We start from the raw sequence: 54064 nt of genomic DNA, 5'->3' as shown, positions 1-54064 counted from the left end.
TATGTGTGTGTGTGTGTGTATGTGTGTGTAGGTGTGGGGTGTATGTGTGTGAGGTGTGTAGTGTGTGTGTGTGTATGGTGGTGTGTGTATGCTGTGTGTGTGTGTGTGTGGGTGCGTGTGAGTGTGTGTGTATGTGTCAGTGTGTGTGTGTGTGTGTGGTAGTGTTGTTGTGTGTGTTGTTTGTATGTGTGTGTGTTGTGTGTGTGTGTGTGTGTGTGTGTGTGTGTGTGTGTGTGTGTGTGTGTGTGTGTGTGTGTGTGTGTGTGTGTGTGTAGGGGTGACTTTGAGTCTGGAGCTCAGTGCCAACACACACACACACACACACACACACACACACACACACACACACGTGTTCATACCACACTATTAATACTGTGCATACTGTACATATCAACTGCTTGATGTTTATATGCATTCATCCTAAATGTTACTCTGAACGTAACGGCTCTTCGTGTTTCTGATTAGATGCTACATTTAAATGCAATGACAATAAAGTTCAATCTTTATTGCCATCAAATACAAAGAGTTGAACTTCAGGTGAGGATAAGTATATCTGTCCCGTCAGACTACTACCATGAAGCTATACCATGTATAAGTAGAGCAGCAGTATAGCTCTGTGTACTTGTACTGTAACGTGTGTGTATTTGTACTGTAACATGTGTGTACTTGTACTGTAACGTGTGTGTACTTGTACTGTAACATGTGCGTATGTGTACTGTAACATGTGTGTACTTGTACTGTAACGTGTGTGTACTTGTACTGTAACATGTGCGTATGTGTACTGTAACATGTGTGTACTTGTACTGTAACGCGTGTGTATTTGTACTGTAACATGTGCGTATGTGTACTGTAACATGTGTGTACTTGTACTGTAACGTGTGTGTACTTGTACTGTAACATGTGCATATGTGTACTGTAACATGTGTGTACTTGTACTGTAACATGTGTGTACTTGTACTGTAATGTGTGTACTTGTACTGTAATGTGTGTGTACTTGTACTGTAACATGTGTGTATTTGTAATGTAACATGTGTGTACTTGTACTGTAACATGTGTGTACTTGTACTGTAACATGTGCGTATGTGTACTGTAACGTGTGTGTATTTGTACTGTAACATGTGTGTACTTGTACTGTAACATGTGTGTACTTGTACTGTAACGTGTGTGTACTTGTACTGTAACATGTGTGTACTTGTACTGTAACATGTGTGTACTTGTACTGTAACGTGTGTGTACTTGTACTGTAACGTGTGTGTACTTGTACTGTAACGTGTGTTTACTTGTACTGTAACATGTGTGTATTTGTAATGTAACATGTGTGTACTTGTACTGTAACATGTGTGTACTTGTACTGTAACATGTGCGTATGTGTACTGTAACATGTGTGTACTTGTACTGTAACATGTGTGTACTTGTACTGTAATGTGTGTGTACTTGTACTGTAACGTGTGTGTATTTGTACTGTGACATGTGTGTACTTGTACTGTAACGTGTGTGTACTTGTACTGTAACATGTGTGTACTTGTACTGTAACATGTGTGTATGTGTACTGTAACATGTGTGTACTTGTACTGTAACATGTGTGTACTTGTACTGTAACATGTGTGTACTTGTACTGTAACATGTGTGTATGTGTACTGTAACATGTGCGTACTTGTACTGTAACATGTGTGTACTTGTACTGTAACATGTGTGTACTTGTACTGTAACATGTGTGTACTGTAGCATGTATGTACTTGTACTGTAACATGTGTGTACTTGTACTGTAACGCGTGTGTATTTGTACTGTAACATGTGCGTATGTGTACTGTAACATGTGTGTACTTGTACTGTAACGTGTGTGTACTTGTACTGTAACATGTGCATATGTGTACTGTAACATGTGTGTACTTGTACTGTAACATGTGTGTACTTGTACTGTAATGTGTGTACTTGTACTGTAATGTGTGTGTACTTGTACTGTAACATGTGTGTATTTGTAATGTAACATGTGTGTACTTGTACTGTAACATGTGTGTACTTGTACTGTAACATGTGTGTACTTGTACTGTAACGTGTGTGTACTTGTACTGTAACGTGTGTGTACTTGTACTGTAACGTGTGTTTACTTGTACTGTAACATGTGTGTATTTGTAATGTAACATGTGTGTACTTGTACTGTAACATGTGTGTATTTGTACTGTAACATGTGCGTATGTGTACTGTAACATGTGTGTACTTGTACTGTAACATGTGTGTACTTGTACTGTAATGTGTGTGTACTTGTACTGTAACGTGTGTGTATTTGTACTGTGACATGTGTGTACTTGTACTGTAACGTGTGTGTACTTGTACTGTAACATGTGTGTACTTGTACTGTAACATGTGTGTATGTGTACTGTAACATGTGTGTACTTGTACTGTAACATGTGTGTACTTGTACTGTAACATGTGTGTACTTGTACTGTAACATGTGTGTACTGTAGCATGTATGTACTTGTACTGTAACGTGTGTGTACTTGTACTGTAACGTGTGTGTACTTGTACTGTAACGTGTGTGTACTTGTACTGTAACGTGTGTGTATTTGTACTGTAACGTGTGTGTACTTGTACTGTAACATGTGTGTACTTGTACTGTAACGTGTGTGTACTTGTACTGTAACATGTGTGTATTCACCCCTAGGGCAAAATGAAAGTGTCATGTTAATCCTGGATGTGTGTTTTCTGCTTTTGTCATTTATCCACATGTTACGTTCAGCCCAATGTCCGCTACTGCAATACAAACATAGTGTATGTGTTCCTTTGAGAAGCTGTTGTCCTATTGCATGAAACACTTTGCATATCCACTAAGCCATGCGGCGCAGTGGAAACACCTGCACAGTACACACACATGCTGCACAGTACACACACAGGCTGCACAGTACACACACAGGCTAACAATTAACTCTGTATGTGCACAGTAACACTTTTAAAAACAGACGTGCAGAAGCTGTGGAAACAATGACTAGCTGTCTTTTAAATACATGTATATAAAAAGCAGGGCAGGTAAAGAATCACGAATATGGAACTTGAAAAATGTAGAATTAAGAATATAAAAAGCACTTTAAATGTGCATTTGGAAAGTTGTGCATGATGTGAAGTAGTTCTTCATTCATTTTAAGAACCTACTTTGATGACATGTCACTCCACAATCAATACGTTTACTTTTAGTACATGTTATTGTACAATCAATATGTATTTACTTAAAGTACTTTTACTACATGTATCTATGGTAGGCTGCTGATAGTGTACAGTACAGCTAAAGATTATTCATTAGTGAATTAAGAGAGAAATAAATCCCAAACTGAGATCAATGAAGTAGATCTGGCTGTTTCCTGCTAATACACATGGAGTTAAAAGCTGCTTCCTCTTTGATTCAAACCCTTCTCTTTTATACAGTGAGTGAACATAAAAGCACGAGTAGATCTCTTACCTGTGTGTGTGTCTCTACAGGCGTGTTTCTCTCTGTTATCCTCACTGCACCTCAGTCATCCTCAGAGTTTCCTGCTGAGCCGCGTCTCTCCTGCTTTTATACCCCTCCGCGCTGCCCGTGCCATGACGTCACAGAGGACGCGCAGGTGGGCGGGGAGATTTCCACCCGGCAGCCAATCAGAGAGCGCGCTGCAGAGAGAATAGTCGCTCGATGACGCACTACGGGATTCCGTTGACGCGCGAGCAGCGAAGAACCGCAGCATTGTCCTCCACACACACACACACACACACACACACACACACACACACACACACACACACACACACACACACACACACACACACACACACACACACACACACACACACACACACACACACACACACACACACACACACACACACACACACACACAGTAAAGTGGCCTTCTAACTGTAACTTCTGCTGATTAACAATGTATTTATATCTCTGAACACAGGGAGACACGGACTCTTTAAAAGGAGGAAACATTATTTTGAATGCTGGTTGTTTAAAAAGGTCAAATCTATGAGAAATGAGGCTAAACATTGCATTTAAACTGAATAAATTATATGTGCAACACAGAAACATACTTGCACAAAGATCTATAAGGTCCCAACGCTTATACTTTAATATATCTCACTTAAATATCCTATAACATACCGAAATATATCTTAATATTTAATTTATTTTAATTAAATATATTTAAATCATTCATACAAATATTAAAATACTCTCTAGATTTTTATATGAAAAAATTGAATAAATTCAGTTTTAACGTTTTTTCTAATATTATTTGGAAAATGTCTGAAAAAATATCCCCAAAAAAACCCAAACAATACTTGCAAAAAGAGCAACTCAAATGTTGTAGATTTAACAATGCATTAAATAGCAACAGCGTGCATCTCCTATGATATGGGAGGCTGTGGCTCAGTGGATAGTGTGCTGGACTTCGAATCAGGGGATAGCAGCAGGTTCGACTCCCACTGCAGTCAGCATGTCGTTGAGACACTTCACCCCAAATGGCTCCTGTGGGGATTGTCCACAGCACTGAATGTGTGTAAGTCGCTTTGGATAAAAGCGTCTAACAAATGTAATTGCTTTTTATTCTAATATTAAAACATGTTTTATGAGAGCAGGAGCTTTATGGAAACACCTGGCTGTAAATATATATAACTTCAAACACGTCAAGAACATATCTCTAAGATGTTACAGGTGTTCACTTAAGAAGCCCCCTCTGAGGGAACTGTTGACAGAAGTGAGAGATGGTCCGGAGGATTTCTCTGCCGAAAGTATTTCTGTCGTGAGTTCACGGTTGAGGCTGGAAAGGAACCACTCTGCTTTGAAATGAAGTTAATCTGTGAGTTGAAGACGGCCTGCAACGTTTATCTGATCTGTGACTTCAACAACATCCTGCAGACGCTCAACCGCTGCACGCTGGAAAATGCATCGTCACAGAAAAAAGGCTGTTTTTCTGAAGAATAACTTGTGTGAAGTTGACTTTTTAGAGATAAGTTGTTCTCACGGGGAAATCTACAAACATAACGTGATGAGTACGATCTGCAGATTACACTGACATCGAGGAGGTCAAAGGAGCTCGATCTTAGACGGCAGTAAAATGCTTTTGAAGTCTGGAAAAAACATTTCTGGAAAGATATCTCAAAATGTATGAAAATAAATAAAATATAAATAGTGAAATATATCTGAAAAAATATCCCTAAAATATATTTAAAAATTCCCAAATTATTAGAAAAATGGCAGAAAGAATAATCCAAACAATTGTGAAATATGTCCCAAATAATATGTTAAAAACATTTATCTGATTTATGACTTCATAGTATTTTATTTATTTATTTGTATTTATTGTAATGGTTTATTTGGTAGAGACATTGCACTTTAATGAACACTTAAAACAATACATGTACCAAGCGTAAATATGCCGGACTTTCCATCCGCAGTCCCTCACATCAAACATTAAGAACATGACCTTTACAAACATAGCAGATACAAATACATGAAATACAAGAAAAGTGCAAAAGAGCAAGAGCAGAATACACAAGTATTTATGACAATGTAGCAGCAACGACATATAAAGTGCACAAGTATACCCCTGTGTGAAAGTGCATTTAGCGGTGATCGCACGTCTGGTTGTTTCTCAAACATTCTCTGAGTTGATCTTTGAAGCTTTTGAGAGTGGGTCAATCCCGTGTCTCAGTTGGGGGGCTGTTCCAGAATGAGCTGCCTTTAATGGAGAGGACATTTTGTCCAAAAGTGGTCCGTCTGCGGTCGACTTCACAGTGTCCTCTGGTTTCTGACCTAGTGCAGCGTCCAGTGTGTTTTCTGTGGATGAATTCCCCTAAGGGGGGGGGGGGCAGTCCATGTAAACATTTATAAATAAAACACATACTTTTAAAAGACTTAAAATGGTCAAAACTCAAGAAATGGTGTTTCTCCAGGATGGTACAGTGGAGGTATGAATGTGGCTTTCTGTCAAACACCTTATAGCTCTCTTGAACAGCTGTTCTATGGGTTTCAGGTTTGTGGCTCAAGCAAACGACCAGTTTGTCAAACAGTATTCAATGTGGGATAGAATCATACAGTGGAGGTGTGACTTTGCAGCTTTGACAGTTAAGAAAGGTCTGATTTGTTTAACATTTTGCAAGTTGAATTTAAAATGTTGCAATATGTATTGAAGTGTTCAACACAATATATCTGTGTGTAAGAGCTGCAGGCCTTTCTGTGCACACAAACACACACACACACACACACACACACACACACACACACACACACACACACACACACACACACACACACACACACACACACACACACACACACACACACACACACACACGGGTCCTCGCACCACCTGTTGCTCCTCCACAGAGCTATTTCTGACCGGAGGAGATGTTTGTCATTGTGGAGAAATCCTCCTCTCCGACCTGAGGTTCCTTTAAGACGTTAATCCCGTCTGGAAATAAATCATTTGAATGCTTTACAGATATGATGCCAGGTCTTTGGAGAAAGGCACATTTAAGTGGTCAAATAGCCGACATCGATGTGACACATTAAATTATTTTTGTATTTGTAAGGGTTTTATGTGCAGACTATTGCATAACAGAATAGGCTATAATGTAATGTTAGAAAACATGATATCATAGATATTAGCGGAGGGTGCGATAGGGTGCGAGAGGGGGAGTACTCCTGAAAAGTGCTTGTGTGGTGATTGACAGAATTCATCCAGGGAACTGTGGGTTGGGGGTATTGTTCCGCACGGACACATATGTTGACTGTACTTACTGTGTGCCCTCTTCCCGGGCTTCAAGCTGATAACATGTGTGTTTCTGATGCTCAATAAAGCTAACTTAGTACCTTCGATACATTGCCTCCGAGTCCCGTCTCTCGGCACTACATTGGTGACCCCGACATAAGTCTCGTAGAAGTATCCGAGACTGAACCGAACATGGCAAAAAACGCAGTTTTTCTCAAACTGCCGGAGTTTTTGGGAGACGTCTGCGGCTGCATCGTTCGCACCGACTGAGGCTCGTTTCGCCCTGACCGATGACGACGCACGCTATTTCCACATCGTTTCGGCACCGGGAGACAGCAAGCCTTCCGACCACATGGAGATGATGCACGACCTGCTAGGTACGGAAGAATCCCGACTTCTTGTTCATGGAACTGTTTCTTCGGGACATGCGGCATGTCGAGCCAGCGCTCGCTAACACGGCTAGTGTTGAGCCCCGCACTTTAGCCGAAGAAGCTGACCGGTTCTTCCTGGCCAGCCCAGCGTTTTACCCCTGAGGTGCTGGCCCCTTCACGCAGCGGCACCTTCCCTGGTAGAGGCACGCCACCTGGCAGAGGCTCCGGGGCGACGACAGCTCCTGACGGCTAACGGCTTACGGCTTACAGCTGACGGCCGACGACAACGACTAACGGCTTACAGCTAACGGCTAATGACGACGACTGGCAGCTGATGGCTTGCAGCTAACGGCGACGACTAACAGCTAACGGCTAGCAGCTAACGGCTAACCACATCCATCTGTTAACATCCGTCTGCTAACCCTTTTTTTTTTGTGGTGCCGGAGAGGAGGTTCGACCATGTCTGGTCGACTTCGTGTGGATCCTCTCACAATTTCACCTACCTGTTTTTGATAGTGGACAGGACGATCCTTTTGAGCTTTTTACGGTGCCTGAGAGGAGGTTCGGCCATGTCTAGGTCGGCCCCGTGTGGACCCTCTCACTGTTTCACCACCTTGACGGCGGTTTCGGACGTCGCCCACGCTTTCATCGGCGCCTGGGTGGCGCACTTCTGGACCCCGTCTCCCCTCGCCTCTACGGTTTCGGACGTCGCCCACGCTTTCATCTGCACCTGGGTGGCGCACTTCTGGACCCCGACTGGCCTCTCCCCTTTCCACTGCTCCTTCCTCCCGGGGATACTGCTCCTGCCTCCCGGGGACTTCGTGCCAGCCGCCGCTGTGCCCTCGCCTGCGGCCGGGAAGCGCTCCTCCCTGCTGGGGACCACCGGGACATTCACGCCCGTCCCCACGTTGAAGCACAGCGACCCAGCTTTTTACGGTTGGCGGATGTTGTCTTCATTCCCCTGTGGTGCTTCCTCTCGGACGCGAGGATTGTGTCCACGGTTGAATTCTGGGGGGGCTTGTGTGGTGACAGAATTCCTCCAGGGAACTGTGGGTTGGGGGTATTGTTCCGCACGGACACATATGTTGAGTGTACTTACTGTGTGCCCTCCTGTCTTCTCTTCCCGGGCTTCAAGCTGATAACATGTGTGTTTCTGATGCTCAATGTTTTTTAGTGTTATGTATTTGTTTGTATTTTTTGCACACCGGGACATTACATTACATTGCATTTAGCTGACGCTTTTATCCAAAGGGACTTACAATAAGTACATTCGACTAGGAAGACGCAACCTTGAAGAAAACAGAATCATATAAGTACATCAGGTTTCATAGAGCCAAACATTTCAAGTGCTACTCAACTGGCTTTAGATAAGCCAGTCCTTTATTAGTATAAAAGTGCTTCGTTAATAGTTCTATCGCTCAAAGTGGAGTCGAAAGAGATGAGTTTTCAGTCTGCGCCGGAATGTGTGTAAGCTATCTGCTGTCCTGATGTCAATGGGGAGCTCATTCCACCATTTTGGAGCCAGGATAGCAAACCCACGTGTTTTTGCTGATGGGAACTTGGGTCCCCCTCGCAGCGAGGGTGCAGCAAGTCGTTTGGCTGATGCAGAGCGTAGTGCACGCGCTGGGGTGTACAGTTTAACCATGTCCTGGATGTAGGAAGGGCCAGATCCATTCGCAGCATGGTATGCAAGTGCCAGTGTCTTGAAGTGGATTCTAGCAGTTACCGGAAGCCAGTGAAGGGAGCAGAGGAGCGGAGTGGTGTGGGAAAATTTAGGACGGTTGAAGATCAGACGAGCCGCTGCATTCTGGATGAGCTGCAGAGGTCGGATGGCACATGCAGGTAGACCAGCCAGGAGAGAGTTGCAGTAGTCTAGGTGTGAGATGACGAGAGCCTGGACCAGAACCTGAGTCGCTTTCTGTGTCAGCTGGGGACGTATCTTCCTGATGTTGTAAAGCGTGTATCTGCAGCAGCGGGTTGTAGCAGCGATGTTTGCAGTGAAGGACAGGTTGTTATCTAGGGTCACACCCAGATTCCTTGCAGTCTGAGTCGGGGAAACAACTGAGGTGCCGATGTTGATTGTCAGGTCAAGAGTGGGACAATCTTTTCCCGGAAGGAAAAGCAGTTCAGTCTTGTCAAGGTTGAGCTTGAGGTGATGAGCAGACATCCACTGAGAGATGTCAGCTAGACAAGCAGAGATGCGTGCGACGACCTGGGTCTCTGAGCGGGGAAAGGACAGAATTAATTGGGTGTCGTCAGCGTAGCAGTGGTATGAAAAACCATGCGGGCTAATGACTGATCCGAGCGAGTTTGTGTACAAGGAGAAGAGGAGGGGACCAAGAACAGAGCCCTGAGGGACCCCTGTAGCTAATTGACAAGGGTCGGACTCTGACCCTCTCCAAGTTACCCTGTAGGTACGGTCTTTCAGGTATGAGGTGAGGAGGGAAAGTGCAGAGCCTGAAACCCCAAGTTTTTGGAGAGTGCGAAGGAGGATCTGATGATTCACTGTGTTGAATGCAGCAGACAGGTCCAACAGGATGATGACAGAGGAGAGGGAGGCTGCTTTAGCAGTGTGCAGTTCCTCAGTGACAGCAATGAGAGCAGTTTCTGTGGAGTGACCTGCCTTGAAACCAGACTGGTGCGGATCCAGAAGGTTGTTCTGATGGAGATAACAGGAGAGTTGTTTAAAGACAGCGCGTTCAAGTGTTTTAGACAGGAACGGGAGGAGAGAGACAGGCCTGTAGTTTATAACATCAGACGGGTCGAGAGTGGGTTTCTTTACGAGAGGGTTTACTCTTGCCTCCTTGAGACTGTTTGGAAAGTGACCAGAAGTTAGAGAAGTGTTGATGAAATGGGAGAGAAACGGTAGAATATCAGGAGCGATAGTCTGAAGGAGGTTTGAAGGGATAGGGTCCAGAGGACAGGTGGTAGGGCGGGCAGAGGTAATGAGGGTAAGAACCTCACTTGGAGAGAGAGGGGGAAAGGAGGTAAGTGTGTTGGTGGAAGGGGGGTCTGGTGACCCAGCGGTGAGTAAAGGTGAGTCAGAAAAAGAAGAGCGAATATCATCAACCTTTTTTTCAAAGTGGGTAACAAAGTCGCTTGACAGAAGTGAGGAAGGGGGAGGAGCTTTGGGAGGGTCCAAGAGGGTGGAGAAGATGGAAAATAGTTAGGGACAGAGTTGCACTCTGAATTGTGTATAATGACAATAAAAGACTTTAACTTTAATAAAGCTAACTTAGTACCTTCGATGCACCGCCTCCGACTCCCGTCTCTCGGCACTACAGTTTTCAATTAATCAAAAGCTTGACCAAAACACTTGTTCGAATTCTGTGTTTTTGTTCGATCTAACCGGCTAGGAGCACTGTGGGGATTCACAGGGAGACGGCTCTGATGATAAAGAGTTTCATCAGATACAGCTCGTGGGTGGTTTGCATGCTGATGTAAATGAGACGATGCTATCAGCGCAGCGTCTTTTTCCAAACAGGTCAAGGTTCCACTGCTTATTTATAGATCATAAATGCTGGTTCTTCCATTATCTTTAAAATTAGGATTGCAAATAAACAGGGCAGAGGACTCGGATGCAAACATTGCAGATAATCTTGGGATTCATTTTGCGAAAATGTCAACATGTTGCCAGGTCAGTCAGTGAAATATAAAGTAAAACGAAAAGCAAGTATTTTATTTATGTGTAGACTTGATGTAATAAGTAGTGACTGAGAGACTGGGCCTCCTGAAAGATGGAAAATGTCGATGATGCACATCGTATGAGTACACATACTTTAAAGAGTCCTCTCCTGCTGATGTTCATGTGTATATCAGCATGTAGTGTCTCTACTTTAAAGAGTCCTCTCCTGCTGATGTTGAGGTGTATATCAGCATGTAGTGTCTCTACTTTAAAGAGTCCTCTCCTGCTGATGTTCAGGTGAATATCAGTATGTAGTGTCTCTACTTTAAAGAGTCCTCTCCTGCTGATGTTCAGGTGTATATCAGTATGTAGTGTCTCTACTTTAAAGAGTCCTCTCCTGCTGATGTTCAGGTGTATATCAGTATGTAGTGTCTCTACTTTAAAGAGTCCTCTCCTGCTGATGTTCAGGTGTATATCAGTATGTAGTGTCTCTACTTTAAAGAGTCCTCTCCTGCTGATGTTCAGGTGTATATCAGTATGTAGTGTCTCTACTTTAAAGAGTCCTCTCCTGCTGATGTTCAGGTGTATATCAGTATTCAGTCTCTCTACTTTAAAGAGTCCTCTCCTGCTGATGTTCAGGTGTATATCAGTATGTAGTGTCTCTACTTTAAAGAGTCCTCTCCTGCTGATGTTCAGGTGTATATCAGTATGTAGTGTCTCTACTTTAAAGAGTCCTCTCCTGCTGATGTTCAGGTGTATATCAGTATTCAGTCTCTCTACTTTAAAGAGTCCTCTCCTGCTGATGTTCAGGTGTATATCAGTATGTAGTGTCTCTACTTTAAAGAGTCCTCTCCTGCTGATGTTCAGGTGTATATCAGTATTCAGTCTCTCTACTTTAAAGAGTCCTCTCCTGCTGATGTTCAGGTGTATATCAGTATGTAGTGTCTCTACTTTAAAGAGTCCTCTCCTGCTGATGTTCAGGTGTATATCAGTATGTAGTGTCTCTACTTTAAAGAGTCCCCTCCTGCTGATGTTCAGGTGTATATCAGTATGTTGTGTCTCTACTTTAAAGAGTCCTCTCCTGCTGATGTTCAGGTGTATATCAGCATGTAGTGTCTCTACTTTAAAGAGTCCTCTCCTGCTGATGTTCAGGTGTATATCAGCATGTAGTGTCTCTACTTTAAAGAGTCCTCTCCTGCTGATGTTCAGGTGTATATCAGTATGTACTAGTGTCTCTACTTTAAAGAGTCCCCTCCTGCTGATGTTCAGGTGTATATCAGTATGTTGTGTCTCTACTTTAAAGAGTCCTCTCCTGCTGATGTTCAGGTGTATATCAGCATGTAGTGTCTCTACTTTAAAGAGTCCTCTCCTGCTGATGTTCAGGTGTATATCAGTATGTAGTGTCTCTACTTTAAAGAGTCCCCTCCTGCTGATGTTCAGGTGTATATCAGTATGTTGTGTCTCTACTTTAAAGAGTCCTGTCCTGCTGATGTTCAGGTGTATATCAGTATGTAGTGTCTCTACTTTAAAGAGTCCTCTCCTGCTGATGTTCAGGTGTATATATATCAGTATGTAGTGTCTCTACTTTAAAGAGTCCTCTCCTGCTGATGTTCAGGTGTATATCAGTATGTAGTGTCTCTACTTTAAAGAGTCCTCTCCTGCTGATGTTCAGGTGGATATCAGTATGTAGTGTCTCTACTTTAAAGAGTCCTCTCCTGCTGATGTTCAGGTGTATATCAGTATGTAGTGTCTCTACTTGAAAGAGTCCTCTCCTGCTGATGTTCAGGTGTATATCAGTATGTAGTGTCTCTACTTGAAAGAGTCTTCTCCTGCTGATGTTCAGGTGTATTTAAATGTTGGATCAGTCCCAAACCACAGATTTCATGAATGGAAACAGCTTTGACGAAGCTCCAAAATGTCCTTATAGCTTCTTCATATCGTCCCTTCTACTGTCAGCAGTTTGTATTTCCCAAGACAGTAGACGTTATTATCTGTGAGAATAAGTAGGAAGGGGTTTCACCTCCTATAGCATGGTTAGAGTAACGTCATAAGGCTCTAATAAATCCACCAATCAGCTCTCTGGAACATCCCTTCTATACGATGCCACAAAATGCACAAAAGCACAGAAATGCCGACCGTGGAAATGCAGATATTTGGAGAAGCGTTTGCACGTGACGACAGCACTCGGCCTTCCTCTTTTTTTAACCAAACACACGCTCACATTCCTCCCCGGGTCTAAATCCTCGCTGTCCTTATCGGGTTCCCCTGTCCCGTCTCCGGTGAAAAGGACATCAGACATCACGAGTAAAGACATCCCATAAATCACTGCCTCCCCCCCCCCCCTCTCTGAGAACTCTTCACTGTCCTGTGAGACGCTTTGTTGTATTCAGACATGTTTTAATTAGCTGTGAAAACCTGTTTGACTGCGTGATGATTTATTAACTTCAGACAGAGAGAGAGAGAGAGAGAGAGAGAGAGAGAGAGAGAGAGAGAGAGAGAGAGAGAGAGAGAGAGAGAGAGAGAGAGAGAGAGGGAGGGAGAGAGAGAGAGAGAGAGAGAGAGAGAGAGACGTCTGTCAGACTTCTGCTGACTCTGCAGAGAATCTCCTGCTCAGAACAGGACGCTCTTAAAGGTCACCTATCATGCAAAATCCACTTCTTCATGTCTCTTCTACATCAACATCAGTGGCGGATTTAGGATTGTCGGAGATCCGGGGCTTAACCCAGGAGTTGTTGGGGGGGGGTATGCAGCGGTAAAGTGCTATTTTTTAGAAGTGGGGGGTCGTCACCTCCTCTAGGGGGGTCCGGGGGCATGCTCCCCCGGGAAGAATTTTTAAATATTGAAGTTGAAAGCATCAATCTGGTGCAATTTGAGAGCAACATTAACCCTACCTTAATGATACCTTAAAGCGGACAAAAGGCACTGGATAACACTCATTAACACCCTTTAATGAAGCAAGCTAATGCCTTAAATCACTCAAATACAGTCGTTTACTTATTTCGGTGAAACGAATGTGCGTAGAGTTTTAAACGATGCGGATAGTTTCACCTTGATTCTGACGCATTGCTTATCGTTTTATAGATCTATTCTCATCCACCATCTTTGTTTGTGACGTAAAGAGTGTAAGAGTCACGTTTCTGAATCGGACACTCTGAGTGGATGCAGTCACAGCCAATCGGAGTCTGATTCAGAGGGTTGCCTGTCAGTTCCGTTGCTGTGGTTCTGTTGTTATGAGCACTGAAACGAGAGCCGCTATAATTCCACCCGCGAAAACAAAATAAAAATTGGAATACTGTAGTGCCGAGAGATAGGGAGTCAGAGGCGGTGCAATGATAGTGCAAAAGGGAACTTTATTTGAGAGCAGCTAAGGTCATGTAGTCCGGTTGCAGTCCGGGAAGAAGAGAGAGAAGCCAGGAGGGCACACAACATATATAGACCACACACAACATGTCTGTGTGGAAACAAAACCCCAACTGTAGTTCCATGTAGGAATTATGTCCCAGTGTATTAATAGGACGATTCCCTATTATACACACATGCATTTCCAAACATTTGGACTACCTATGTTGTAAATGTATTATCTTTTCAATTTACACACGGCATCTATTGCACATCTGTCCGTCCTGGGAGAGGGATCCCTCCTCTGTAGCTCTCCCTGAGGTTTCTCCCATTTTTCCCTTTAAACTGTGGGTTTTCTTCGGAAGTGTTTCCTTGTACGATGAGAGGGTCTAAGGACAGAGGGTCTAAGGACAGAGGGTGTCGTATTGTCATACTGATATTCTGTACAAACTGTGAAGACCACTGAGACAAATGTAACATTTGTGATATTGGGCTATATAAATAAACATTGATTGATTGATTGATTGATTGGTCACCACACAAGCCCCCCCAGAATTCAAACATGGCAAAATAAATCCTCGCATCCGTGGAGGAAGCACCACAGGGGCCGAGGAGGGTGGGGTCGCAGGTGAGGGCCGGGCCATGGAACGGGCCACGAAAGGGGGCCGCAGGAGAGGGTAGGGGCCCTAACGAGGGCGAGGGCACCCCCACCGGGGGCGGGCCGGAACGGGCGGTCGTAAGGGGCGGTCGTAAGGGGGCCGCAGTAGGTGTCGCGGCAAACCCAGCAGGAAAGAGCGCTGCCCGGCCGCAGGTGAAGACACAGCGGCGGCGGGCACGAAATCCCTAGTCTCCCCGGGAGGAAGGAGCCGTGGACAGATGAGAGGCCAGACAGGGTCCCGGAGCGCGCCACCCATGGGCCGATGGAGCATGGGCGACCTCCGGAACTGTCGAGGTGAGAGGGGGTCCAGGAGTGCGCCACCCAGGCACCGATGAAAACGTGAGTGGCGTCTGGAACCGCCGTCGAGGTGGTGAAAAAGGTGAGAGTGTCCACACGAGGTCAACCGGCTGGTCGAACCTCCTCTCCGGCACCGGAAAAAACAGAAATATGTCGACAGCCGTTAGCAGCTAGCTGGCAGCCATGGGTAGCTGCTAGCCGCCGTTAGCCCCTCGTGGTTAGCCGCTAGTTGTCGTCAGCTAGCGCAGCCGGGACGTGCAGCCGCAATAAACAAGCCCACGAGGTAGCAATTGGGTTGCTGGTCGACCCAGCAGGTCGTGCATCGTCCCCCTGTTGGATGGAAGGCTGATGCGGGAATGGCGAGCAACGTCCCCAGCTCTTCCGCGGGGCGCGCACCGAGCCTCAGTCCGCGTGCCGATGGCAGCCACGGACGATTCCAAAAAATCCCCGGCATTTCGAGAAAGAAACTTGAGTTCCTTTTTCCGTGTTCGGGTCCGTCCCGGAAACTTCTCAAGACTTGTCAGGGTCACCAGTGTAGTGCCGAGAGATAGGGAGTCAGAGGCGGTGCAATGATGGTGCAAAAGGGAACTTTATTTGAGAGCTAAGGTCATGTTGTCCGGTTGCAGTCCGGGAAGAAGAGAGAGAAGCCAGGAGGGCACACAACATATATAGACCACACACAACATGTCTGTGTGGAAACAAAACCCCAACTGTAGTTCCATGTGTGAATTATGAACCAGTGTATTAATAGGTGGTCACCACAATACGTTATTTTAGTGTCTTAAAAGTAGACTGAGGTATGAAGGGTTAACGTTACATCTTAGGATAATTTGTAGCCATGTTCTGTATACATACTAACATATAAGGGTATACTTAGTGTGGTTCAGTGGCGACTGGTCATTAGGGGGCACAGCCCCACCTAGTGTCAGCAGAAAGTATTAAAATAATGATTACAACAAAATGAAAATAATAAATGAAAATATATATAAAATATATTTTAAGATCATGTTTAATCATCTGATTCGTCTGTAAATTGCTGTTTTAGTCTGTGTTCTTCTAATTAGTGTCTACAGTGTGTGCCGATTGAGCTGTTTAGAGCCATGTAGGACAAAACCCGATCCTGCCCCTCCCTCTCACTGTCTAAGTCAGGGGTGCTCAATCAGTCGATCGCGATCGGCCGGTCGATCGCGGGGAGATTCCCAGTCGATCGCGAGATGTGTCTAAAAAAAGAACAACAATATTCTGTTTTATCGTTAATGTCCTATAACATAATCTTCCTGTGGCAGAATAATGCACTTGAACGCATCAAAGCTTTGTGATTGGCCGGCGTGATCCCATGTGTCGGGGCGTGGCTGGTGGGCAGTGGGCACTAGTTAGCTGAGGTTGTCCGTGTCAACAGGAGTGACAGTCCGCACACACAAGACCGCAATTATGGCAGAAGCAAAAAAGCCCAAAATATAAAATGTTCACTCCGAGTGGGAGGATAATTATTTTTGTATCTATTCCAATTCAAAGTCCATCTGTCTCATCTGCAATGCGAGCGTGGCTTTATCGAAGAAGGGTAATTTAGGAGCGGCATTTCAAAACAGTGCACAAACGCTACGAGACGGAATTCCCTCCTAATTCTGCCCTACGCTCCAAAAGGGGAGGGGCCTGAAAGGACAGCTAAATGCACAGCAGTCCATTTTCACCAGGCCCAACAACAAGAGCAAGGCTGCTACCAGAGCATCTTATCGGGTCAGTCACGTTCTTGAGAAACACATGAAGTCTTTCAAAGACGGCGAAGTTGTGAAAGAAGCATTCCTGGTGGCTGCCGACGCGCTTTTTGGGGACAGTAAAAATAACAGAAGCATTTCAACAGGTTTTTGATATAATAAAAACTCAAGTTAGATACCGTTATTAATCAGATGTAAGTTTTAGTTTGTTTGAACTTATTCATTATAATTATTGTACAAAATGGTATAAGAATGCAAACTTAAATTGATTATAGTCTATCATCAATTCAGGTTAAGAAACTAGTGTTGCTTGCATCCTATTTTACAGGCATTTATTTTTATAATCTACTAAAATGCAACAAAAAAAGGGTTTGATTCTATTAATTTTGTCTTATTAATTGCACTTTGGCAGCAGATTCCTGTGTAGCTTCAGATCTGAGTTGTCTTATTAGTAAGCCTAATTTATACTTTTGTAGCAACACTATTTTTATATAATGGCAAAGAAAGGGTTCAGAGTCTTTTATTTTTCTCCTGTGTCATATGTGGCAGCACTGTTCAATGTTTCTTGAAAACATTACCCACTGTAGTGACGTGTGAATAAACTCCAACTCCGTATCAACAACACTGTTGTGTAACTTCAGTTAAATACTTGTATGTGTGTAGATTAGAAAGAGGTAAGATAAAGGATCTGCAGTATTTTATGAGGTATTAATCGTACAAAGGTCCGTTTTATACAAGTAGAAGTGTGTATTTACCTGGTAGTAGGCTGTCAGTAATGGCCTCTCTATTTGGACTGGTAGATCTCGGCAGACTGGCAACTTTAAAAAGTAGCTCTCGGTTCAAAAAAGGTTGGGCACCCCTGGTCTAAGTGAACGGTGACTGTAAAAACTACACTGCGCATGCTCAGAGTATTTTCCTATTTAATGTGTGTGGCAAAACATAATGACCATAGGGGCATAGAGCTGCCATCCCCACCATACGTCATCTCACATAATTCAGAGCTGATTGGCTGTAAGTACGTGTGCCGCGAAAAGTGTGGTGTGTGAAGGAGGAGACGAGAGAGACGCGTCCTAAAACCAGGAAGTAAGCTCCACAAAAAAGCAATGAGATTTCTCCATGGGATTTTAGAAAATAGCTCAAAATAAGATCTGTGGGAAACGTAGCTGTTAGATAAATGTACGTTTTATTCAGCCGGATAATATCCACATGTCTACCCTACTTTTATAATTTTCGAATAAGATTAGATAAGATCAGACTTTATTCATCCCGAAGGAAATTGTTGTGCCAGAGTAACAAAATACAATAAACACAATAAACACAGCAGAAAAAGAGCAATAAACATCCACAGACAACATGAAACATAGAAACATAGATGGTCACACAATCAATACAATCATTATTAGCAGTATTTAGTAGTTAGTAGTGCAAAAATTAAAACGTAGTGGCAGTTACGTAATTGCACGTTATCATAGCATTATTAATAATAATACTAATACTAATAATAATAATAATGCAATATAATATTGCACATAGTTATATAAAGCAGCGAGTGTATTGCAATGATGTTAATTATATTGATATGTATATTGCACATAGTGTTGGTGTGGAAGTTCTCAGTGCCCTTTACTTAGGGGTGAAGAGTTAAAGAGTGTGATGGCCACTGGGAGGAAAGACCTCCTGTGGCGCTGTGTGGTGGTCTTCGGTGGTCTCAGTCTGTGGCTGAAAGTGCTCCGGTAGGAAACCAGCGTGGCATGCAGGGGGTGAGACCCGTTGTCCAGAATGCCGAGGAGTTTCCTCAGCATTCTCCCCTCCGACACCACTGCCAACGACTCCTGATCCACTCCCAGGACAGAGCCTGCTCTTCTGATGAGCTTGTTGAGTCTGTTGGCATCAGCTGTCTTCACCCCGCTGCCCCAACACACTACAGCAAAGAAGATCACACTGGAGACCACCGAGTCATAAAACATCTGCAACATAGTGCTGCAGACTTTGAAGGACCTGAGTCTCCCGAGGAAATACAGGCGACTCTGGCCCTTCTTATATAGGGCCTCAGTGTTTTTACTCCAGTCCAGTTTATTGTCTATGTGGACACCCAGGAACTTGTAGCTGTCCACAATGTCCACATCCATGCCCACGATGGTAACTGGGCTTGGGGCGGTACTCCGCTTCCTGAAGTCAACCACTAGCTCCTTGGTTTTTGTGACGTTGAGCTGCAGATGGTTCTGACCGCACCACTCCACAAAACTGTCCACCACACTCCTGTACTCAGCTTCCTGATCTCTGATGATACAGCCCACAATGGCAGAGTCATCTGAGAATTTCTGCAGATGGAAGGACTGTGAGCAGTGTCTGAAGTCTGATGTATAGACTGTGAACAGGAAGGGAGAGAGGACCGTGCCCTGAGGAGCGCCCGTGCTGCTCAATATAATGTCAGAGGTGTTGTTCTGGAGGAGGAGGAGGAGGAGGAGGAGGAGGAGGAGGAGGAGGAGGAGGAGGAGGAGGAGGAGGAGGAGGAGGAGGAGGAGGAGGAGGAGGAGGAAAACAGGTTTAAGTCTTGGCCTCCTGTAGATCTCCTCCCATCACCTGGTCAGTCTTGTTTCCATACCCAGTGATGGTTCTCATCCCACGCCACACTTCCCTGGTGTTGTTTTGGGCCAGTTTACTCTCCAGCTTCCTCCTGTAGTACTCCTTGCCCGTTTGTATTTCCTTCTTCAGTTGTACTGGTGCCTTCTTCATCTGCTCCTTGTCACCACTCCTGAAGGCAGCTTTTTTCCTGTTAAGTGAATCATAAATCCATCATTTAGATTTATGATAGACTTTTGAAACTACAAGAAGTTTCTTTGGTGTTTCAGCCAATCAGAGACAGGCTTTGGATATATCTGAGACCTGTGATATATTGATGCAAACAGTATCATAGGGGACCTTTAAGGTTAATGTATAGTGTTCGGTGCTGATTGTAATTCATGTGATAGAAAGGTCATGCTGCTGCTGAGGACGAGTGGGGGAAACCTCTAGAAATGCTCATTTATATCCAAACAATATTACACAGGCTGAGGGAGGAATGGATTACATAATCAGGATACCAAATAAAGCGTTTCCTAAAAAGAGGTCATAGAAGGATGTCACAGTACATTTAAAAATAAAGTTGGATGTAGGTAGACGTACTGCCTGCTTATCTTATTGTTTTTTCCCTGTTCACCTGCAGTCCCTCCCTTCCAGAGTGTATGAAAGTGCATTTCACTGTTGCAGATGTTTGAAGAGGAGCTGCTCTACAAAATCACAAAATAAACCTTATTCTAGAAAAGTAAACAAAGAAGAAGATATTAAGTTGTGACTCACAGATTTGAAATCACATGAGATCTTCAATCAAATCCAAGAGGACAGGTGAGCGAGAACAGGCAACAGATTCAAACTCATAAACACAATAATCAGGAGCAGTTAGGGACAAACAGGAAGTGGGTGACAGGAAGTGTTATCCTGCAGGTGAGGAGGAAGTGGAAGCAGGTGGGTGTGCAGGAGGAGGCTGAGGACCCCTGGTGGAGAGAGGGAGGAGCTGCAGGGAAGAAAGCAGCACGAAGTAAAAATACTCAAGCAGAGTACTAATATCACAAAAATGTATATTATATTTGCTCTATAATCATGTCGTGATTTAATGTTTTATGTTATATCAGCTTTATTTTCAGCCAAACATTTGTTGGTCTTGTTTTCATTTTTGGAAAAATAGACTGCTATTACAAGTGAATTATTATTAATATATAATTTGTATTTGTATTATTATTATTATTATTATAATTTATTTTGTATTTGTATTATTATTATTATATATTTTTGGGGTTTGGGTAATTTTAGTATATATTTTTAATATTATTATTATTACCCATTTATATTTATTTATGTACTTAAACAACAGCAGTGGTAAGGGGTGTTTAATGCAAACAGTGCACAGAAAACATGATATCTTTAAATACAGTGTGCATGTAATTGCAGTGTTCCCCCACTAGAGGGCAGCATCCCGACACGACTGGGCCTCTTCTGCATCTCGTATGTATTGCACTGAAGCTTCACTGTTTGTTGTTTATAAGGATTCATGGAGGATAACTGTCATTTGATTGTGGCTGGCAAAGTAGTGCTAAGTTACCCTATCATCACCCGTTAAAAAACAATACATGAAACAATACATTATATATTCTCAATAAAAAGGATTTCTGGTCATGTCAAGAGCTGTCTTTGTTTTCCTGTTTTATTTTGAAAGGAGTTCAACCCCCTGTCTGTTACTTCCTGTCTCTGGGTGTATCTCAATGTCGAGGACGCTTGCTTGGTAGCACATGTCTTCCGAGTCTCTTGCTTCAGAAGCGAGGCAAGAATCCTTCCTAGCCTCGGAAAACGAAGAATGGTGGAACAGGCTAACAGGTGTGCAGGTGTGCGTCCTATGCGAGGCCCCGCCTTAAATGGTGCGCGATTTCTGCCAAATATTTGGAAATTGGTCCGTGCGCAAAGCATTGTGGGGATTTTAATGACCGCGGAGTCTACACATGTGCAGCCTCGACATTTCTCGCCGGCCTCGGTTGAATTCCAAGTATGCTGAACATTGGAACAGTCCTTCGGCGGCACTCGATGACATAGTATGCTTGAAATAGTGGCTCTGGAGCAGCCTTCCTCGACATTGAGAAACGCCCTCTGTGTTCCCTCCTGATTGATCACCTGATTGGTTCACCTGTGTCCTGTCCTTGTGATCAGTCGTCTGTGTATTTCAGTTCTGCTTTTTCTGTCAGTTGTTGTCAGAGTGAGAGAGAGAGACTTTTGGTTTGCGCCTTGTTTTGCCCGGCTCTGTGAGTTCTTGGTTTAACGGACAATAAAGGAGTATTGTCCTTTACGTTTAAATGTAAAAAGTTTGAATGACTTTGTATACTGCTTGTGGATTTACTCCAGGTGGAACTAAAGTCTGATTTAACACTTGATTATATTTCACATCATTCATCCACATCTGTGAAGGTAAAGGTATTAAATACATGTAGTGGAGTAGAAACACCATGTACCTCTGAACTGTAGTGGAGTAGAAGTACACCATGTACCTCTGAACTGTAGTGGAGTAGAAGTACACCATGTACCTCTGAACTGTAGTGGAGTAGAAGTACACCATGTACCTCTGAACTGTAGTGGAGTAGAAGTACACCATGTACCTCTGAATTGTAGTGGAGTAGAAGTACACCATGTACCTCTGAACTGTAGTGGAGTAGAAGTACACCATGTACCTCTGAACTGTAGTGGAGTAGAAGTACACCATGTACCTCTGAACTGTAGAAGTACACAGTAGCATAACATGTAAATACTCAGGTACCTCTACATTGTACTTCAGCACAGTACCTGAGTACATGTACTTAGTTACTTTACAGCTCTGGTTTAAATCCATTAAAAGTGAAACACCACATAATAAAGTGAAGATCAGTATACATGGGTCTCCAGAGAAATAGACCGGCCTCATCTGAAGATAAACTCTCTGCTGTCAGCCTCAACAATGAGTGTGTGTTTGGATCTTAGTGAGAGTGACGCAGGCTGCAGCCGTGATGCATTCACAGGCCGTCTGAATAATGAGCTCTGTCTTCATGCCTGTCTTTGTCACCAGAGAGGACAAAAATCTGTTCTGTCGTCCGTTTGTAGGTCACAAGAATGTCCCCCCCCCCCCCCCCCCCTTTGAGCCTTCCCACTCTCGCATTCCTCACCCACACACACACACACACACACACACACACACACACACACACACACACAACACACACACACACACACACCACACACACACACCACACACACACACACACACACACACACACACACACACACACACACACACACACACACACACACACACACACACACACACACACACACACACACACACACACACACACACACACACACAGGGAGCAATATCAGGGTTTAGATGTGGATTATTGAGCTATACAGTCAATGCGTTGTAGTGAGTAAAATATGTAAATCTGTTTTTCTTCTTGACTTAAAATGCTTTCCGTTAAAGGTCAGAAAGAAATTGTGTTTCTTTATAAAAAATGATACATGCATTAAGTGAAAAGCTGTGTTCATGAAACGAAAGCAACGCAGCGTTTGTGCTATAACGGTTATAACCAATGCAATGTAATTGATTAAATGCTGATTTATATGTAATCATTTAATACTTGTCCACATATGCATGCAGTGCTTGACTCATTGGTCATCCACAATAATATAATTATAGATATTTTCTAAACGGACAACCAGAGTGGAAACAGAATGTGCCCTCACAGCATTAGCTCTTCTCTTGATGACGGTTCTGGATGCGTTCTCCAAAAGGATCCGCACAATTCTTCGAATGCCTATAAGCTTTTATTCACATGGGTTTTTAATCTCTTTCCTTCCAGCTTCCGGGTCCTCGTGGATTCCTGGGAATGTTTTCATCTCTTCCTTTGAAAACATTGAACTCAGGAAACATGGAAACATTACGTAAGCCAACAAAACTCTTCTTGGTCAATCCAGAAACCTCCAGGAAGAACCCCGCCGCTTCGGTTTGGTCCCTCTCCAGGCCGGGACATTCGCCATCAGTGACTCACACACACACACACACACACACACACACACACACACACACACACACACACACACACACACACACACACACACACACACACACACACACACACACACACACACACACACACACACACACACACACACACACACACACACACACACACACACACACACACACACACACACACACACAGGCTCTTGGCTGACTTTGGCCCTATTTCATCTTAACGTTTTTTTTTTCTTCAATGAGTTTCCTCCTGTTCAGATACAGTGTGTGGATGAAACAGCAGTGTTATTGTCTCAAAGTTTCCTGGACCTGTTCAAGGGCCGGAAGCCAGCATGGGGACTTTACAGAGTGTGTGTGTGTGTGTGTGTGTGTGTGTGTGTGTGTGTGTGTGTGGCCTAGCATTACTATACTTGTGGGGACCTACATCTGTTTACACAGTCACGTGTGGGGACTCGCCTCCCTCATGGGGACGAATTGGAGGTCCCCATGATTGGAGTCATTAATTTTAGGGTGAAGACTTGGTTAGGGTTAGGCATGTGTTGGTTATGGTTAAGGTTAGGATAAGTCTCCAGGAAATGCATGTAAGTCAATGTAATGTCCCCTGAAGTGATGTATACATGGTATGTGTGTGTGGGTGTGTGTGTGTGTGTGTGACTGACTTTAAAACAAGCATGGAGACGAACGTTTTGAAATATTTTTGTAGTGTTATTGCGATTTTTTAAAACGTGTAGAACAGCTGGAAGGATCGGACTCCATAGTTGGTGAAATAAATGCAGGCCTCAAAAGAAATGAACACTGGTATGTGTGAGTGTGTGTGTGAGTGTGTGTGTGTGTGTGTGTGTGTGTGTGTGTGTGTGTGCGTGTGCGTGTGTGTGTGTGATTGCACTGATGCAAGTGAAACCCCAACACAATGCACAGCCTGGCTGGTGAGTGTGAGGCGGGGTTTGTAGAAGGAGGAGAAATGTCAGCTGCCACAGCTGCCCCTCAGATGGAGGATAACGGCTCACATTTGGTCTCTTTTCAAACCCCACAGTACGGATACATTTTCTATTTTGGTGCTGAGTTCAGCCGGAGAGGACTCTTTAAAGTAGAGACACTACATACTGATATACACCTGAACATCAGCAGGAGAGGACTCTTTAAAGTAGAGACACTACATACTGATATACACCTGAACATCAGCAGGAGAGGACTCTTTAAAGTAGAGACACTACATACTGATATACACCTGAACATCATCAGGAGAGGACTCTTTAAAGTAGAGACACTACATACTGATATACACCTGAACATCAGCAGGAGAGGACTCTTTAAAGTAGAGACACTACATACTGATATACACCTGAACATCAGCAGGAGAGGACTCTTTAAAGTAGAGACACTACATACTGATATACACCTGAACATCAGCAGGAGAGGACTCTTTAAAGTAGAGACACTACATACTGATATACACCTGAACATCATCAGGAGAGGACTCTTTAAAGTAGAGACACTACATACTGATATACACCTGAACATCAGCAGGAGAGGACTCTTTAAAGTAGAGACACTACATACTGATATACACCTGAACATCAGCAGGAGAGGACTCTTTAAAGTAGAGACACTGACTACATACTGATATACACCTGAACATCAGCAGGAGAGGACTCTTTAAAGTAGAGACACTACATACTGATATACACCTGAATATCAGCAGGAGAGGACTCTTTAAAGTAGAGACACTACATACTGATATACACCTGAACATCAGCAGGAGAGGACTCTTTAAAGTAGAGACACTACATACTGATATACACCTGAATATCAGCAGGAGAGGACTCTTTAAAGTAGAGACACTACATACTGATATACACCTGAACATCAGCAGGAGAGGACTCTTTAAAGTAGAGACATTACATACTGATATACATCTGAACATCAGCAGGAGAGGACTCTTTAAAGTAGAGACACTACATACTGATATACATCTGAACATCAGCAGGAGAGGACTCTTTAAAGTAGAGACACTACATACTGATATACACCTGAACATCAGCAGGAGAGGACTCTTTAAAGTAGAGACACTACATACTGATATACACCTGAACATCAGCAGGAGAGGACTCTTTAAAGTAGAGACACTACATACTGATATACACCTGAACATCAGCAGGAGAGGACTCTTTAAAGTAGAGACACTACATACTGATATACACCTGAACATCAGCAGGAGAGGACTCTTTAAAGTAGAGACACTACATACTGATATACACCTGAACATCAGCAGGAGAGGACTCTTTAAAGTAGAGACACTGACTACATACTGATATACACCTGAACATCAGCAGGAGAGGACTCTTTAAAGTAGAGACACTACATACTGATATACACCTGAATATCAGCAGGAGAGGACTCTTTAAAGTAGAGACACTACATACTGATATACACCTGAACATCAGCAGGAGAGGACTCTTTAAAGTAGAGACACTACATACTGATATACACCTGAATATCAGCAGGAGAGGACTCTTTAAAGTAGAGACACTACATACTGATATACACCTGAACATCAGCAGGAGAGGACTCTTTAAAGTAGAGACACTACATACTGATATACACCTGAACATCAGCAGGAGAGGACTCTTTAAAGTAGAGACACTACATACTGATATACACCTGAACATCAGCAGGAGAGGACTCTTTAAAGTAGAGACACTACATACTGATATACACCTGAACATCAGCAGGAGAGGACTCTTTAAAGTAGAGACACTACATACTGATATACACCTGAACATCAGCAGGAGAGGACTCTTTAAAGTAGAGACACTACATACTGATATACACCTGAATATCAGCAGGAGAGGACTCTTTAAAGTAGAGACACTACATACTGATATACACCTGAACATCAGCAGGAGAGGACTCTTTAAAGTAGAGACACTACATACTGACATACACCTGAACATCAGCAGGAGAGGACTCTTTAAAGTAGAGACACTACACACTGATATACACCTGAACATCAGCAGGAGAGAACTCTTTAAAGTAGAGACACTACACACTGATATGCACCTGATCATCAGCAGGAGAGGACTCTTTAAAGTAGGAGAGGACTGTTTGACTCTAAGAAAATGTATACTTGTAATCATGTGATCTAAAACCAAAAGCAGAAGAAGTTGACAAACCTCAGAGAGACGAGACCGCTTTGCAAACTTCCTCTTTCAAAACGTTTGAAAAGGAAACAGGTGGATCAGTTTTCGACTCAATGAACACACAACTTCTTTCACAGTCGTCATTCGCGTGTCACCATCATCCCTAAAACCTCTTTTTATTTCAACATGAAATCCTGCTCACCGCAGATGAGTCATTTCTGCCTTCTTGAAGTGAGGGTGAAGACGTTTGAGGTGAAGTGTGTGTGGGTGAGAAGTGAGATCAAAGCAACTGATACTACGGTATGAACACACACTTTATTGAGGGCACCCCCCTTGCTAAGGTACATTCTTTAAATGATAAATAATGTGTGTATCTGCCTCCGAAACGCTCCACAATTAAAGGTGTTTTCCCTCGTCCCATGGCAAGTTTCATTAAAATCGCTCTAGTAGGTTTTCTGTATATTTGTCGTCAAACGGACAAAACAAACCCAAAATATAACCCCATAGGCTCAACTAATGACACTCTAAGGGCTCTTAATAACATTAATTTCTGTATTGATTCATCTGTTGTCCATTTTGTCAATTAATTGATGAATTGCCTGCTATAGGATTCCAAAATACTCTTTTTATAATCTGATAAAGTAGGATATTTTCACATCTGGGAGGCTTTAACGAGCCAATGGGGTTTCAGCCTTAAAAATGAATGAAACAATTAATAATTGATCAAAATAGGTGCCAATCTTTACTGAAATGATTGGAAACAATTCCCTAAAATAAGGAGATTTGCTGCGTTTAACATCATAACAAAGATATCCTTGGGGTTCACACTGACAATCCAAGACATTAAAAGAGTTCACCTTGGAGTGGACATTTCTCACTATTTTACACTTTTTTTATTTTATTTTTCTAATTTATTTTTCTTTCTCCAATTTTTTCTAAATTATTATTTTTTATTTATTTGTTTAATTCATTTTCTGTAATTAAAAAAAAAAATGTCATGTCTAAAGCACATTTTGTTAATATGTTTCTGTTCCCTTTAGTGTTCAAGCTTCATTGAGCTTTAAGGAAACTCAAACTGAATCTATACCGCCCCCCGTTTCACTTTCAGGTGGTTTTAAGATGGTTGTTTCTGCAGGTCATTAAACTAAAGCCTTACGTCATCTTCCTCAGAACAGACGCAGTTATCAGTTATGTCTGTTGTGTTTTCTGGGAACACGGTACAGTATCTCTGCCCCGTCCTCTCTGTTTTCCTGGAGCAGAAAGCCCCGGTGCGTCAACATCCTCTCTCCTCTTGGACAGCCTTCCTGCAGATCTGCATTTCATTTGTTCTGGATGGAGCGAGACCAGAACAATAAACTGTGTGTATGTTCCCCTTCAGAACAGGGTGATCCCCGCCACTTCCTGCCACTTCCTCTCTTTGGAGACAGGAAGTAGATTCTGACGCCGTTCTGTGTCTCTGGACCCACGTGGTGATGCCTTCAGATCTGCATGTTGTGGTTTCACTCACACATATATTACTTCAGGGCTTGGCAAACTGAAATATTTAGATGTGTCACTTACTGGGAAAATGTTGGAGGCTGCGAGCGGCCTCGCTGTTTAGAGATTTAAACCGTGGAACTTCCTGCCTTTGTGTTTGAGGACTTTCTCTTTCTCCCTCACAGCTGTCAGGGTTTAAACTGTGTTTCAGTGTTCAACCCTCAGATCACGGGTGTCCAAATGCATTTTTGAATCGGCCCTCAGCAAATAAAAAATATATAATGCAGTATGTCCCTGAAATGAAACTTGTGCTTAATTGTCTTTGACTGCTCAAATAAATTCAGTCAATTAAAGCTGAAAACATTTTCTAACAAATCTAAGTTGATAAGAAAAAAGCTCAATAACTTATTTTCATAACGAGCTTGAAATACATATTTCATATTTGCTCTTATGATAATCAATCTGAGGCTTCTGTTAAGGGATGAGCTGCTAACTAAATTAATGAAACCCTCTGGAGAGCTGGGATGTACGCTGATTAAGCATAATTTACTTACATTTAATTGATTTTGCCAACTTATAACTGAATTTATGAGGCAATAAACCTCTCCTCTAGTGAGAGGCACTGCCCTTCGTATATTTTTCTGTATGTGGCGCTCGGTGAACAAAGTTTGGACCGGTTTGCACACGCCTGCCAGAGATGATCAGGGTGGGTCATAACAACCCAGTCTCACAGCATTTCGTGTTGTAGTCACGAAATTAATTTAATCTATTGATTCTTGTTCACCAACACGATTGTTGCATTTTTTTCGTTTCACACAGAACGATTTTAAAAGCAATGTATTTCTATTGGTAGTATGTTTCGTGCCTGCAGCACGTCTTTTTGTCCGGTCGGGTCTTGGAAGACCGGAAGCTGTGTGCTTCATAAAAACATTTTCTTACTCAGTATCTTACCCTAAGCCTAACCCTTTTATTTTAAATTGTATAATGTCGGAGTTTTTTTTCCGTCCGTGAGGAAAAGAAGGCTCAGAGCCTCAGAATACTGACATCTGTATTAAAAAAAATAATGTCCTTCAAATTTGTTATTATTTACATTGCTTTTAAAATCGTTCTGTGTGACACGAAAAAAATGCGAAAATCGTGTTGGTGAACATGAACCAATAGATTCATTTTGTCACTATAATATGAAATGCCGTGAGACTGTGTTGGATATAAAGACCTTACTTGCCTGTATTTTAACTTATTATTTAAGCTAAAATACAGGCTGTTTTTGCAGGCTATTATGCAAACCTCCCATCGTGGTTTAAAAATGCATTTCTTTGGGAAATAATACAGACGTACACAGTGTTTACAATGGGCCACATCCCAACATTAGCACACAGCTAACTTATTTTACATATTACCGCTATCATTTCAGCAACTGATACAACAGACGTCTTTTACACAAGACAAATACACTTGTTTACAATAAAAGAGGATATTGTATTATAAGCAAAGCCTTCTTCTATACTTATCTAATATTTACTAGCAAGCTAGTTAGCTAACAATGTAAACATCGATCGAGTAGCTAGCTAGCATTTAGCTGATGAACTACTGCCAAAAATACAAATCACAGGCAGACAGACAGATGCAGAGACACAGGAAGACAGACAGATGCAGAGACACAGGAAGACAGACAGATGCAGAGACACACAGGAAGACAGACAGATGCAGAGACACAGGAAGACAGACAGATGCAGACACACAGGAAGACAGACAGATGCAGAGACACACAGGAAGACAGACAGATGCAGAGACACAGGAAGACAGACAGATGCAGAGACACACAGGAAGACAGACAGATGCAGACACACAGGAAGACAGACAGATGCAGAGACACAGGAAGACAGACAGATGCAGACACACAGGAAGACAGACAGATGCAGAGACACACAGGAAGACAGACAGATGCAGAGACACAGGAAGACAGACAGATGCAGAGACACACAGGAAGACAGACAGATGCAGACACACAGGAAGACAGACAGATGCAGAGACACACAGGAAGACAGACAGATGCAGAGACACAGGAAGACAGGACAAGATGCAGAGACCAGAATGCAGAGACACACAGGAAGACAGACAGATGCAGAGACACCAGGAAGACAGACAGATGCAGAGACACAAGGAAGACAGACAGATGCAGACACACAGGAAGACCAGACAGATGCAGAGCACACAGGAAGACAGGAACAGATGCAGAGACACAGGAAGACAGACAGATGCAGAAGACCCACAGGAAGACGACAGATGCAGAGACACAGGAAGACAGACAGATGCAGAGACACAGGAAGACAGGACAGATGCAGACACACAGGAAGACAGACAGATGCAGAGACACACAGGAAGACAGACAGATGCAGAGACACACAGGAAGACAGACAGATGCAGAGACACACAGGAAGACAGACAGATGCAGAGACACACAGGAAGACAGACAGATGCAGAGACACACAGGAAGACAGACAGATGCAGAGACACACAGGAAGACAGACAGATGCAGAGACACACAGGAAGACAGACAGATGCAGAGACACACAGGAAGACAGACAGATGCAGAGACACAGGAAGACAGACAGATGCAGACACACAGGAAGACAGACAGATGCAGAGACACAGGAAGACAGACAGATGCAGAGACACACAGGAAGACAGACAGATGCAGAGACACACAGGAAGACAGACAGATGCAGACACACAGGAAGACAGACAGAAGCAGAGACACACAGGAAGACAGACAGATGCAGAGACACAGGAAGACAGACAGATGCAGACACACAGGAAGACAGACAGATGCAGACACACAGGAAGACAGACAGATGCAGAGACACACAGGAAGACAGACAGAAGCAGAGACACAGGAAGACAGACAGATGCAGAGACACAGGAAGACAGACAGAAGCAGACGACCCACAGGAAGACAGACACACCCAGGAAGACCAAGACAGATCCGGCGAGGAGGACACAGGAAGACAGACAGATGCAGAGACACACAGGAAGACAGGACCGACTGCAGAGGACACCACCAGGAAGACAGACCGATGCGGAGACACACAGGAAGACAGACCGATGCAGAGACACACAGGAAAGACAGGACCGATGCAAGAGACACACAGGAAGACACAGACCGATGCAGAGACACACAGGAAGGACAGACGATGCAGAGGACACACAGGAAGACAGACAGATGCAGACACACAGGAAGACAGACAGAAGCAGAGACACACAGGAAGACAGACAGATGCAGAGACACAGGAAGACAGACAGATGCAGACACACAGGAAGACAGACAGATGCAGACACACAGGAAGACAGACAGATGCAGACACACAGGAAGACAGACAGATGCAGACACACAGGAAGACAGACAGATGCAGAGACACACAGGAAGACAGACAGATGCAGAGACACACAGAAAGACAGACAGATGCAGACACACAGGAAGACAGACAGATGCAGAGACACAGGAAGACAGACAGATGCAGAGACACAGGAAGACAGACAGATGCAGACACACAGGAAGACAGACAGATGCAGACACACAGGAAGACAGACAGATGCAGACACACAGGAAGAAGACGACAGATGCAAGACACACAGGAAGACAGACAGATGCAGAGACACACAGGAAGACAGACAGATGCAGACACACAGGAAGACAGACAGATGCAGAGACACAGGAAGACAGACAGATGCAGAGACACAGGAAGACAGACCGATGTAGAGACACAGGAAGACAGACAGATGCAGAGACACAGGAAGACAGACAGATGCAGAGACACAGGAAGACAGACCGATGTAGAGACACAGGAAGACAGACAGATGCGGAGACACACAGGAAGACAGACAGACAGTGTGTTGTTGCAGCACCAGTCTATCAGTCAATGGTGAAATGCTAATGTAACTAGCAAGCTACCATAACTGTGTAGAATGCATTTATGTAGCTGCTGTTATTGAGTAGCTTGCTAGCGTTGAGCTAATTAGCTATTGCTAACAATGGAATTGGCAGACAGAGAGCACCAGGCTAATAGTAATTGGTTAAATGAAATATATAAAAATGAATTAAAGGAAATGAAAACGCTTATAGATTCATTACTGAAAAAGTAGTTCAAACATTTTCAGTAGTGTTTTTTCTGCGTGTATCAGAGAGGGCAGGTGGTTCCTTATCTGACTTCTCCAACATCATAAAACAGGCAAGAAAAAGAGGAAGTCGTCTAATAACTGAAATCAAACACCATCTGTACGCCCACTGCGTTCAAGTTTCACATGTGGAGAAAACACATCTCAGATACTTCGAATCCAAAGAAAATAACCTGCAAATGATTAGATTCAAATTGTCCAGGGTTTTTTCCAGGTCTGATGTTTAAGTAGACGAGACCATCCAAAAATGTGTGTTAAAACTGAGCCATTCATTGAATTAACCTTAAATGTACACTGGGATCAGCCAGCTGTTGTGCTTCCTGTGTTAGCATCAAAGCTAAATGGTCACGCCTGACATATGAGCTGCAAAGGGAAATAAAAGCATTTTTGACTACACACATTCACACCTGTCGCTCGCTTTGACAGGAAATACAAATTAAAGTGTGTCGTAGTAGGGTGGAGAAGTCATTTAAGGACCCACTTTGAAACTGGATAACCACATAAAGAGAAAGACAGTTTGTTGCAGCTTCATATTCCTGCAGTGACTTACTTTATGTCCGGTTAGGATGTATTAGAACGAGATCTAAAATGTAAATTGTAAATTAGCCATCTGTATGTAAAAAAACCACCTGTATGTAAATTGTAAATAAGCCATCTGTATGTCAAATATGTCTTATATGTCTTAAATGACATGATGAATTGGAAATGGGGGACCCTGATGTAAACAAGACGAAAGTCTTTCTCTGGTCTGCATCCCCTTAACAATTGTATGTTTTGAGCTGTACTGTACTGTACCCAATATACAAGCTGTTAATAAACTTTTCAATCAATCAGACATGTGGAATTACATAAACTACTGTTCATGTGAGACCCTAATCCTCAAAATAAAAAGCCTTTAAGATATTCCTTCTCATATAACCTGCTATTTTTACATTTGAATGGATAAGATAAGATGGTACTTTATTGATCCCAATTTGGGACATTGTTTTGTTGCAGCAGCATAAAAGACAAGGCATTTTACAATAAAACAAAACTACAAATAAGAATAGAAATAAAATGAAATAGAAAATATACATGTAGAAATTATGCCAATATATTCAAAAATATCTTATCTTCAGGATCTTACGGTGTGTTTGAATGTGTTTTTGGATCCTGCAGCTACTGGAAAACTGTTTAATGGACTGTATTTGGGGGAGGAGGGTGGGGGGATAGAATAAACAGCTCAGAGGCTAACTGTATAACTGAGCTGTTCATTAACAAGCTGCCGGGTGGATATTATGATCAGTAGCTTCAGGAAAGAGGCTGTTAAATCCACAAAGAGACAATAAAACCTGTATTGCATTAGCTCACTGCTGCCGCTGGGAAACCAAAAGGCAGTTTATATTGATTTAAGATGCAGATAAACTTCTAATATGCTTTTATGAAAGATACTGTTGCTTAAGTCAAGTCTCACGAGGCAAAACTCACTCTTTTATGGATATTTTTACAAGTAAAGAATACTTTTTATTGTCATTTACGACCCTGACTGCATCTTAAATCCACACCTGTCTTCTTTTGAGGCAGGTGTGCAGGTTTCCATTTGACTGCTCGTTACTTGTTTGTCAAACACACACAGTGACAGACATTGAGATACTGACGGAAAATGGTCTTTTATTAACCGTTGTATTCTCTTATCTTTATGGTGGATTTCCGGCACATCTGTCACCCACATCCTGAGCCTTCACTCTTCTGTCAGACATGAGTATTTCGATATTTCCGCCTCAAACATGCTCTTATAATGTGTGGGTTTTTGTCTCGTGTCTTCACTATTGAGTGCAAATACAAAACCACTTCCTTATTTGTAACCAACAGTCTGCACCGATCCATTGATTTGACCAGAGGCAGTAACGGGCGACAGAAACGGTGACGCACGTTTGAGAAATATCTGAAACACCAGAGAAGCTCGACTGCTTCCTCTTACAGCTTCTCCTTTTACATCACTCACGTAGAGCAGTGCTTCCCACATTTTTTTCAGTAATGTTCCCCTTTGACACATTTTCTCAGCCAAGTACCCCCTGACCGACCCCGAACATTTTTTATCAAAAAAGCCTATATAAATAATTACAATATAGTGATGTTCCCTCAGTGTGTGATGTATTAACTCCTTCGTGGTATGCATTACAACAAACTAAGGATATATTGTTTTATAAATTTAAGTAATATGTTATTGTGAAAAACTATAAAATACAATACACACATTTGACATGTTTATATGAGGACCCCCTTGGTGGTTCTAGGAATGTTTTATATACAATTGTGTTTTCCATTTAACTTATTTTACTAAAATTATTTTTTTAATTAACTTTTTTTTTTAAATGTTTTATCTCACGTACCCCCTGCAGTACCCCAACGTACCCCCAGGGGTCCGCGTACCCCCATTTGAGAATCACTGACTTAGGGGACCAGCTGTACAACAAGAGATCTAAATGTGTGATTGAAAGAATTGTTTGCAGATTATTAAGAGCTCACTCCAAAAGCAAAAAATGATTAAATAGTTTGTCCAAAGTTGTAGATATTGGCCTTCTCTCTAATATAATGGAACAAGATGGAAAACATATATAACTCAACAATGTCTCTTCTTTCTAAAATCATGACCCGTTGGTTAACTGAAGATTATCCATTGTTTTTGTTGTGAGAAGCTTCACAAAGGATCCATTTTCTCTCTACAGAGTAGAAGTACTGTTGTACTTGAGTAAAAGTAGAAGTACTGTTGTACTTGAGTAAAAGTAGAAGTACTGTTGTACTTGAGTAAAAGTAGAAGTACTCAGATCTTGTTCTTGAGTAAAAGTAGAAGTACTCAGATCTTGTACTTGAGTAAAAGAAGAAGTACTCAGATGTTGTACTTGAGTAAAAGTACTCAGATCTTGTACTTGAGTAACAGTAGAAGTACTCAGATCTAGTACTTGAGTAAAAGTAGAAGTACTCAGGTATTGTACTTGAGTAAAAGTAGAAGTACTCAGGTCTTGTACTTGAGTAAAAGTAGAAGTATTCAGATCTTGTACTTGAGTAAAAGTAGAAGTACTCAGATCTTGTACTTGAGTAAAAGTAGAAGTACTCAGGTCTTGTACTTGTGTAAAAGTAGAAGTACTCAGGTCTTGTACTTGAGTACAAGTACTCAGATATTGTACTTGAGTAACAGTAGAAGTACTCAGATCTTGTACTTGAGTAACAGTAGAAGTACTCAGATCTTGTACTTGCACACATGTTGCACAACACTGAGGAAGTCAAAATGTCGACTACATAATCAAAATGTCAAGAAAAACTCGTATGTTTTTAGACATTAAATTCAAACTCTTGACCCAATATCAAATTGTTTTGTGTAGTTGAATTCTCTTTGTGCTTAAAAACACCGAAGAAATCTGACTTTGTTTTCTGATGCCGTGCCTCACACTAATGTTTACCTTGAGACAACTTTGTTTTCCTCACGTCAGAAACTGAGAATAGTTCAATTGAAGTAGCTGGATGTTTTTGCTTCATTGACTTGTTCCTTTCTGCATTGGGTATTTTTAGGTTCAAGATAATTTTCCTGATTAAACCTTTTCAATGCAGGACCTTGTCTTGGAACAGAGTATTCTAACATTGTGGTTTTAGTACTTTAACTCATGTAAAGCTCCTGAATACTTCCTTTAACGCTGCTCCCGCCCTCCGGGTTGACTGCAGATCTCAGTGTTTGGGCCCTCTGTCTCTGCTCAACGGCCCCTTCACTCACGCCGTCTTTAGTGTACCCTGCTGAATAACCACCCCTCGTTACTCGCTCTGAACCCAAAGCACCGGCACGTTCAGGGCGGATTAATTCTCCTTAATCTTAAAAAACAAAACGAATCTCTTATTTGCCGTCCATAACACTAATAATGTTTACCTTGAGATCAAACTGAGAACATTTCTAATCAATTGAAGTAAAAGGGGCTGATTTTAATAGCAGCAAAATGAGTTTACAGACTTTCTTTGGAGTGTTTTTAATGTATGTTTGCATTGGGTTCTTCTAAGTTTAACACATTTAACTTCAATACAGACAGTGTAGTACGAGTACTTTAACTCGTGTAAAGCGCCTGAATACTTCCTTTAACTGCAGATCTCAGTGTTTGGGCCCTCTGTCTCTGCTCAACGGCCCCTTCACTCACTCCGTCTTTAGTGTACCCTCCTGAATAACCACCCCTCGTTACTCGCTCTGAACCCAAAGCACCGGCATGCTTGCATAACAATGCCCCCCCCCCCCTCCAGTAGCAGTTGGGGGCTCGGACACATGGCTGCATACCATCGCTCACCATCATCTGCAACAAAAGGGCTCAACGAGGAGAAAGTGACCACATGACCTCATGCACACACACACACACCACACACCACACACACACACACACACACACACACACACACACACACACACACACACACACACACACACACACACACACACACACACACACACACACACACACACACACACACACACACACACACACACACACACACACACACACTACACACACACACACACACACACACACAGTTGTGTTTGGTATTTCGGGTCAAGCCTTTCTCGGCACATTCCTCTCTGCGCTGCAACAATACTGCGCGTCAGAGCCGATACAACGGGCTCCTTTCTGCACACCTCCACCACAAAGAGCCTCCGAGCAGCCGAGACCAGACGCTAACCTCCAGAACTCGCGTGTGAACAGCTGCTATATTTAAAAGAAGAAGAGGAATCACACGTCGGAGGAAATCACAAACACATTGAGAGTTTGGCAGCGCCGGTTCCCACTAACTGCTGTGGCAACAAAAACAGCTTCTCCTGCACAAAATGGAAATGACACATATTTTTATTTTCAGGAAACGATGACTGAATCTAAAGACGATTTCAAATCTTAGAAAAACGTAGAATCTGCTCACAATAAAAGACGGGGCATGCAGTAAAAAAAATCTGTACATGACGAAGACAATAAATTAAATAACTTAAAGAACAAAAAGCTATATACAGCTGCAGTCTTTGGCGTCTCCTCTCTTTGGGTCAGGGGAGGCAGAGACAGACTTCAGTCCTAAACACCATCCTCACATGTCCCATGATGCAACTCTTTATGAGGCTTCTTCCTGCTGCACACATGTCCCATAATGCAACTCCTTATTCTTCTGGAAAGTGACAAGTATGTACAGCTGCAGTCGTCTCTGGTTGGTTCAGTGTCAGGCGGCTCAGAAGGACAGACTTGAGTCATGAAGCACCTCCCTGCTGCACCACGTGGTGTCGGAGGATCCCCAGTGGGGTCACAGCTTGCTCTCCTCCTCTTCCAGAGGCCGGTTCAGACCCGGGATGAACTTGAGGAGTGTCCTGCGGAAGCTCTTCTGCTTGGGTTTCCTCTGGGTGAACCCTCCCTGCTTCTCCCCCGCCGTGTTGCCCCCCCCCCCTCAGGTAGCTGCGGGTGCTGGCGCTGCGGGTGAGGTTGGTCTTGGTGCTGGAGAAGAGCTCGCTGACGGGGCGGACCCTCAGCTTCCTGTCCGTGGGGGGGGCGGCGGCGTCGGGCCTCTGCAGGCGGCTGTACAGCGGCTCCTCCTCTATGGTGTTGGTGCTCTGGACGCTGCTGGTGGAGCCGGAGCTGCAGCGGAGCGAGCGGTTCTCCGCAGGACTCGGGGTCCCCACGCTGCCGTACACCCCCGCCGACTCCAGGGACTCGTACACCGCCGCGTCGCTCAGGACGATGCCTAAAGAGAGAGGGGAGTGGAGAGGCTTTTTTTTTATTGTTGTTCAGAAAATACTCTTCCAATATCAGAGTAGATAACTCATTATACCCTACTGTCCTACTAGGGCATTGCGTTCCAAGAATGCAGGGTTGTTGGTTGTTCCTAGAGTCTCTAAAAGTACAATGGGAGCCAGAGCCTTTTCTTATCAAGCTCCACATTTGTGGAATCAGCTTCCAGTTTGTGTTCGGGCGGCAGACACCCTATTCGTTTTTAAGAGTGCGCTCAAGACCTTCCTTTTTGATAAAGCTTATAGTTAGGGCTGATTAGATTCAGCCCCTAGTTTTGCTGATATAGGCTTAGTTTGTCGGGGGACATCTTACTTCTTCCTTCTCTCTGTCTATACCTGTGTACTCTCATGTTCCGATTAACCCAGCTTCCCCAAATGTCTTTCTTTTTGGTGTCTATATACGCCGGGATCCGGAGTCATGGATGATCCTGTTGCTGTGGTCCTGTCTCCCACAGGATTGTTGAAATCCACCTGAATCCATCTTCTTATTTAAAGATTCTGTTTTCTTCTAGTTTGCATCTCGTTGGTCGAATGCACTTATTGTCGCTTTGGATAAAAGCGTCAGCTAAATGTAATGTAATGGACATGCCTTTTCAAGCACTTGGACTACCTGTGTTGTAAATGTATTATCTTTTCAATTTATTTATTTATATTCGTATTATTATAATTATATTTCCATCCCGATTGGACATTTTAAGAGAGTGACGTGTTACTCACCATGCACCAGCCTCTGCTCCTGAACCATCAGAGAGCGATACTCGTCCCATTTCTCGTGAAGTGTTTGCTGCAAAAGGAAGACGTGGATATTGTGAATGATGGCGACTAAATCACGCCCGAGTAAATCTAATGAAACAATGCTGTAAAAAGGGAAGGATGTCATTATTTGGTTTACAACTTTTCAAAGCGACGAAACACTAAAAGAACAAACGATACCAACTCGGCATTCAACAAGCTAAGCTGTGGTCAACAAGAAACTAACTGCACGATCCCAACATGCAATAATGTGACTGCAGCAGACTCTCTCGTGACTCCCCCTCCCTCTCCTCCTCTCCTCCCCCCCTCTCTCCCTCTCTCTCTCTCTCTCCCTCCCTCTCTCCCTCCCTCTCCAACATGCGAGTCCACAGATAAGTCACACTTAGTGAGAAATGAACATGTTGCAATAGTGGAGAGAGCAGCAGCAGGTTAATCTGTGGAACACTGGATTAGTGTGTGTGTGTGTGTGTGTGTGTGTGTGTGTGTGTGTGTGTGTGTGTGTGTGTGTGTGTGTAGGGATTAGAGAGAACCAGCTGCTGCAATCTGTGCATGAAGATCTTTTAAAAACAGCCGACTGCTGATCAACAGGTGGAGCTGAGGGGGAGACAGGAGGAGCTGAGGGGGAGACAGGAGGAGCTGGGGGGGGAGACAGGAGGAGCTGAGGGGGAGACAGGAGGAGCTGAGGGGGAGACAGGAGGAGCTGAGGGGGAGACAGGAGGAGCTAAGGGGGAGACAGGAGGAGCTGAGGGGGAGACAGGTGGAGCTGGGGGGAGATAAGAGGAGCTGAGGGTGAGACAGGAGGAGCTGGGGGGAGACAGGTGGAGCTGGGGGGGAGATAAGAGGAGCTGAGGGTGAGACAGGAGGAGCTGGGGGGAGACAGGAGGAGCTGAGGGGAGACAGGTGGAGCTGGGGGGGAGATAAGAGGAGCTGAGGGTGAGACAGGAGGAGCTGGGGGGAGACAGGTGGAGCTGGGGGGAGACAGGTGGAGCTGGGGGGAGACAGGTGGAGCTGAGGAGGAGCTGGGGGGAGACAGGAGGAGCTGGGGGGGAGATAAGAGGAGCTGAGGGTGAGACAAGCGGAGCTGGGGGGAGACAGGTGGAGCTGAGGAGGAGCTGGGGGGAGACATGTGGAGCTGGGGGGGAGATAAGAGGAGCTGAGGGTGAGACAGGAGGAGCTGGGGGGAGACAGGTGGAGCTGGGGGGAGACAGGTGGAGCTGGGGGGAGACAGGTGGAGCTGAGGAGGAGCTGGGGGGAGACAGGAGGAGCTGGGGGGGAGATAAGAGGAGCTGAGGGTGAGACAAGAGGAGCTGGGGGGAGACAGGTGGAGCTGAGGAGGAGCTGAGGGGAGACATGTGGAGCTGAGGAGGAGCTGGGGGGAGACAGGTGTTCATGGGGGGGGGGTTTCTATATGCAGAATGCAACACGCTGACAAACTTTCCTGATAACTCTGCTTTACTCTTTTAGAAGCAGCGCTCAAGTCAAATCCATCAGACACGTCGAGTCACTTTCATGATGGTTCGATCTATGAAAGCAGCTACAAATAGATGCCAACTCTCATTTAATATGGACACGTTCAGCTGCCAGTGCGCTTCATCACAACATGAACCCTCGTTGTGCCAAACCAGCATTTCTCTGTTAACGATCGCATCAAAGTGAATGTTTTCAGACATTATCTTAGACTTTGAGAAACCAGATGGACATTTTCTCTCCATTCGAAGTCTCACCTTCAGATACTGCAGCCGAGCCTCCATCTCCGCTTTCCGGATGGAGTCGCTGTAAACCGTCTCCAGCCTGTGAACCAGAGGAAACACGAGTCAGGAGGAAGCACCAACACCAACTACAAGGGTTGGAACACAGATTAAAGGCTTTTCACGAGGGGGGGGGGGGGGGGGGGCACATGCAGACACTTTTACTACGAATCCACAATATGTAGAGATCTGTCGTCAGGTGTCCTCTTCCCTTTTGTATTCACAAGCGGCTTGCAAACGTCAAAGGAAGGACCTAAAGCGCAGAAAGCTGAGAATACAGAAGTCATGAAAGGCTTTGTGGGAATCTGTATGCAAAATATGCGTTTATGTTTTTGTTGTTCCCGTATTTCGTACAAAAATAACTACGTAATGTTAGTATAGGCATGTACAAGCAGCATGCACATATAGAGTGCCACGAATTACACATATGATGGTTGTCAATTTAAAAGATAATTTTACAAGTCAAAATGGGACTCTGGGATTTGTAGTCTTTCTAGTTGCATATTTTTCATCGTTCTAAACTGACTTTTTTCACTTGGAAATTATTTTTTAAGTTGACAAACATCATATGTGTAATTCGTGGCACAATTCAAACGGGATCGAAAGATACGTTCTCTCTCCATTGACTTCAATACATCATTTTCAGAAATAAGGTCCCATGAGTCGGAAGCAGAAGGGCGGGACTTCGCCTCTGTGACAGGAACCACTAATAAAAACTACAACGGCAGAAAACTAAGAGTAATAAAGTCATGAAAGGCTTTTCTATTGAGGCGTCGGAATCTGTGTTCAAATTATGGGTTTTCTTTATATTTCCTGTCCTTTTTTTGTTTTGTACGAGAATCCATTTTCTAATGCGTGTGCAAGCAGCATGTGTGCGTAACAGGAAGCACTTGTAAAAACTACAAACAGGGATTGAATGAAGTGATGAAAGGCTGTCTGCGTTAATCTGGTGTGAAACGTTTACGACAGCGGGACAAATAAATAATTTCCACTGCAGACGCGTCACTTTGAATTACTCGTTCTCACTTTAACAACTAACACTTTTTTGAGTCTGTAAAACGTGCGGTTCACTTCACGTTTTTTTTACAGGCGCTAATTCTGCTTTTAATCTTTTACGAGCAGCGGAGAGAAAGAGCACTCAACTCAAATCCCTCAGACATGTCGAGGTGCTTTAGAAAGGGTTCTCTATCAAATGAACACAAAAAAATACATTAAAGAACGAAATCTCTTGATTATTTTTAGACGTTTAAGCGGACAGTGTGCATCCTCAGAAATGCTTAGAAATAGTGCTGCAACCGTTATTAAATCCATTCTTCACGCCCCAAAAAACATCTTTAAATGCCTATCAATCTGGAGTTTAAAGGCTTTTATAAATCATACTAAAGTGAATATCTTTGGACTTAAGAGAAACTGGCAAGGGCAATTTTATTTTTATAACATTTTGTCATGTCAACAAGTGAGACGCTGGGGAAAAAAGGCTCATGATCGAGAATAAATCCCCCCAAACATCCAAAATGTTTGCATGAAAAGGAAGAAATGCGTCTTTAAATTAGCTTTACATATATAAAGTCAACTTATCTACAAAGAAGTTTCGAAAGAGGGGCAGCAAATCAAAGTTAAAATACAAATTATAGAAAATCTGAGTGAAAAACTGCTTCCTGGTGGCCATCCTAAATATTTAAAATAATTGTCTGCGGATGTTTTTCTCAGCAAGGTGCTCATTACACATTTTGCACCCTAAATGTTGAATACTTCTCCACAATGAGAGGGCAGGGATGTTTGTTTGCAGCCTGTAATTCTACTAACCAGTTTAACTACTTTTAAAGTCTTTGTCAGACGCTCTGATATTTCAGAAAGTTTCCCGCCGCTCCGACCTGCCGCTCACCCCGCCTGCAGCCGCTTCTATAAATAACGTCTTCTTGTTCCCGAGCGAAACCCAGCAGTTCAACTATGAAATGTGAATTTCTCACAGCCAGAGGCCACTTCTTCCCTTTGATAATCGCAACAGCACAAAACACGAGCAGTCGGTGTGAAACAGACATTACATGATGGGAAAGTCCATAACTTTAACCAAGTTTCTACAACTTGTTCATTCAGTCTCCGCTTTGGAGGTCAAAATAAGCCGTGGAACATAACATGTACTTAAATTCGGGAATAAAAGGTCAATTGTTGGAAGTTATTTCGCAGATTGACGTTCAAAGTCAGCATTTCTCCCTACACGCTGTTCGGCTAACGTTAGCTCAGCTTGTTTCTCTGAGAACTTCAGATCCAGACGTAGGAAGATTTAACTGGAGGCAAATGTAAGAAGTAGCATCCTCTTCAAATCAAACAGACCTGCTGATTAAAGCAGTCTTATGTTAAAAATCTGTGTTTCTCCAGAGGGGCTACGAGCTAAAGGCTAACACTGTCATCTCGTTTCTGATTTCCCAACATGTACAGAACTTTTAGAAGAGGCTGAATTATCCTAAAAACTTGCCTCTAAAACGAATGACTCGATGAGTAGAAACACACTGAATAAATCAGCTTCATGTTAAAAATCAGTGTTTCTCCAGTGGACAGCGCGGCTACGAGCTAAAGGCTAATGTTAGCTTTCTCTGATAAGTTCAGATCCAGACGTCCCATCACTAAACTCTTTCATCTGGTTAAAAAAAAGTCAGAAAACGGTTAAAATGTGGCTTAAAACTGGTCCATTTGTGACAGTTTCTTTCAGTCAGCATACACTCAAAGGGGATACGACAGCTTCACAGAAATGAACGATGTATGGCATCCTACTTCCCAAGGATTTGCATTTCAAGACAGACCAATTATGGCCCTTATTTCAAGGTAAACTAAGAACAGAAGAGCCTTACTTAACCGTTTTTGCTTCAATGCCTTTCAAGACGTTTTCCTACAGGATCAGACGGTTGAGTTGTTTTATTAAAAGTCATATCGCTTCAGCTTTTTTGTGAGTGTGTACCTGAGTGTGTTTCCGCATGCTCTGATGAGCTGCACGATCTCCTTGTGCCGAAATCCCTCCACCGTCTCCTCGTTCACACTGGAGATGGTGTCCCCTGCACACACACACACACACACACACACACACACCCACACACACACACACACACACACACACACACACACACCACACACACACACCACACACACCACACACACACACACATCACACACACACACACACACACACACACACACACACACACACACACACACACACGGTCAGCATGCACTTCATTTACTGCTGCAGGATTGATTGTTTGATTGCATGAAACGTCGACATGTGCAGCACAAATGTGAAGACGTGGCTGATTAATGAACTGCAGCATGTCTTAAAAAAAGCCACGTGTGTGCGTGCGTGTATTTATATATGTGGTGTGAACTCAGAAGTCTTTGTGAGGTTTCTGCACAAAGCTTTTATTCTGCTCTTTCAAACCCCAGCGCCATGTGATGCAGTCAGAGAGGCGTGAGGACAATCGGAGAGACATGTGAGGAATGTAGGAAGTGAAACTGAAGGTTTGATGGAGGAAGAGGAGCAGGGTCCTCTTCCTCCTTTAGTGACGGAGACGTTAGACTGAGGTCAACGAGGTTAAACCCAGAGACAGTGTATAGACCGCTGAGCTGCTCAATAACACGATGTCCAGCCTCACATTCTCACTGTGAGAAGCCATCACCAGACAAAAGGAGAACAGGAACCTCATTTTAGAAATGTAACAGTCATCTGAATAAGTCTTATTTTTGCGACTATAAGGGAATACAGTTAACTTTTTCTGAGTATCCTGGCAAGGCAGTATTGATTTTAAGATGCTGCCTTTTGATCATGTCCGCACATCAAGAAATAGGGAAGTTTTTAGCTATTTTAACGTTGTTTAAAGCCACTTTGTGCACCCATCACTAAGCAGGGGACAGAATCAATCATCCTTAACATTATTGCACCATTGCGTCCGGATAATAATCAAAACAAGCTTAAAACTCTTAAAGAGACTCTAAAAGCATACTTTGTTGGGGGTGCATCCCAGATACTTTGTCCCACTGCCAGTGGCGGCGCCAGAGTATTTGTGTTGGGTAACCTATGGTAGGGCTAACCCATACAGTGGTGGGGCTCAAGTCAGTATATGTAATGTAATTACATACACGCTATATCGCACCTTGACAGTGAAACGCCAAGCGTGAGGCTTTTATTAGCTTTTATTGGTCTCCTTTTATCAGCTAAATTACATCGAGAGCAACAGGTGTGAGTTAAACAATACAATAGCCTATTCTGCTAATTCCACGTTGTTACAACATGCTACGCAGCGGCAGAAACAAGAACAGTTGGCAGCATATATAATTGACACAGCGAGAGAGAGAGAGAGAGAGAGAGAGAGAGAGAGAGAGAGAGAGAGAGAGAGAGAGAGAGAGAGAGAGAGAGAGAGAGAGAGACTGACAGAGACACAGGTAAACAGAGAGAGACAGACACAGCACACAACAGGTGGCCTGTGTCTCTATTTTCATACAAAACACTTTTTCAAATTACTATTACAAAATATATTCAAAACTCACTATGCACTCTTCAGGTGGGTCGTGTGACTCTGGCACCTGTTCGACTTGTACCTCAATGCGAGGGCGTTTAAGAACAAATCTATCCATCCGAAATATACAATTAATCCTAGAAGTTCTGCTGTCTGTCTGCAATTTACTCGGCGCGAGTTTGGGGACTTTTCACTGTGAACGTGATGAATCAGTAATGCATGACGCAGCAGACCCTCTGCTCTGATTGGCTGTAGGTCTATTCAAATTGCATTCGGAGGCATTTTGATCTGACCGCGGCCGCGCTGATTTCCACACCTTTAGTGTATAAAACTCCCCCACTACTTAGACTATTCCTTGCACCCCTCTAGCATAAGCCCGAATGGTCTCAACCATATCAGTAACGTGCACTTGTTGTTAAAGCAGGATCAGTTTGTGTGTTATGGACACGACCGGTAGATTTTCGCAATCCGTGTTCTCAACATGCTCACTTTAACATACTTTAACATGGTCAGGCTAAGGTAGGGCTAAGCCATTTCTTGGTATGGCTGTAGCCTACCCCAGCCATACCCCAGCGCCGCCACTGCTGACTAAACCTGATGCAGGTTTGTTCTTATTTTACAGGATAGTTTTGGTTTGAGTGGGATCATTTCTTCACTTCAATGACAGCAAGTTGGAGAGCGATTACAATTAGTAAAAGCATGTGAGGATATTCACAATCCCTCTCGAGTGCGTGGAAGAAATAATCTATAAGTACTTCATATCAACAGATGAGCTGCGGTGGAGCAGAAGTAACACTATATCAAAAGGACTTAAGCAAAGTACAAGAACCTTAAAATTAGACTTAGTGCTTTACTTAGTGACTGAGTCTTTTGAGTGTGTGTACGAAGCATTACGTGTTCAAATGCTATGTTTGATAATATAAAACCCCGTCGGGCAGACAGTGAATGTCATGCCTCAGTAAGCGCTCCATTGTATCGGTCACACCGATACACTAGACACAATCAAAAGAAGAACGGATCTAAACAGGTGAAGGAACTTGTGAAATATTTCCTCTTTTTAAAACCTGGCCGTCACATTTTCCAAAACAGACGAGTGACGTTTTCCAAATAAAAATATAACTTCCTCTAAAACCGAGCGGTTGTGTTTGCTCTTCTGTTTTAGGCACTTTGGTGAGAGGAGGTGTCAGAGAGGTGTCGTCTGGAAATACACACGCACACACACACTGAGTCGCTTGTTGACTGGAAAATGAGAGGGCGTATTTACACACCACGCACACGCACACACAGTTCAGGTTATTTTAGGCTTTCATCACAGAAACTCACCGACTTTAAGTCCCGCCTCCTGCGCCGGGCTGTCCTCGTGCACTTTGCACACAAACGTGCACATCTCCACCGAGTTCTGGTCCTCATGGTGCAGCCCGTACGTCTGAGGAGAGACAACACGCACTCTTTACTAAGGCTTTCTTCTGCTGCAACATTTCATTTCACTTCACAGGGACCGTGCTGTCAACTTATCCAACATCTATTAACACATTACATCACATGTCACCTGTTAGACGCTTTTACCCACACACTGCCCCACTGAGCCACAGCCTCCCTTTTGACTATTCAAGCTCCAAGGCTTTGTTATTAGTACAGCAGCCACAGCGTAGATATGTCGATGAAAAACTGAAGTCACAGGCTCCTCCAACAGAGCAACATATAACAAATAAAACAGTGCAGGTAAATACAAATAAAATAGAGATATTGCAAGAAGAGTCTATAAGTACATTGAGAGACTATTTCTGTACCGCAGCACCTTGACAGATGCTGTGAAGTCCCCCTAAAACAACTTAAAGAAGACATTATTATTATCGAAGATGCCAATATTTTGAATGCAGGACTTCTACTTTAATGAGGGTTTTTTTTAAACTTTATTTTTGCCATTTTTACTTGGAGATCCGAGCACTTCTTCTTTCTTCCTATTATGAATTTGCTTCTGGGAGGAAAGGCTGCTTTGTTTCTATTTCTGATTGGATGTTCCCGCCCTTCCTACAGGAAGTGATGTCACTCTGAGCGTCTCCAGTCTCTGGTGCTGAGTTCAGGGTCCAGTATGCAAAAAAAGGATATTTGCCTGTCGGCTATATTTGCGTGGGTTATAAGTTTATCTTGCAAGCGGCCGAGCAGGAAGTGCTCTGAATCTTTGCAAATGTTTCCAAACAGTCAAACATGGATCTGAGTTTTAGTGACAACACTTCAGCGTGTGATACTTTGAGCTGTGTGTGAGCTGTGTGTGAGCTGTGTGTGAGCTGTGTGTGAGCCTGTGTGTGAGCTGTGTGTGAGCCGTGTGTGAGCTGTGTGCGAGCTGTGTGCGAGCTGTGTGTGAGCTGTGTGTGAGCCGTGTGTGAGCCGTGTGTGAGCCGTGTGCGAGCTGTGTGCGAGCCGTGTGCGAGCCGTGTGCGAGCCGTGTGCGAGCCGTGTGCGAGCCGTGTGCGAGCCGTGTGCGAGCCGTGTGCGAGCCGTGTGCGAGCCGTGTGCGAGCCGTGTGCGAGCCGTGTGCGAGCCGTGTGCGAGCCGTGTGCGAGCCGTGTGTGAGCCGTGTGTGAGCCGAGTGTGAGCCGAGTGTGGGCCGTGTGTGGCCTGTGTGTGAGCTGTGTGTGAGCTGTGTGTGAGCTGTGTGTGAGCTGTGTGTGAGCTGTGTGGGAGCTGTGTGGGAGCTGTTTGCGAGCTGTGTGTGAGCTGTGTGTGAGCTGTGTGTGAGCTGTGTGCGAGCCGTGTGTGAGCCGTGTGTGAGCCGTGTGGGAGCCGTGTGTGAGCTGTGTGTGAGCTGTGTGTGAGCTGTGTGTGAGCTGTGTGTGAGCTGTGTGGGAGCTGTGTGGGAGGGAAAGGCCCTCAGCTTCAGAGATGAAGTCAGAAAAGGAAACGTGTGAGGTTGTGATACGGTGTGTGTGGGTGTGTGTGGGTGTTCTGTAGATACACTCTGGTGACTGAAAGAAGGAAGAGCGTGCAAACTCATGTGGAAGTAAACAGTTTCCAAGATAACTAAATATTATGTACACAAATACAGTCCAAAGAAATCAGGTTATCGTTGTCTGACCGAGGAAAGGAGAGAAGTGAGGACTGCTGACTGGAGAGAGTCCAATATAACTGATAAGAGGTGAGAGTGCAATGAGGGACACACACACAGACACACACACACACTGTCCAGGTACTTTAGAGCGCATAGTGTGTGTGTTTATGTCTGTTTGAAAAGAGGAAGACTTTGCATGTTTTGCCTCCTCATGTCCGCTGATATGATCTGCACCACTTCCTCTCATGATTCAGTTTGTAATCAGAGTTTCAAAACTGAGTTATTGTGCAAAAAGTATTCCTACAATCTACATCAGTGCTGCTCTTACCTGACCATCAGCAGGAGAGGACTCTTTAAAGTAGAGACACTACATACTGATATACACCTGAACGTCAGCAGGAGAGGACTCTTTAAAGTAGAGACACTACATACTGATATACATCTGAACATCAGCAGGAGAGGACTCTTTAAAGTAGAGACACTACATACTGATATACACCTGAACATCAGCAGGAGAGGACTCTTTAAAGTAGAGACACTACATACTGATGTACACCTGAACATCAGCAGGAGAGGACTCTTTAAAGTAGAGACACTACATACTGATGTACACCTGAACATCAGCAGGAGAGGACTCTTTAAAGTAGAGACACTACATACTGATATAAATCTGAACATCTACTATTTAAAGAACGGTGCGTTCGCTGCAGGGCGACAGATCGGGAGATTTCGCGGTCAGACTGTGAATGGTCTGCAGGTTAACACGTGAGAAAACCACGCGGCTGAAAATAAAAAACCGCCTGGAGAGAAACAGAGAGTTTCCTCTGGAGTCATGAGACTACGTGACCTCTGACCCCCAACGCACGGTCGGATTAAAGGATTTCAGGATGAGACGCTTGAGTTTATCACAGAAATCCTGTTAAAAGCACTCCAGAGGCCCCCCCCCCCCCCCCCCCTCTGATAAAACACAGATGCTAATCCTCTCACCTGGATTTCAAAGCCAAACGCCTCCTCCTCCTTCTTCTCCAGCACCACCACCTTCCTGCAAAACAACAAGCAAATCATTTTAATGATATATACATATATTTTGCGTTTGTTAAAGAAACCCTATTATGCTCTATGGGGGTGTTCCTATAGGTTTTGGCGACTCCTTTGTTTACTTCCAGAACATGGTGACATCACTATGAAACACTTGTGCTCTTATTGGCTCCAACACATTGTATAGGCTAAGGGGACATCTCGACGCTGTTGACCAATCACAACAGAGCCGGCCAGCTAACCAATCAGAGCAGACTGGGCTCACAGGAAATAATACTTTTAAAAGTACACAATACTACTTCTTCACGAAAAAGGACAAAAAACAAACGTATTAATCAGTTATATTCAAGCTGACCTCTATGAAGTGTGTATTTGAATTTCTAACACACATATTAATAATCTCTTTATTTTATAGCCCACAGGATACATCTATAATGAGTTAATTGTTAGTAGCAGCTTCCCTAAGAACTGAAAGCCCTTTATCCACTGGGTAAAGATGGTTATTGTTGTGCGTTGTTCTGTGAGCGAGCCGGTGAATATTTAATCCGTCTTCCTGCCCTTTGCATGAGAGCAGCAGTGTTCCCGCCGTACAGACGCTTACTGTACGTCTGCAGGAAACAGAGCCGCTCTGTGCCGCGCTGAGATATCTGCTTATGATAGAGACTGAGAGGAATCCAGAGCGACGTGAACATCTCCTCCGCCTGCGTACAACTCTGAATATCATGAATACTGACGGGCACAGAAAGACGCAAGAGGCTGGGAGTCCCACATTTATTTAAGCGATTTTATGGTTCAGTCTAAAAGATTAGAAAACTGTGAGGAATCACTAGTCAAAACCTTTTACTGGGGAATCCAGAGGGACGTAAACATCTCCTCTCAAGTAGACCCAAAAAACGCTGCAAGAGGCTAGGAGTCCCGCATGATTTGCTCCATAAAACATAGGGCTGCTCAATTCATCGTAATCACGATTTTGGCTTGCAACGATTATGAAAACACAATCGAAAAAAACGATTATTTTTATAAATAATTTTAGTTGAATTCTACTTAAAGTTCAGGGTAATCAACTGTTAAAAACATACTGTTCACTTTTTTCTTCCTCAATAAATTGATGTTTTCAAAGTGAATGGATAATAGTTTTTAATAATCGTGATATCAATTATTGACCCAAATAATCGAGATTATGATTTTTGCCATAATCGAGCAGCCCTAATAAAACGGTGAGGAATCACAAGTCAAAATATCCTAGAGCCCATGACGATGTCTATTTATTTGACACATATTCTGAAATCCAAGTATTCACTTCATAAAAATATCAAACAAGAGCAACTAGGCAGAAAAGGCCGAAAGACTATAAATCCCACGGAGCGTTTTATTGATTTCACACATGATTCGCTAAAACATCAGAGAACTGTGAGAAAGAAGAGTCAAAATGTCCCAGAGCTTAAAATTAAGTGTCTTCATTTATCTGACAATCTAAAACCCACACATATTCCCTTCATAATAAAACATCAGAAAAACTCTAAATATCCTCGAGGGCGTCTCCGGATTTGTTATCTGCTATGATCCAACACCCATAAATACTCACTTCATGATCATATAAAACTGAGAAAAGCCTCACATTTTAGTTTCAGAAGGTGGCGAACCAGAGCGCTGTGTGTGTGTGTGTGTGTGTGTGTGTGTGTGTGTGTGTGTGTGTACCTCTGTGGTTCAGGAGCCAGAGTTAATGGTTTCCACTTCTGCAGCCCACCGCCCTGGAGGAGAAAACGAAAAATGAATCGAGTGAAACACCTGCGTGACGTTAACCATGACTCATCAGGATTTCCCCCAAAACACAAACACACGCACGCACGCAGACACACACGCACGTGTTTGTGTTGCCTGAAGCGTCAGAGAGCAGAAACCTGAAAGTCCAGTCGCTCTGCTCCGTGTTTACTTCACTGTCACAACATCAGGATCAAATTAGCTCCAGTTCACACAGATGATGCCTTCAGGGACTCACACTAATGACCAGTCTGACACTAGGCACCATTAGGGGAAGTTTGTCAGAAAACCCAGACAGAGGAAGTATCACTGAAGACAAAGTGTGAACACCTTTTTAGACTCACGAGCACGCATTACAAAGTCTGTCATGTTTATACACTTTGTTTTGATCCTTTACTGCAGATTATTACTTCTTTATTCTATTCAACCTGTAGAGCAACCGTCGCAGTTCCCCCTGTGATTAAGTATTTCTGATAGGTGGGGTAGGTCATTTCGAGTGCGCTAGAATTTGAAAATACACAACCGGAGAAAATCTGCCACTTCCTCACAGAGCCCCTCCTCCAACACACACGAACGCGCACATGACCAATGAGGGCACGAGGTGAGTTTGTGCCCAGATGGAAGGCTGACAGGCAGGTAGGCCATCCAGTTACTTTAGCCGGCTCAGATGATTGGTCGAGCTTTTTACAGCACTACGGTTCCATTGTGACGTTTTTATGGATTTATTGTCAAAGCATTTCATGTATTCATTGCTATCGGGACGTTAAGAGCATTCCATGGAATATAACAAGTGTTTCTGAAGTGAATGACCTACCCCACCTTTAAGTCAGAAGGACATGACTAAATGTTGGGATTTCTGGTCTTTTGACAAGTGTTGCAAATGTATTATCTTTTCAATTTACACACGGCATCTATTGCACGTCTGTCCGTCCTGGGAGAGGGATCCCTCCTCTGTTGCTCTCCCTGAGGTTTCTCCCATGTTCCCTTTAAACTGTGGGTTTTCTCTGGAAGTTTTTCCTTGTACGATGTGAGGGTCTAAGGACAGAGGGTCTAAGGACAGAGGGTCTAAGGACAGAGGGTCAAAGGACAGAGGGTCAAAGGACAGAGGGTCTAAGGACAGAGGGTCTAAGGACAGAGGGTGTCGTATTGTCATACTGATATTTTGTACAAACTGTAAAGTCCACTGAGACAAATGTAACATTTGTGATATTGGGCTATATAAATAAACATTGATTAATTGAAGTGTTTGTCTCGATGGAAACATATTTTTTAATTAATTAAGAGTTAAAGTAATGTTTAAAGCAGAAGTCTATTTAAATGCGATTTGTACACGTTGTATTTTATAATAACGTGATTATCTTTTGGGTTTGGAGGAACTAAAGACATTTTGTAATATTTCGGGACATTTTATGCACAAAAACATCAATTAATGTAGAAAATAAGCTCCAGGTTAACCCATAAAGAACTGAGTGTAGACCTTAAGACGTCCAGATGTTATTTAATTAAAAAGGATGGCAATATAATCAAGAAAGTTTTAAAACTCCAACACGTTTGAGTTAACTGGAAACATTTGACATGGAAAATAACTGAAAGGTTAAAAATGAATTAATCGCCTAATCAGCTGTTATTATAAACATCATATTTGTCGGGGTGCAACTAACACATTTCCCAGATGAATGGATGTTTTGATTTATCAAATGTCAGAAAATAGTGAAAAACATTCATCCCAGTCTTAAAATGTCTTGTTTTGTCTCAAAGTAAAGATATTAACTTGAATAAGATGCAAACAGAGAGAGAAGCAGCAGATCTCCAGATTTGGGACATTTCTGCTTGAAAGATCTGATGTTTTTGAAGATATCTGTCCGTCTGTAAATGCGTGAACGTCCGTGTATAAGTTCTGCTTTCTGCTGTAAACACGACTCGGAATCACAATAAGCTCTTTGAGGTCGAGCGTCTACCTGAGTGTGAGAATACCGAAACGCTCCGTCTGCAGTAAACCTCTCAAAGAAAGAAGTCTCTGTGACGTCTCTCTACGCCCTCACAGGCCTGCAGCTCAAAGAGGGCTTTATCCAGAGTGAGTGTGTGTGTGTGTGTGTGTGTGTGTGTGTGTGTCCACCCCCTCCATATGTGTGCAGATGTGGAACTCAGATCTAACCAAGTACCAAAAGAGGGAAATGCACTTCACCGTTTACTCTTTCTATGGACTGGAGGGAGGGTTGTTATTGTTTGTTTGTGAAGCACCTTCTGTTGGCTGTTTTGAGTGTTTTGCTCCAATCCTTAAATAAATGTGATTTCAAAATAAAAGCGCACTGAAGCTGAACATCAAAACAAACGTGTGAATATAAGCGTAATGTGAAAGTTAAGTACAGGAACCTCAAAGTATTTTGTGTTTGCGTTATTGTGAATAAAAAAAAGTTGCTTTCAAAATAAAGTTTGATAGATTAAAACGCTCCGATCCACAGTGAAAGAAAATACGATTTCAAAATAAAAGCGCACTGAAGATAAGCAGAGTTTTAAACTAATAACAACAAGTTAGTCTGGATAAATTCAACCAATTACAGAAGCACATTCCTCCTCTTTAAGGAATTAAATTAGCATCAGCTCGTGTTGTTATGGTTACTCTCCAGTGTCTCTACTTTAAAGAGTCCTCTCCTGCTGATGTTCAGGTGTATATCAGTATGTAGTGTCTCTACTTTAAAGAGTCCTCTCCTGCTGATGTTCAGGTGTATATCAGTATGTAGTGTCTCTACTTTAAAGAGTCCTCTCCTGCTGATGTTCAGGTGGATATCAGTATGTAGTGTCTCTACTTTAAAGAGTCCTCTCCTGCTGATGTTCAGGTGTATATCAGTATATAGTGTCTCTACTTTAAAGAGTCCTCTCCTGCTGGTGTTCAGGTGTATATCAGTATGTAGTGTCTCTACTTTAAAGAGTCCTCTCCTGCTGATGTTCAGGTGTATATCAGTATGTAGTGTCTCTACTTTAAAGAGTCCTCTCCTGCTGATGTTCAGGTGTATATCAGTATGTAGTGTCTCTACTTTAAAGAGTCCTTCCTGCTGATGATCAGGTGTATATCAGTATGTAGTGTCTCTACTTTAAAGAGTCCTCTCCTGCTGATGTTCAGGTGTATATCAGTATGTAGTGTCTCTACTTTAAAGAGTCCTCTCCTGCTGATGTTCAGGTGTATATCAGTATGTAGTGTCTCTACTTTAAAGAGTCCTCTCCTGCTGATGTTCAGGTGTATATCAGTATGTAGTGTCTCTACTTTAAAGAGTCCTCTCCTGCTGATGTTCAGGTGTATATCAGTA

The 54064-nt window shown here is 43.4% G+C and overlaps 1 protein-coding gene across 1 annotated transcript; it reads right to left on the bottom strand.

Moving 5' to 3' along the window:
- Window positions 1-36967: 36967 nt before the first annotated feature.
- On the bottom strand, window positions 36968-50749 carry tamalin (trafficking regulator and scaffold protein tamalin; the record flags this gene model as incomplete). The annotated part of the gene is given in 8 exon segments (XM_034239859.1): window positions 36968-37560; window positions 37562-37859; window positions 38623-38689; window positions 40383-40449; window positions 43363-43456; window positions 46235-46337; window positions 48948-49002; window positions 50697-50749. Coding segments are annotated over 8 exon segments (873 nt in total), but the record flags the coding sequence as incomplete, so codon positions are not given.
- Window positions 50750-54064: the final 3315 nt, after the last annotated feature.

This window comes from Gymnodraco acuticeps, unplaced genomic scaffold (assembly GCF_902827175.1).
Source record: "Gymnodraco acuticeps unplaced genomic scaffold, fGymAcu1.1, whole genome shotgun sequence".
Classification (NCBI taxonomy): Eukaryota; Metazoa; Chordata; class Actinopteri; order Perciformes; family Bathydraconidae; genus Gymnodraco; species Gymnodraco acuticeps.
This window is presented reverse-complemented; position numbering and strand designations above follow the sequence as displayed.